At 44.7% G+C, this 72,089-nt stretch overlaps 1 protein-coding gene across 3 annotated transcripts; it reads left to right on the top strand.

The window, feature by feature from the left end:
* Positions 1-6,581: 6,581 nt before the first annotated feature.
* Positions 6,582-50,104, top strand: antxr2a (ANTXR cell adhesion molecule 2a). 3 transcript variants are annotated; one of them, XR_006955762.1, is made up of 18 exons: positions 6,583-7,104; positions 9,272-9,343; positions 11,503-11,574; positions 11,710-11,791; positions 14,313-14,417; positions 14,527-14,595; positions 14,818-14,898; positions 16,612-16,672; positions 16,796-16,891; positions 18,563-18,632; positions 22,775-22,853; positions 23,262-23,357; positions 25,958-25,999; positions 26,319-26,414; positions 27,928-28,095; positions 28,323-28,403; positions 47,339-47,445; positions 47,767-50,104. XR_006955762.1 is itself a non-coding variant. In XM_047016636.1 (17 exons), the coding sequence occupies exons 1-17, from the start codon at positions 6,935-6,937 to the stop codon at positions 47,375-47,377; spliced, it is 1,479 nt and encodes a 492-aa protein (XP_046872592.1). In that variant the 5' UTR covers positions 6,583-6,934; the 3' UTR covers positions 47,378-50,104. The 3 variants fall into 3 exon arrangements, 2 of the variants coding, with proteins under 2 accessions (XP_046872593.1, XP_046872592.1); XM_047016636.1 differs by having other exon boundaries at positions 47,339-50,104; XM_047016637.1 differs by lacking the exons at positions 27,928-28,095; positions 28,323-28,403; positions 47,339-47,445; positions 47,767-50,104 and adding an exon at positions 26,653-27,234 and having other exon boundaries at positions 6,582-7,104.
* The last annotated feature ends 21,985 nt before the right edge of the window (positions 50,105-72,089 follow it).

The raw sequence follows: 72,089 nt of genomic DNA on the forward strand, positions 1-72,089 counted from the left end.
AAAGGCACAACGCATTTTTAATGAGCACTGTGAATGTAGCCCAGTGGATTCCCTCCGATGAAATACAGATTTGTTTCAGTTATAGAGGATACGCAAACATGTGCCCTGGTAGCAGTGTGTGTTTGATGCTGTGTTTGATATGTATGATAGAAAGCTTACATGTGACCAGAAGTGGCATTTGATACTCTGATCCGCAGAGCATACATTCTTTAGCTTTTTACACATGAATGTTGCATTGGCCTTCTATATAGCGAACACTGCTATAACCCTGACAAGAGGCCAGAGCACATCCAACACCTGTCCCTTGGGTTGCCTTGTTTGGCAGTAATCTCCCAAATGAGAGTTGGCCAGGTTCCACTAAGTTTCAAATACAAATAAATAAAGTGGAAGCTCAAAAACCTCACCATGACAGGCTGAAAAAAGGAATAAACATCCTCACAATGAACGCCAAACCCAACGATGGCCATTGCTCTCTAGAAGCGCCCCAGGCTGTCTGAACCCAGGGTGGGATGACACGGAGGATAGGAATGTGGGTCGGATTGGGCACGACGGTGGTTTTTCATCAAGCATGGACTTTCTTCTTTGAAAGTATCTTTCCCTCAAGGGATGGGGCTCTGTACAACAATCATCAAACTGTGAAGTAATGCTTCTCTCCTATCAGCTCTAGCTAAAGCCCGGTGCTTGGAAGGATGGAATCTGAAGCAACAGCCATTTTAAATTACTTCTAGTTGGATTTAACTTCAGCTGGCGAGTCTAATGGTTGAGCTGTTGTTTCCCACCCCACACAACATCATTCTCTTATCCCGTCTACCCTGACCCTACTGTGTGTGTCTGTGGGTATGTGTGTTTGCAAACGTGTGAAAGAGAATATGTTAGCTCCTGGTACTAGGAGCTAATACTAATACTATGTTAGCTCCTGGTACTAGGAGCTAGTACTAATTCTATGTTAGCTCCTGGTACTAGGAGCTAGTTCTAATACTACTGTATGTTAGCTCCTGGTACTAGGAGCTAGTACTAATACTATGTTAGCTCCTGGTACTAGGAGCTAGTGCTAATACTATGCATTAGGCGAGTGTGTAAAGTTCTCTGGAAAATAAATAACCTGATCACCTCATATGCAATTACATGTGAAGTTATGTGTACACTTTGTTTTATGTTTGTGTATTTATATAACATTATAAATGGATGTGTGTATAAACATTACAAGGTTGGAGTGCGTGTGTGTCTGTGTGTGTGTGACGGTATTTGCCGCAGAGCTGGTATTTACACACTCAGGCCCATCAGGCTCTCTGGGGCCTCGGAGACATTTCATCAGAGGGGAAAAAACAAAGCTGGTCGGAACACGACACTGACACTAATCTACACAGCTCAGGACAGGAAGTTTGAGAAAACAATCAGGAAGAGCAGGTGCCATTTGACGGACAAAGCTGCCAGCGTGATAGTGCCTGTCAAGCAAGTAAATAGAAAGAAAAAACAAGTGCCAGAGATGTAAGATGAGAGAGACAGGCAGACAGAGAAAGAGGAAGACAAAAGAGAGACAGCTCTTGACACATTCAGAAGGCTACTTATCATTTTGGCGGGTCTCAAAGTGGGGACACTGTAAGGCTTGATTCTGTTTCTATTGCATCACTGAAGACAAAAAACCGACACAAGCTTTAGTGCAGAAAACTGTTTAACGGGTGAGAAGGACCTTGCTAAATTAGACTTAACAAGCTACAAGCAGTAGACGACACGTTAAAAGTACAATAGCTAAATAAGCGACAGTCTACATATCAAAGTACAGTACAGTGTTGGATTAGGGTTCATGTACAATACTGGATGTAGGCTTGACTGCCTGTTTGCCTGTTTGGGTGAAAAACTAAACTGATGCTGATCCTCCTCTCCTGCACTGTGTTGTGTGTGTGTGTGTGTGTATGTGCGAGGGTGCCACTAAACCTGCCACACACCAATCAAACACTACTGTCCACTGTCCAAAAAACATGTGTGTGTGTATGTTTGAGTGTATTTGCGATTGTGTGTATTGAAAGAGGAAATTATTGTACTGTAGGACAAGACATTGAGTGCATGTGTTGCGGGTGGGCTGTTCATGTGCCAAATGAAAGATATGACACAGAATTTACAATGGAGAATGTACAGAAGAACAAATACTTTAATCAGTTTGGAAGTTTTAACTTAATTTAACCTTAATTTAATTCCAACATTGAACAAAGTGGGTATCTACAGAGACTATGCGTTACTGCACTTCAGCCTGTCACATGGGATCACATGCTAACCGGCATGATTGAGACTGTTGCATATTCGCTGACATTAATCTGTTCTGCTAACTGACATTTCCCTACATTACGATGCACCCGACACACGCGAGCTCTTCATCCAATGATACTCTGCCTCCGAAATCCTGACATCTCAGCAGTGCTGAAATGAAGGAAGTTAAAAAGGTATGACTTAATTACCTGCTTTGGGCCTGCTTGCTTCTGAAAGAGGATTAATCCCGACTTCCCTTTAATCCAATTAAACATCAGAGTGGAGGTCGTGTCCATGTGAAACATGTTTCCAGGGGACTAACTGAAAAGAAGCCTCAAGACAGATTAATTAGGAGATCCTTAATTCTTAATCACCAAGCTCTGCTGTCAGTGATGTGGATTGTGAGGTCATCTCCATCCTGCTCCTAATCTGAGGAGTGACTCACCCACAAATCAAAAAAAGAGAGTTCATAATTAAGGAGCAAGGAAAAAAGTATATATATATGTATATTGTAGCAACCCAGGGGACTTGAACAGTGGCAATTTCTTTAAGACTGGAAGGGAAGCCCAGCTTCCCCTAATATAAAAAAAATCATGGTCAAATATTTACTATTGTGTTAACATTTTAAATGCGTTAGAACACGTTAATATCGAAGACGAGTTCGTTGAGAATCAGCTACATATATTAGCAGGTCGACTGACTGATTTCCTTCTCATACTTTCCCGTCGTGCCACAGTGCATTTCCCTGTTGAAGCTCAGCTTCCATGGACTTCAATGGGGCTGCTTTGAACAGTTTTTCTCAGTGCTTCGAAACTATACGGTCATTGGATAAATGCTGCGATTATGTCCCGCCCTGGACGCTCAGCGCCTCTGGGGGTGAATGGAGGAGTGAGCTGGCCTGGACACTGGGTTTCCGCGTGATGATTGGAGGGTCTGTCGAAAGACTGCTTCTCCTTTTGATTGACAGTAATTTTGTACTATAAACAGTCATCGAAACCACAACAACTAGCCAGTGAACTAGCCAGTGAACTAGCCAGTGAACTAGCCAGTGAACTAGCCAGTGAACTAGCCAGTGAACTAGCCAAATAAATGTAACGTTTTTAGGATGTAGGACAAAAATTAGCTTCCCCTCTTTGAAAGACCAGCAGCTGCCAATGGACTTGAAAGCCAGATTCACAATAAAATAGGAGACTCAGAGACATTTAGCTGTAACAAACTGTCCTTTAATAACTGATGTAAGGGTAGTGGGACAAACTTTAACTTCGGATTCTTCCTGTCTGGGGTCTGTCAGCCTTTAAGCGGTGTGGTCCTGTGGTGGGTAAGAGCAGAGCGAGAGGTCAGTCCTTTTTCCACCGAATCTCTTTGCGGAACAACACTCCTCCAGGGTTGTCTCTCTGCTCCTTTGTACTTTTTCCTCCTGCAGCCTCGGGCTGGCTCCATTAATGCCCCCTCCCCCGATCACCTGAGGGGCTGCAGGTGTGACCAGTGCCATGTGTCAAGTGGCTGCAGCACTTGAACAGGCAGATAGACTCCCTTTATCACCTCCCCTAATCTAAGTCTAAGGACCCATCCTCTGTGCCGGATTGGCTGGTCGGTTTCCCCTGGTTTGCTACAGTATATATAAGGTAGTATGAGTAACCAGAGTAAGTTTCATGTATGTGACACCTTCCTAGTCAGAGTTAGCAGGGAAAGATGCATTTCTTGGCAAGACACTACAGACCTGCCCTTAAATGTAGGCCAGTGTGACAGGTTAGGTGAGGGTTTACCTTTAAACATACACACATGGAAACACTGCTACCTTTAGTTCAAGTTCAAGTCTTTTATTTGTCAGATGCACAGAACAACACAAGGTTAGACTGGGCACTGAAATTCTTAAGACAAGACAACGCAAGCACCTGGCATAACATAACATATAAGTACACGCACATGCAAACACTGCTACCTTTTGACACATGACCACCCCAAGTCCTGATAGATAGATACTGCTGATATCTGGACAATACACTCAATTTCAACTTAGGATGCCACTCATGACAAACAATGCTTTCTCATAGGCGGAAAAACAAGCTAAAATAACAGTTATTAAGGTAATTATGAATTATAGACGCAATTAGAGGCCGATGAATCACTGTTATTGTGACTAATATTTCTTTGTTCCTCTTCCTTGAGGCTGCTTGATTTTCTTCTATCCAATTATTGAAAATTAGTCTTTGTTCCTTTCTGCTGTAACAATGCTGCCATGAACACTTGCAATGTTTCAACTTCAAGGTCCCTCAGAGGAGGGAAGCAACGGATGCAAACTAGCTAACCTAGCTAATTCTGGTGCATTTGCATTTTTATCAATGTGCACTGTCCCTTTTTAAATAAACGCATACTAAACAGTGGCCTTTGTAGTGTTACCCCTTGTTGTGTTACCCTTTGTTGTATTACCCCTTGTTGTGTTACCCATTTGTAGTGTTACCCCTTTGTAGTGTTACCCTTTGTAGTGTTACCCTTTGTAGTGTTACCCTTTGTTGTGTTACCCCTTTGTAGAGTTACCCCTTTGTAGAAGAGTTACCCCTGTGTAGTAGCGTCTCTGATGGGGGATTTGTGGATTTCAGAGTAGGCAAGTAAGTTGTGGCTCCCAAACCTGGCATCCTTGGCATCTCCCAAAATGTAATTTCCTCCATGACATAACATATAGGTGAGTCAAACTGTGTGTGAGACAACATTGTTCCTCATTATTTGGTCCAGGTCCTTCTTTGAAATACATTGTTGTTAATAGAACAATGTTTTATTTTTTTACCTGGTAATTAGTCATGGATATCTCTTATGAACAGTTCAATGCATTTCACAATTATTTGTATCGTTTTAACTGTCACATTTGATTTGATCTTCAACTTAAAAAATCCATGACAGATCAATTCACTGTTATTTTTTATATCCCCCAGGAACTAGAAACATTTTCAATGCGTACTTGTTGTTGATATTCAGAATGCTTTGTAGCAAGATCTACCATGTATGGAAGCCAAACTGGCGTGTAAATAAATTAACATTCTCCCAACCCATTAATTAAAATATAATTCAACTTTGATTCACCAGATAATTATACCCATGCATTCCTGTTCTTTGGAATTTTCCAATTTGCTGGGGTGCGTTATTTGTAATTACTTTTGCTATTATGGATTTTCATCGCTTTGCACAGTTACAAAACAAAAGGAAATAAATGTTGTTCTTTTTTCACATTAGAGATGTTTGTGTCCATGGTTACCTTGGTTAACGCAATCTCTTTCAACATCATATATGCGGTATTTACACAGATTCATACATGTATTTATTGTGAATATTGGTATATTAAAAAGGGGATTGAAAAACATTGATAGGAAAGATACAATACCGATAGTGTTTTGGCTTTGAGTTGATGTTTCCCTGCTCAATCACACCTGATTCAAATGAAAGGTTGTTATCAGGCTTCTGCAGAGCTAATGATCCAAGCAGATCTAGAAGGCCAGTGGGCCCTGAGGACCAGGGTTGAAGACCACTGCTGTAGAGCATATGGTGCAAAGGATGGACAGTTTTCATTTTCATTTAATTGTGAACACACATTTCTGTCATTTTATTCATTTAGCAGATGCTATCCAAATCCAAACAGTGCATATAGAAAGGACAGTAGAAGATTAAGGATCAGTGCATAGTGCATACAGTACTTCGTGGTCAAAGTCAAGAACAGTCTATTTAATAGCCACATTGCAAAGGAACCACATTTAGGTTATTGTTGATGATTGTTTCAACATCGGCACTTAGGAATGATTGGCTGGACCTGATGTTAGTTTCCTCCAGGATCACAATGAGAGACTTGTTGCTTTTGTAGGTTTGTTGTAACTGTCTTAAATTTTTTGTACTCGCCGTGAATATATTATTGTAGCTTGTTTCTTTCCACAGGTACACTGTTGCCCTTTTGAGGTTATTGCTGTATAATTGTAACTTGTCGTCAGTGCTGTTGTGTAGTCTTCGCCTTCTTCCTCCCTTTGTAAGGAACATTGACGAGTTATTTTATGTACGTTGAACAAATGTAAACATGGAAGAGTTGCTAGTTCGCGTAAGCAAACAACAATGACTGGTTTCATCATTCAGTAGCCGAACAGTTTGTTTCGCTCCACTATGCAACAATTACTGCAGCGTCAAAATTGTAAGAGATATGAGGAAATAAACTACAATTACGATCTAAAAGAGTACATGAAGTCTGTGTATTTAACAGTTAACGGTGTGAATAGCGTTTAACCACATCGCGGAAAGATGCTGCAGCTGTTTGATGCGCGGCCTCAGGACCTACATCTGGCTCAAAGTCACGCATGCGCGTATTTAATAACGTTTACTCGGGGTGTGTTGTGTTAAAAAATACTTTTGGAATGTTTTATTACATCACTTCCATGATTAGGACGCGTAGAGCAGGGGTTTTGTCAACATCATAGTGGTAGTCATTAAAAAAAACATGAAGAAATCTTGTCGTTGACGTCAGTTTGGGGGTTTTCTATATTTTGCAAGAAGCACGGTCACTTAGTTTGAGTGTATCTCTGGCATGTTGTGTTCCTAACCAGGAAAGTTAAGGTCTGTCTTGATTGTCTACTAGTCGAGATCGTCGAGGGACTGTTGGACGTTTACCGGGCTGTATGATATCGCATGAAAAGTTAATAGCTTGAATCGAGCCAAAATGTTTCAACAGCTGTCCACCTCGACAACGAAGCAGAATCGTTTTTACTTGAATACTCACTGGACTTCTGTAACAGCAGTTATAATTCTACTAACTTTGTTTGCGTCGTCTTGTCATGCAGAGGAAGCCTCGTGTCACGGAGCGTATGATTTATACTTTGTTTTAGACAGGTAAGTCGCTACAATATACGTAGTTACTGATGTATTCATAAAAAAATGTGTGTACTGTAACGAATGCTACTACAACGGGACAACTGATAAGCCGTGGATACAGTTGTGTCCGTTGAGCTATCGCAGCAGTCAGATAGTTAACGTGATTTGGCGTTGCTGGCACAGCCAATGATTGAATTAGGTTAAAGGCGATGGTCCTGCATCACTGAAATGGCTGAAATGATTGTCACGCTGAAGTTCAACTCAGGGTAAAATGGTGATGTTGGCAGACACAAGGCTAGAGTGTCTCTAAATGCACTTGGAATAACACTAGAATAATTATTTATCTTCATTAACTATACAAGCAGTCTGCAGTCATGCCTGGTCCATACAGCATGATTTGTATAAACCGTGATACTTGTTGATTTGGGTGGCACAAAGAGACTAGATTTATCAGAATCAGAAACAGCTTCATTTGCCAAGTAAGTTTGTAAGCACAAACAAGGAATTTACTATAGGGCATATCTAACTCCAACTCATTCATACCCAATTAGCACCCTAATGCCAGTTTGGGTAATTGTCAGATTCACCATTAACTAAGTAATGTTCTATTTTTCACCTCATACATCAACAGGAAGCCAACATGCTTGGTGGCAAATGCTCTTTCTTATATTTTTCCCCAAACTTGGAATCATGCCATTTTTCTGAAGCTGTTCAGTGTCCATATTTCCTGCCCAGAGCAAAGCCCTCCACCCCAAACTAAATTATACAATTACTCAATGATGGCAGAGATAGTGTTGGCCCAACTGACAAAGTAGGTCATTCCAGCCTGTATGGGTTTGAATACTGGTTCTGTAAATACTCTGACCCTGGCCAGATAGAGTATCTTTGATTAGTGTTAGTGTTCACTCTGTTAGTGTTCACTCTGTTAGTGTTCACTCTGTTAGTATTCACTCTGTTAGTATTCACTCTGTTAGTGTTCACTCTGTTAGTGTTCACTCTGTTAGTAGTCACTCTGTTAGTAGTCACTCTGTTAGTGTTCACTCTGTTAGTGTTCACTCTGTTAGTGTTCACTCTGGCGATGCATAGTTGCCCCAATTTTATTTAGTGGTTGGAGAGGCCCGCTCAGGTACTCAGGGTAGTGTGACATCCAGTATATTAAGGTTATGCAGAGTAGTTGGTTAGCCCTAGCCTGGGCACTGGCCTGGGCACCGGCCTGGGCACCGTAGGCTAGTGATCAATAAAAAGTTGCGTAGCCTATAACCAAACTTATTAAGACTATTTGTTCATCTGAGCTACAATAGTGTTATTCGGTCAGCTCAGCTAGTGTTCGCTAGGTCAGCTCAGCTAGTGTTAGCTAGGTCAGCTCAGCTAGCGTTAGCTAGGTCAGCTCAACTAGTGTTAGCTAGATCAACTAGTGTTAGGGTGGATAGGCACTGGGCCTCCGTCTCAGCAGAGTTCTACTCTCTAGTCGTTGATAAAGACATTGACCTTGTCTTTGGACTTGAGGGAGGAGAGGGGGTGTGTGAAAGATGGGAGTCCTAATGGTCTAACTCCTGTGTTTTATGTTCTCTGCACATACATTGAATTGTAATTATTAGTTTAATTACCTCTCTGTCATTTCATCAAGGGCACATTTTACACACTATGTTCATATTGGTCCCTTTGACTTATAGATAGGGGTAAGAAGGGCTTATAGGACTCACCCAACATCCTTCGTCCTTCCCTTAGTTAAATTAATGTATATTTTTTGAGGATTGATAACATTTTGAATCAATGTACATTTATTACCACAAATGATCCAACAAACTTGATGATCCAGACTTTGATTCCTGTTAATCTGAGACTTTTGGCTAGATTTGTGGTTTATATTTTGTAGGTTGGGATTGGTCTAGTACAAAGTACTGTTTTCCTGCTGTTAGACTACTTCCATAACACAAATTCTAACTATCTCATAAAAGTTAAGCTCCCTTAACTTTTAATTCCCTATCCATCCTGACCCCTTAACCCAACTCATGGAGGGTTCTTCAAAGCCAGTGTGGTTAGCTTTGATCCCATTGCAGAGTGCTGGTCTAACATTTATATGACTCATTCGGTTCTGGATTAACAGCACACTTCAAACTTAACCACAGGAGATACTAACTCAGCACAGCAAGTCAGCATGATGACTACAGCGCCTCTGTTGCAGGTCTGGAAGTGTGGCGAACGACTGGGGAGAAATTTACGCCTTTGTGAAGAATCTTACTGACCGGTTTGTGAGGTGAGTATGTTGTCATGACCACAAGAATGGTCAAAGGACATTTTGGGCATACTGGGCCTTTTATACCGTGTGTTTGGTGACATTCAATCAACTCCTCCACCAGTTGGATGATATTTAGCACCCAGTTCCGATCATAAATTGTTGCGTAGTACACCTCCATGTGTCCAGCCCGCTTGCTATAAAGGAAAGTCAACTAGATTCACAGATTGAATTTTTAGCTTGCATAACGTTTGACTCAATGGTACGTGCCAGTACAGACGGTTAGCGACCCAGCCAGAATGAAGCGGTTTGTTGAAGAAAATAGCAAATGCACCAGGAGGGAGTGGGTGGCAGAGAAGGATCATCGTTCTGGGCTGTGAGAATGGCCATTTGTACAGGGAGGGGGGGGTCCAGATCCACACATATCCCCCTTTCCACATAGAGGCTGAGAGGCAGAGAATGTACAGTAAGGAACACAGGAAGGCAAGGACAATCTGCTACACAATGTTTACCAGGAGCACTTCTGCTATGCCATGTGGGGCGGCCTGCTGGACCGCTTTCTTCCTTCCCTACCGGATATTTCTTTGGCATGGCTGTCTCTTTGTGGTGAATCCAAGGCAAAAACTCAAGTTTTTCATCAGGATTGAAAGCCTGAGCCTAATACGTCACAACAAACATACAGAAGTTCAACAATACACAGGAGAACTGAAATATGTACATACTGTATGGTCAACCGATTTGACTATTTAAATACGCACTATTTGTAGTTTACATAGCAGAATTGACACACAACTACATGTTTAGTTTGACAGGTCTAGCTCTTGCATTTGTGAATTAAATGGATGGTTTTTTTCTCAGAAGTTCCCATTCAAAATTTAGAAAGTCAGCTGTGCAGAAATGAAGTAACCTAGATGCTGCAGCTGTCTTCTTGTTACGAAGGCCATGTGGATTAAAGGTTGTGCTCCTGTGGGGGTGGATGGCAGTGAGGCCAGGTGTTGTGGAGGAGAAGCAGTGCCTTGTGTTCTGAAGCCTTCACACTCTGAGGGTTAAAAGCCTTCACTCTGGGAGGGTTTACTTAACTGTTAAGTAAAAGATAAATGACTTGCTTCACCGAGTTGAATTGTTGTCACGGTTATACCCTGCTAGTGTATATAGAATGGTCCAGCCTAGATCTACAACTAGGGGAAGCAAGTGGAAGAACTGAGAAATCTGAGCAGAACATCAAGATAACAGAAATGTAGTGTAATAAGTATAGCTTGTTGAGCAACCGTAATGGACTGTTCACTGTACAGAAAAGGGTGTTTCTTTATTGGTTAGTACTCTAGTTAGTTAGATGGAAACAAAAAGTAGAAACTCCACTAATGTTTTTGGAAAGGGAAACCTTTACAAAGTATACACATTTCAAGGATGTGTATTAAACCTAAGCTAGTTATTCTCACATAGCTGTGTTAACTAAATACAATTCCTACATTTGTAACTTGATAAATGTTTCCAATGAGAGACCGTTGTCTGATGACACAGATAGTTGGCCAGTAGTGTTTTCTTGGAAACTAACACAAGTGTGCACTAACTTATTCACACCCCCAGTCAGTGGCAGGTACAAATATACAGTATTTTGTAATAGGATGTATGAGTCATCCCTATGACAACCTGTTTCCTGTCCATGTTTCAGCTCACCACTTCCTTTTCCCCACCAGAAGTACAGACAGAAGGACAATGTTCTTTGCCTGAACTCATTTTATAATAAAGCATGATTAAAACAGTATTTTATTATTTATTTGTTCATTTAATGAACAGACAGAGAGAGAGTCTGAGAGACATGAGTGTCTTTGATCAGTTTTTTAAAACCAAATCCTTTGATCTTGAATGCCATGCTGAAATCACAACTCTATAAGGTTGTTTTTGTTGGCATCCAAAACAGATGTGTGGAATTGAAGTGATGCAACAAGTAGGAGCCAGAATACTGTAATATATACTTCTAGTAAGAGTCAGAATACTGTTATATATATATATATATATATATATATACTTCTAGTAGGAGCCAGAATACTGTTATACATGTACTTCTAGTAAGAGTCAGAATACTGTTATATATATACTTCTAGTAGGAGCTGGAATACTGTATCACACATACTTTTCTCTTCGTCACTTGAATTTAATAATCTGTTTTTACTCTCCAGCCCAAGTATGAGGGTGTCCTTTATTGTGTTCTCAGCACAAGCACAAGTCCTGTTACCTCTAACTGGAGATAGGTATGGTATGAAAAGCTCTACTTAGCAGAATAGTAATAACTTATGTAACCACTGGAAATTAATGAAACATTCCATTGTTAAGATCTTGACATTCTGCCTTCTGAGGTGTCAGTGGATTCCCTTTTGTTTTTCTAGTTACAAAATCGAGGAGGGCCTGAGACGACTAAAGGATGTGAAGCCAGCAGGTGAAACGTTCATGCATGAGGGCATTAAAGAGGTACGGCACCACCTTTTCTACTAGGTTACAAGCGCCTGTTCAGACCGGAAACTCTCAAGGTTTCTCTATAAACTCTTAATTGGGTGTGCCTGCCTTTGACAAGACTAACGGAAGCTAACTAGCTAGCTACAGTCACAAACATCACTAACGCCACAACATCACAAACCTGTGGGTGATTACTGAGTAGAACATCAGTACAGTAGCTCGTTATAGCTTCTGGGTTAGGGTTAACTTCATCTACATTATGAACTTTAATGCAGATTTTAGATTGGTTCAAATGTAGCCGTCATCACTGCGCTCCGTTATCACGTGACAGGGAGCTAACACGCAAAAAATGTGAAGAGCTGAAAAGATAATATGACATTTTTCGGTGGGTGCACCTAACTTTTGAAAGTTTAAACTTGGTGCTACCAAGTGAAAAAGTTAATTTCAAGCCCTACTGTGTTTCCAGGCTGTTATACCAACACCTTGTATTTTTGCCCTTCATCGTAGTACTGGTTAGCTCTAGCAATCCCAGTCCCACACAGCAGTAGGCTAGTTAGCTCAGCTGTACAAGTTACTTACCAGTCTAATGGTCAGGTCTGAAGCTAGGAGCAAAACGGAGCACAGCTGGCATCTCCAGGTGAGCAAAAGGGTCCATTATGGCTGCTAGGATGTGCTCTTCTGTAGCTGAAAATTTCCCTAGAAGTGAAAAACTTATGGGGAAGTTTAAGTAGTTTAGGACCATCTTGCACATGATTGCCCATTTTCTTCATTTTGATGCAAATGTTTCAATTCTGTTAAGGCTGCCATATGGCTCCAGTGGTGTGTGCTAGAAAGTGGGATTGTCATTTAACATTACAGTCCCTTTGGTGCAAATGAACGACTGTCCCACACGAATGTCCGAGTGACAGGTGACAAAAGGGTTTGATCATTCAGGTTCCTGCCAATACAGCCCTACAGCACCATCACCATTCCCTCTTGCATGAAGGGAAATTAGAAGAGAACCCTGTTTCATTCTACACTTCGCTTTTAGTATTTTGAATTGTAAATGAGAAGCAACAAATGCATGCTTTTTAATATACGCAATCTTTATAAATAATAAGTATGTATACTTATTTAAAATATACAGAAATATCAGTTGTAAAATGTAAGTAGACACATGAAAATTCTCAATGTTTGGATGTTAGATATTAGTTTAAACAAAGGTTTGGAGGTGATATAGTAATACAAGAAAAACAAATAAAATGGCCCAGCTGCAACCGATGCAAGCACACCTCATCCTCGGCACACCTCACCCTCGATGCACCTCACCCTCGATGCACCTCACCCTCGGCACACCTCACCCTCGACGCACCTCACCCTCGATGCACCTCACCCTCGATGCACCTCACCCTCGATGCACCTCACCCTCGATGCACCTCACCCTCGGCACACCTCACCCTCGATGCACCTCACCCTCGATGCACCTCACCCTCGATGCACCTCACCCTCGATGCACCTCACCCTCGGCACACCTCACCCTCGGCGCACCTCACCCTCGACGCACCTCACCCTCGACGCACCTCACCCTCGATGCACCTCACCCTCGATGCACCTCACCCTCGATGCACCTCACCCTCGATGCACCTCACCCTCGATGCACCTCACCCTCGGCACACCTCACCCTCGGCACACCTCACCCTCGGCGCACCTCACCCTCGATGCACCTCACCCTCGATGCACCTCACCCTCGATGCACCTCACCCTCGATGCACCTCACCCTCGGCACACCTCACCCTCGATGCACCTCACCCTCGATGCACCTCACCCTCGATGCACCTCACCCTCGATGCACCTCACCCTCGGCACACCTCACCCTCGGCACACCTCACCCTCGACGCACCTCACCCTAGACACAGATCACCCTCAACGCACCTCACCCTCGAAGCACCTCACCCTCGACGCACCTCACCCTAGACACAGATCACCCTCAACGCACCTCACCCTCGGCACACCTCACCCTCGATGCACCTCACCCTCGATGCACCTCACCCTCGACGCACCTCATCCTCGGCGCACCTCACCCTCGACGCACCTCACCCTCGGCACACCTCACCCTCGACGCACCTCACCCTCGGCGCACCTCACCCTCGACGCACCTCACCCTCGATGCACCTCACCCTCGATGCACCTCACCCTCGATGCACCTCATCCTCGGCACACCTCACCCTCGAAGCACCTCACCCTCGATGCACCTCACCCTCGGCGCACCTCACCCTCGATGCACCTCACCCTCGATGCACCTCATCCTCGGCACACCTCACCCTCGATGCACCTCACCCTCGATGCACCTCACCCTCGGCACAGATCACCCTCGACGCAGATCACCCTCAACGCACCTCACCCTCGGTACACCTCACCCTCGACACAGATCACCCTAGACACAGATCACCCTCAACGCACCTCACCCTCGACGCACCTCACCCTAGGCACAGATCACACTCTCTCTAGTTGTCCAATTATCATTTTGCTTTCTTTCTTCTTTTCTGATATCCATCAGGCCTCTGAACAGATAAAAGCACAGACCCAAAAGTCCTCCAGCATCATTCTTGCTTTGACTGATGGGAAACTTGATGTCTACGTACATGAGCTCACAATAAAGGAGGTGAGGGTCAAATTCTTTTTATGCTTTTTACTTTTGCATTAAATGCAGAACGTGTTATACACAAGAATAATGTTGGCTTTTTTTCCTTGCATTTTACACGTCCCTGCAGGCAGATGAAGCTCGTAAACATGGTGCGAGAGTTTACTGTGTTGGGATCAAGGACTTTGATGAGCAACAGGTATGAATAATACAGATATTATTAAATGAAATGTAATGTAAATTGTGTGTGTACAGTATGATTGACCTTAGGCAGCAGTGCTTTCTTCTTTCAGTATTCTTTCAGCCATCTCTCCTTAGGGTCAATCATACATCCTGCCTTAACTTTAGACTTAATGAAAACAGGAGTGAGAAAATAAGTTAACTCTGTAACTTCTTTGTTTGATGTTGCTTCCACCAACAGCTTGCTGAAGTAGCTGACACCAAAGATCAAGTGTTCCCTGTCAAAGATGGCTTCCATGCACTCAAAGGCATTGTGAACTCAGTAAGTCAGTTCCATAATTGTTCTTTCATTGTATTGACTGTAGTTTACTGTGGTTTTGGATGAAAAATGGACTCATCTGATTTCCAAAGTAGTATATTTGATAAAATGATGAATGACCTCTGCAGATGTGGGCAGGCATGGCAGTAACTGCCAGGTTTCTTATCTTAGATCTCTGAAACAATCAGATTATCTCGCTATGAAATTAGTACTAAGAAACTGACACTGCCATGTATTTATCTGCATCATAGTGAAACAAGACGTTATATATTACTAGGAAGAGCTGCTTCACTGAGCAGGGTGTAGCAAATGTGCTCCATGAACTCATGCTCTAAGACGTTAAGGACAACAACTTACATTGTTTCCAAATGAGCAGAGAACTTCTTTTGTGGTCAGTAATCCTAGAGGAATAACTAGTTCACCAGCTCCTCACTAGGATTCCTAGGGATTGAGATCATCTATGGAGCCTTTCTGTACTGAACTTTGCCACGGATGTTGCATTTGTCTGGAGAGATCAAGATCTAATGCTGGTGTTACTTTATTTAACCAAACATTTGAGTATTTCTGTGGTAAATAAAAAGCTTGAATCATCACTGCTGTTATTCGGACAAATGGACCTGGTGTTTTGTTAGCAGGCTTCTTACATCAATATTACTACATAACTAATACATTCTGTTGAAAATTATTGATGGAAAGAACATCAAGGACAGAAGGTTGAGTTTAACTCTATGAATCCATGTTAGTTAAACTCCATGAATCCATGTTGGTTAAACTCCATGAATCCATGTTGGGGTTAGTGTAACTCCATGAATCCATGTTGGTTAAACTCCATGAATCCATGTTGGGGTTAGTGTAACTCCATGAATCCATGTTGGGGTTAGTGTAACTCCATGAATCCATGTTGGGGTTAGTGTAACTCCATGCTTCACACACTTTATCCTATTTACCCCTGACACTCTACTGAAAAAAAAACGTACTGATAAACCTCAAAATAGAGTTATCCAAGAGTCATCCTCAGACACCACCAAAATCCCCAAGCAACCCTGGCCAACACATTTGGATAGCGGCCACTTCAGCCTATAAATAATAAAGTCATCAGGGCTCTGAGATATGGAATAGCTTCCTTCCAGTCCAGCCGGCACCTCTGATCTGTAATTAGACACAGAAATAGTGTTGAATAGCAGCAGCCTCTGTCTTCCTCCCTCGACTGACTAACCACCCCTCCTCAGCCCTTTCACGATGCCATATCAAGCTATCAGATTTAATAAGCTCACTGTAAATGTTCCTTCCACTTCAGATTGAAGTTTTGCCCAACATCAAATGAAAGGTCCAAGTGCTATATATTGCAGTTAATATGCTCCTTTTTACCGATTGTGTACGCAGATTTGCATAGTTTGTCCTTTGTTGATTTATTGGATCATAGTAGATAGTGTGCTCGTATGACAGTGGGCTCACACAGGCCTCTTTATATGATAATGTAGGCTCGCTGAGGTTTAATAGAACGAAGGGATGTAATAGTCTTGCATAATTTCGCCATAAAGGCTGACAGAGCTCCCAATGCCTCTGCGGCTCGCCTGGCGAGGCTGGCCCACAGCAAACACTCAGGTGTCCTAATCTGTTTCCAAACTTGACAGAGGTGATAACGGTCCAGCCTGATGTATGTATTCAACACAATAGCGCACCGTATTCATGCCCTCTTCTTCTTCTGTTGTGCAGATCTTGAAGCAGTCGTGCACAGAGATCCTGCGAGTGGAGCCCTCCAGCGTGTGTGTGAACCGTACGTGTGTCAGCAGTCTCACCCATCCACTGTCTGTCATCGGAGGTACTTTGTAAAAGGTTAGGCACTCAGTAAAGGCTTTCTCCATTACTATCTTCTCCATCTTGTTTGTTTACATACCAGAGTCCTTTGACATTGTCCTCCGAGGGAACGGTTTCACCCTTGGCAGAAGCAGCGAGGGGGTTGTGTGCAGCTTCATAGTCAACCACCAGACCTTCGGTGAGTATCCTGTTCAGCTGCAGTGGTTTGTGTCCGTCCTGTTCAGCTGCAGTGGGTTAGGGCTAGGGTTGTTCAGCTGCAGTGGGTTAGGGCTAGGGTTGTTCAGCTGCAGTGGGTTAGGGCTAGGGTTGTTCAGCTGCAGTGGGTTAGGGCTAGGGTTGTTCAGCTGCAGTGGGTTAGGGCTAGGGTTGTTCAGCTGCAGTGGGTTATGGTTGTTCAGCTGCAGTGGGTTAGGGCTAGGGTTGTTCAGCTGCAGTGGGTTAGGGCTAGGGTTGTTCAGCTGCAGTGGGTTAGGGCTAGGGTTGTTCAGCTGCAGTGGGTTAGGGCTAGGGTTGTTCAGCTGCAGTGGGTTAGGGCTAGGGTTGTTCAGCTGCAATGGGTTAGGGCTAGGCTTGTTCAGCTGCAGTGAGTTAGGGCTAGGGTTGTTCAGGTGATTTGTCTTTTGACACTCAGATGATGTTGGGTTGTTTGCTTTATTAAAGGAATATTTTGACACAATTTCAGAATCAGGTACATCTTGCTTGATTTCGACCCTGCACAGCAAGGCTAAACTGGAAAGAAAGCTTTGGAGGTGAGGGGCCCTTGGATGGGAGAGTGTTCTGCTGTTTTACACTGTTGATGCTAAACGGAAGGAACAGAACTTACCAGAGCCAGTGTGAAGCAGTGTGAAGCAGTGTGAAGCAGTGTGAAGCAGTGTGAAGCAGTCTGAAGCAGTCTGAAGCAGTGTGAAGCAGTGTGAAGCAGTATTAGCACCTTCGTGCCATTTCATGTATTATTTTTGTATCACCAAAAAACCAAAAGGAAAAAAAACATGCAAACAAGATCTACGAGTCTGATTACAACAGAGCTGTTTATGGGTCATTGGGTTTTATCATTTCCACCCTGCAGTCTGTTTTGTCAAGAAATAGATTTTTGCAGAAAGCATACTGGATTTGGCACTTGGAGCAGCTTTTCAATCTTTTGCTTGGCTACAGGAAACCATTTGGTTAAAACTGATTGCTGCCAATACGGCTCTCTTGCTCCAAAGTTAACTCAGTTGACTGAAATAGTTTTCAGTCATTTATCTGAATCAAGAGATGACCACCAGCAGATGTCTCTCTGCTGGTCCTTTTCAGTTGTGTCTGTCAGTCTCCCACTTGGGGCCTATTTATTCCAACAGGCTTTTCGCATGTTTTCCCTCAACCTTATGTAGCAAGATGGCCACCTTTTATAATTATGGACAGGCATGACCACAACCTCAAAACATGCGCCACATATGTGAAGCAGATGCTGCCATGGTTTCTACAGTCGAGCTAGCAGTAACGGGCCAGGAGGGCCCTGCAAGACTGTCACCTCAGCTGGATTACATTGCTCTCAACGCGTTTCTGTCACGATTCAGGCAGCTGACTGTTTATCAGACACACACTGTATATTCATACACACACTTTATATTCACACACAAGTGCACACACACAAACCGATTCATACAGTATCCATACTGCACACAATCCAAACATTCTATCTTACCTTCCCATGTCAGCAGGCGTAACTCTGATGACTTCTCTCTACTTCTGTTTTTACCAAAAGACGCAGGCTGTCCTGATACATCAGTTTTTTTCTCTGGTTCATTCTCTTTGCCTTTGCAAGGCAGAATGTGCAGACAGCTCATGCTACTGTCCAATTATTTTCCAGATACGAAGCCAAGCGTGGTGCAGAATAATTATCTTCTGTGTCCTGCTCCAGTGCTGTATGAAGTGGGACAGTAAGTATCAATGAGGCAGTGGAGGGATGGTACCATGCTAATGGACGACAAACGTACTGTGCAGTACATGTAGACTGTACAGTACATGTAAACCAGGGGCGTAGCCAGAATCATCTTTTTGGGTAGGCCTAGAAAAATATGGATCGGTATCTTTTCATTTTTTTTACTTTGCGATGTGCACCCGGTGCATCATTTTTTTTTTAGATATTTTCGTTTTTTGGTAGGCCTTAGAACAAATTGGGTAGGCCTGTTCCTACCTAGGCCTACCCTTGGCTACGCCCCTGATGTAGACTGTGCAATACATGGACTGAATATTATGCATATTTAATGCAAATCATTAATATGAATATTAATGTCTATGATTGTGTACATTTATAATTTGTTTGTTCTAAATATTTAAAATTTTCCACCAGAGGTACTAATGTTTACTTAGTCTGAGGAGTTTTGAAAAGTCTGTAATAGGTGCAGTTAGAGCAGCAGCAGCTGTCAAAATAGACAACTGACACCTTAGTCACTCTAACCCTAACCAGGTACAGGAGAGACAACTGACACCTAATACTGACACCACAGCTGGAGGCATGACATATGTCTGTACATTGTAGATGTGTATATAGATACAGATACTGTCTGGCCATGTCGTTTTGTACATCTGCATGTATTCACATGTCAGTTGTCAGCAATGCCCAGAGTATTTTTCCATCAGGATATCAGTTTTTTCTCTCCGGCGTCACCAATTTAATCCCAATCACAACAGATGATCCCTGAGACATTTTGATGGAACATCAGATAATAATGTCCTCCCTGACACCAATCCAATCCAGGAAAGATTATTTATGAGGGCCTGAAGGTCTCACAGGTGCTCAGGGAAGATTAATGTAGTCTTCAAAGCTTAGAGCAAGTTGATCTATTCACAATCAACAATTAACACCACCTCAAATAATCCCCTCAACTTTAATCCAAACTGCTGCGATAACATGTTTTTGTACCTACTGTGCCATCTTTCTGGAAAAATAGACCCAGTTACCTCAAGTTCAAACATGTATTACATAAAGAATATGAATAGCATTTTGTAGCAGCCCATGCACACAACCCAAGGCCTTAACTTAAACCCAACTAACTAACCCTAACCCTGCCAAACCTGAACTAGTGCTTAAAAATGTACTGTAGGTTAAAACAAGTATTGCTAATTACTTTTGTCCGGCGATGGTGACCCATGAAGTTGTTTGCTGGTACTGAGAGGCGAGTAAACAAATCTTGTGGAAGGGGTCTTTAAAAGGATGTGTGACAGATGCAGCCTTTCCCTTTCCACGCTTCCCTCATTTAAATAATTCACTGAGCACTAACATCCTGTACGGCCGGACCACCTGCATGTAACATCAGAGCCTGGGAAGCGCTGGCTCAGTCCATCTGGCCTTGTTTCCTCTCCGTTAGCCGGCACTGGGGGCAAGAGGGCCTTTCCAACATCTGAGGGGAGGATTGTTCCCCTGTGATGTAGATGTATACATGTTGTTCTCACTATATATATTATGGTTTCCCTTCAAAGTAGATGTAAATACTGTATATATATATGTTTTCCTGTGGCCATGTGGGGGCCATGCCCAGGCTGAATGTTGGTGAGTCAAACCTGTAAACGTGGACTTAAACAGGAGAGGTAGTTGACAGTGTGCTGCAGATGTTAATACCAATATGAACCCTCTTCAGTCTGAACCTAAACTTTAATATCAGCTGTGGCTTCCTGTCTCCCTTGGGATTCAGGACTGGGTTCAATACTGTGAATTTCCAGGAATCCCCTCATCCAGCCGTCCATCGAGAGACGCTCTCCCCCGGCCTCCTGCCCAGGGCATCATCTGTGTGGACAGCTGCAATGTCAGGGCTTTAACACAGCATCTGTTGGCACCCCTCCTCCCTCCCTATCTCATCCCCCATTAGAGGAGATGCCCCCCCCCCCCCCCATGTAGGACTGGATAGGGAGGTTAAGTGGTTTTGCTCATGCGTTGACATGTTCTCACCTGGTGTTTTCACAGCCTCGGTGGGTAAAAGAAAATTGAGGGGAAGAACAGGTATTGCTGCCAGTGTGACTCATCAATAATCCAGCAGCCTGGGCCAGACCAAGCCCTGACCCCAACCACCATGGCCCTTATGCCTTGCTGTCCTGTTTACATTTAGACATTTACATTTAGTCATTTAGCAGATGCTCTTATCCAGACCGATTTACAGTAGGTACAGGGACGTACATGGACTGTATAGACAGATGTTTTCTCCTTCAGATGAACATGACCTAGGCCTCTGGCACAGCATCCCTCTCTTTGAGGAAAGTTCCGCTACTTCTGTCAGCCACGTAGACTTCTGCAGAGTGATTATTCCTGGATTCTAGGTGACAGTCTTTGCATATGTTCAGCTGTGAATTATTCAGCCCGCTCAATTTCCACGTCTTTAAGCAAAAGCTGTTAGTGAAAACAGTGTCACCCGGTCCAGCTGAATTGCATCATGAGCGTCTAACATCACAAGCTTTTTTGACAGAAGAGAGTGTGTGTTCTCTCATTGTGTGTGAGTTCTCTGTGTGTGTGTGTGTGTGCGTGTGTGTGTGCGTGTGTGTGTGTGTGTGTGTGTGTGAGGAGAAAGTTTCTACGTTAGCCATCCATATCTCCAGTGACATGAGAAGGCTTCTGCCCAGTTACAGAACCCCTGAGAACTTGTGTCAGTTTTAAAGGAGTTCTGAGTGTTCCCATGACAACCCATCGTCTCATTCAGCCATCACTCATACATCAAGCTCAACCAGCCAAGCAGCTGGAACTCTCTCCTTGCTGTCACTCATGATCTTTTATAGTGTTAAAGTTACGAGAAAAGGGATACAATGAATAATGAATTGTTTCTGGGTTTTTTTTGTTTCTGGGACAAGCCATTTCAGCCAATTTATCTGGTGCTTGAATGACATACTGTATGTACAGTATATATCTCAAATGCATCATATATATATATCAAAGGTACAAAACTGTTGACAAATATGAATAACTACATTTAAAATAGCCACACAAAGTCATCTATATTTGGTTGGTATTTTATAGGTATCGGTCACAGGGACTAAGTTAAAATATGGGCTGAAATATACGACTCAAAATGTAGCCCTGCGTAATTATTGCAGTTTACTGCTGTTGGGGGGGGGGAAATCATACTTTGCGCACCATGGTTGGGTTGTCTTGCGTTAAGGATGTCCGGCGATGTCAGCGATAGGGGAGAGCGTCTGTCAGCCTCCCCAGTAGCCCCCCCCCCCCCCCCCCCCTCAGCTTGGCGGAGCCGACAACTCCAGCTTGATTAACAACCTGCCCACCATTATTATGTATTGAGGATGTCAGCTAAATTAGCCTCTCCCCTCATCCATTCAGCAGAAGCACTTAGTTAACATGCAAGAACCTGTAACGGCCTTCCGCCAACCGCCCACAGTCTCAACATTTAAGATCCTGTCAGAATGTCTCTTCAGTAGTATTAAAAGGAGAATATGTAGCACGCTTTACAAAGACAAGTTGTCGGAAATGGCTCATCCTAAGTTCATCCCATTTTAAACGTGCCTGAAATCATAAATAAGTACTATTGTGAGAGAAAGTGCAAGGAGTCCATATAGGCTATTTAGAATACACTGCATAGTAATGAACACATGGTCTGGTCTGTCATCTGTTGGGGCTCACTGGAGAATACTCGCCCAGGGAAGAGCCTCAGGCTCAATCCACAGCAAAGAGACTCTTTCTTTATTATTCCAGAGCTCTACCTTTTCATCCAGGACTCCCCTGCACGCTGCCACACAGTCTACCACATTTAACAGACAATAGTGTTTTACAGCGTTTTTTAGTATGGAGGATTTCAGGCATTTTGGATGGTTCCATTTCGTGCCCTGGTTTCTCATTAGGCCCTTGGTAATTGGATTGGGCCTAATAGACATATGGAAATTGCAGTGCCGTTCATCATTAGGCTTTTAATTGCACCTATTTCTGACCTATCTTCTCTGATAAATAAGTAATACTCAAGATTATGTCGTTTGTGATTCCTTTGAATGCGCTCAGTAATAGTAAGCAGTTCATCTAGAATTCAATAGTCTATTGTTTGCACTTGCTCTTGGGGTTCTAAGCACTGATTGGACTGTTTTCTAGGACAATGGATGTTCTGGTCAGCCTGAACCAAGGCAAGTCCTTCATCTCCAGTGCCTTCACCATCACTGCCACAACATGTGTAAGTACTGGAGAGCCTGCCTTCACCATCACTGCCACAACATGTGTAAGCACTGGAGAGCCTATCCGTTGGAACTATTGACACTTATTTGACAGGCCTTATGTCATTTGTGTTGCTTTATGTACAATACAAACAGGAGTCTTGCTCTAGCATGACCCCGCAGTCCTCTTAATGCCTCTGTGTTTCACAACCCATGTGAGAGGAAGTCCTTTAGCTGGGGTCCAGCTGTGAGCTGATCCACCAGGCCTCTCTATCGTCTGCCATCTGTCTGAACTGACTATCAGACTGATACTGAAGTGTCTTTGTCTTGTTTATAGGCCTGCCATGTGTAACTACCTGAGAATGTGGGATTCTATGTATGAAGTTTGTATTAAGAGTGTGTAATGTTTGTCTTCTTCTTCCGGGCAGTCGGATGGGTGGGTGGTGGTCATCGTTTTCCTGGTGCTGCTGCTTCTCCTGGCCCTGGTCCTCATGTGGTGGTGCTGGCCCCTATGCTGCACTGTGGTGAGCTGCACCCTCCAGTCACACCACCCTGACCTGCACCCTCCAGCCCAGTCACACCACCCTGACCTGCACCCTCCAGTCCAGTCACACCACCCTGACCTGAACCCCCCAGTCACACCACCCTGACCTGAACCCTCCAGCCCAGTCACACCACCCTAACCTGCACCCTCACACCCAGTCACACCACCCTGACCTGCACCCTCCAGCCCAGTCACACCACCCTGATGGATATATTTCTGCAGGAAGTTTACAGTTGATAGATGACTGCAGGAAGTTTTGTCCATTGTTGTTTAAGAGTAATCTCTGTTGTTCCGACCACCAGGTAAGGGGCCCGTTTCCATAAGCAATCATTCTGTAAAGCATCGCTCTTGTAAGCTAAGATCCTCTAAAGCACAGACAAGAGACTGGCTGTGCTGGACATGGTCCAGACTGCTGTAACAATATGTCTGAGTAGAGGCAGAAGATCCTTCCTGTAGGCCACTGCCATGGACTCTCCACCACCACCACCCGGCCATGGTTAGGGTTGGGTCTGGATTAAAGTTAGGTAAGGGTTGGGCCTGGGTTAGGGCTAGGTTAGGGTTGGGCCTGTGTTAGGGCTGGGTTAGGGTTAGGGCTGGGTTAGGTTAGGTTATTGTCCGCAGCCTCTAGAGTGATACACGGCCTCCAGGAGCATATTTTGGAAAACCAACAAAGACATTAAAATGTAAAGGCCCTGCAGCATGTCTGGCTCTGGCCATGCTGGTATTGGTGGCAGAGCTGCTGTTGGCCTCCACTGGGGATGCAGAAGAGGAGGGCCATGTGTGCTTGTTAATATTTAAACCCCAATCTGCCAGTGTGCAGCAATCAGAATGAGGTCCTCCATTCTCCCCCTGCATGTACATATCCTCTCCTCTCCCTCTATCCTTCCTCCCCTCTCCCTTTACCCCCCCACCCTTCTTCCCTCTCTCACATGGAGGGACTTCAGGAAAGAGGTCATACAAACTGCGTTATGGCACTTTGAAGTGTTTATTTGTGATTTGATTGGAAAACAGCCCTCAGAAGCAACCCTCCAATGTACTTGCCAAAACAGCGCTAATGCTTTTATTGTTCTTAAACTCTGGTGTGACAGTCTTTATTTACAGACATTTCATATACACCTGCTGAGACATGACAGCGTGTTAATGCTGAATCTAAAATACTGGTGTGTAGTGCAGGGATGTCCTCAGAACAAAGTTCTGTAAGTTTCTATAATTAGTTTTACATTGTGGTGTTTTCAGTGTTAAAGTAACATTTTCATTTCATGACATTTCCCTCATCATGGTCTTCAGAAGGAGAGTCACAGCTGTTATGTTTACGTGCTTGCAGTTGGTCCCTCGGGACCTGTGTTTGCAAGGTTTCTTGCAATAGATTCATATTTCCCATAATGAAAAGTGTAGCATTTTAATTTGCAAATATGCTACCTGCCACAATTCCCTCTCAGGCTAAACCATGAAACAGCTTGAAACAACAGGGAGTAGAATGGAGTGATTATCAGCTGGATATTCCAGAGAGCCATATGGGGACCCGGCCCCCGTAGTCTCTGATTGGTCCGAGTTGGTGTTGCTGCTTCAAGCGGCTTGTGCTAAAGTCAGATGGCTAAGTATCACGGCAATTTGGTTGTATTTTTTAATTACCGTCCACACTTCTGCCACATGGGTGGTGTGCCTCTTCACATCTGTCTGTCGGTAGGTAGTTAGGTCAACCGCACAGCCCTGTGATTCGTATAATGCTTTATTTATCCCACAATATGTCCAGGAAATCTGCTGAATAATTACTTACTAAAAAGGACTAATCCTTTAACGTAAGGTCTTCCTGAAAGTATGTTAATCATCATGCATGGAGCCTTTCCCTCCCCAAAATTATGGGATTTGCTTTCAGCCAGTTATAAGTCAAAGAGCAATTATTATTATTTCAGTCTAATTGATTATTTTGTCATTAGAATAATGACAACTGTACATCAGGAGTATATTGTGTGCTTGAACATGAGCTAAACAGCTGTTCAACCTATGATACGATGTGTTATAATTATATTGCACCTTTTAGAGAAACTCATTTAGCAAATGCAGAGCCTAGGATAGTGTGTGTTGGATAAGTAACAGGCTAAAGGTGGGCCTGCTTTAGACAAGACTGCTCTTCAGGGGAATTCACGGTCCTCAGTAATATGTTTTCAGCTCCATGCACTTGTGCAGATTGGGAAAGTCAGACGCTTTTAACTGCTGAGTTTTTCAAATTAGTTTATTTGAGTCACTTTGTGTGTGTGACAGAACGTGTAAAAGATCACTCACCCCAAAGACTCCCCTGTTAACAACTTGATTCTGAGCTTTTCTTCATTTTGCACTAGGGGCTGCCAATGTTGGTTTACAAGCAGAATCAGTTGTAATCAGTCGTCAGTTGTCACACGTGTGAGTCCTCAGCGAGATGTCTCTCAGCACATATCCAGGCCAACGTGACAGTCACTGTCACCTGCCACCAGGCACCTGCATCAGTCCCCATCTGTACTTGCCCTGACGTGTCTCTGTGTGTCTACATCCAGTGACAGGCTTTTGCTGATGGCACACTGTTTGTCTTCTCTCTCTTTTCAGGTTATCAAAGACCCCCCTCCTCCTCCCTCTTCGCCACCACCTGTGAGTCCATTCCCTCCCTCCCTCCCAGCACCTTTAAAAAAAAAAAAGTTGATGGCCAATTTCGAGTGAGGACCAGAACGGTGAAATTTAAGAAGCCACTGCAAATGTTTTCTTTTTTCTTCTGTTCCTAATTCAAAATTGTCCTTCTCAACTTTTTTTTTAAGGAAAGAAAAAGGTGCAGTTTTTTTTTCCAAAGCTGTAGTATTACTGACTTAAATATCTGTGTGTTTATAGTTTGCTTTGTATCTGTTTTTGCAGTGCTAGCATGTATTTGTGTGTTAGTATTTGTGGGTAATGTACCTGAACTCCTCCCCTCCAGGAGCCAGAGGAGGATCCTCTCCCCAAGAACAAGTGGCCGACGGTGGACGCATCCTACTACGGGGGCCGGGGGGCCGGGGGGATCAAACGGATGGAGGTTAGATGTTGTTCTTCTCTCAAGTTCAGATTGACTTTTTTCCCAGTGTACAAGATACTGTTCACACAGATGTTCTGGATGTTGCATATCAGATCTAAACCGTGTTACTGCATAGATGGGGCCTTTGGTGCATGATGCCTTTGTACCTTTTCCCCACCCCGCCAAGCAGAGTTGGAATCATGCAAAGCTAAGGTGCCAGCGAGCTGTGAGACGGAAGCTTTCTTCTGTTGTGTCCTAGATCAAACCCCTCGCACAGTACCGCTACGGAAACATGCCGATGTCAGGTGGCTGAAAGACGAGTCCTCAGCCGTCTGAGGACTCTGACATGACAGGGCCCTGCCATCTCGCTCCACACTGAACCGGGATGAAGGATTGAACGCTTGCTGTCGGCTTGATGTATCCATCTTCCCCCGAACTCCCGAACCTCAGCAGCCTTTTGTTAGATTGCTGTTCACTCGCTTGCCTGTGTTTACCTCCCCACTGGGAATCAGGTTTAAAGCCCACAAGCTCCCTACCCTTACTGCCCCAACCCTCCTCCTTACTGCCCCCTGCTACCCCCTGCTTACCAGCCCCGAGGAAGACGGAGACGAGAACTTCCGAGAGCGCGGGGAACCTTAGGGGAACCTCAGGGGAACCTCAGGGGAACAGTTCCTACGGCTCCGTTCCCGGAGCGTTGTTTCTCTGCTGCAGCTCCCTCCTCCCCCTCCTCCCCCCTGCTCCCCCCTTGTTCCCCTCGTCCCCCTTGCTCCCTCTTCTGGATCAGGTTGATGCTCCGCGACAGCCCACTTCAGAGCCTTCGTCTGGATCGAGGGGGGAAGAGGTGTTGTTAAAATCAACCTGTCCTCTTTCTCTTTCTTCTACTTCAAGACACCACACTGAAGTCTTCCTCGTCCCCAGTGCATATACACAACCTTCGATGGCGAGCAATCTTTTATTCATCACAGCTCCTCCCTTTTTTTAACCATACCGCAGGAATATCCCAGGGATTGCTTCTGAAAAGCTGTTCTATATTGTAGCAGCTTAACCTACAGCTTGAAGAACGTGTTGCTAATTAATCACCTCTCGCTATTCATGTGGCAGTAGGATTTTCCCCAGCAACAGATGTGATTAATTCAATTAAAACCAGGACAGCTTGTAGAAAGAAGCAGAGACACAGTAAATGTTGCTGGGAACCTATTTAGGACAATTTAGGTCCAAAAATATTTGGAAATTTTTAAGAGGTAAAAAATATGTTCATTTTGTCGATACTGATTTATTGGGTTATTTATTGACCTTGGAGTATATATTTGATCAATGCCCTTCATCTTTGATAGAATGTTTTTCGCTTACATCTCACGTCCACACTTGAAAAGCTGTATAAGCCTTACACAATAAAACAATCGTGAAGAGCTCTACAACATCCCTCCTTCCGCTTGGCAGGATCAGCCATAAGGTTGTAACATAGCGTTGCAATAGATATGAGAGTTTCACCCCAGACACCTGCAGCCCTCACCCCGCCCCACTGTGCCCTCAGGTGCGCTGGGGGGAGAAGGGCTCCACCGAGGAGGGGGCCCGCCTGGAGAAAGCCAAGAACGCCGTGGTGTCGGTGCCCGAGGACGCGGAGGAACCCATGATCAGACGGACCCCCCGGGCCACCCCCCCATGCCAGCAGCCGGAGTCCAAGTGGTACACTCCCATCAAGGTGAGCTGAGGAGGATGTCTGTGCTGGGATGGGCCATTCTCAGAGTTTTAGGTTGAATTTATTTAGGCTGCATAGATTCCATTACATGTGTGGAAGCTGTTCATGTTCATGTATTCTAAAACATGAGGATGCTATATATCCATCCATACCACATGCCCACGAAAGTTATCTAAGTCATGGTGAACACAGTCATAGTTAATATGAGCCATGATGTCTTTCTTCCCCAGGGTCGTGTGGATGCTGTGTGGGCGTTGCTGCGCCGGCAGTACGACCGCGTCTCTCTCATGCGGCCGACCGCTGCAGACCAGGTAAACCCTAACCCTAACCAAACCCAAACACCCAAACCCACCTGAAATCGGATGTCTTCAAAACCTCAATATCACTATATCTTGTTTTTAGATTGGGCACTACTGCAGTGAGTTACAACACACTAGTGATACAGCATGACAACATTGGGTGGGGGGGGGGGGGTCTAATGATGTGTGCGTGTCCTAGCTAGCCAGCTGGGTAAGAGGAAGCCAAACTGAATAGATCAGGCAAGGCATGATAGTTTGTGAGCACACAGGAAGTTACTGGCTCACATTCAGTGTTGTGTTGTGGTTACCAAACACGGGTGTGATCTGCAGCTGCTTCTCAAGCTTCCGTCCTGATAAGCATGACCTAACCCATGACCTAATAAGGTCTCTCACGGCTCCTACCTCTCACACTCACTTTGCACATTTATTTATTCTCAAAATAAGTTTTCAAAGGTTTCAATTAAATGGATTAAGCATAAAATAATGTTTTGATTTCACATTCCTTCGACACCTATACTGTACCTTGTTGTTTATACATTCCAGTTGTAGGTATGTAATTTAACAAACAAGCAAATCTCCACCTAGCTGTTGAGTCTTGGAAACATATGACAGCTTGATATTTGGACGTTTTTAAATAATAGACCATGTTGTTGGAACATGGAGCCACTGTAAGGCTGAAAGTAAGACTTTATTTATGTAGCACATTTCATGCAAGAATTGCAGCTCAAGGTGCTTTACATAAAATCAACAAAAACAGTAATACAAGTGATAAAAGTAATAGATCTTACATTTACATTTATTCATTTAGCAGACGCTTTTATCCAAAGCGACTTCCAAGAGAGAGCTTTACAAAGTGCATAGGTCACTGATAATAACAACAAGATAGCCCCAAAGCATTGCAGGTAGCCAAAAACAGAAGTACACATTGTGAACAACCAAAAGTAAGTGCTAAAGGGAAGAAACCATAAGAGCATGTAGTTAAGCAAATGACTTTTTTAATGAAGATCTTAAACATATAACAAACCATACTAGCCGCACTCTATCTGCGATCTCTCAAATCCATCTTAGATCCTTAAAGGATCAGTGTGGAAGATCTCACCTCACTACAATTGTTTCCTCAACTTTAAGCTTTGTTGTGATGTTTTCAGTTAATGTCATCTCTGTTTTCTTATCTTTGTGAAAAAGATTACCAGATTTTATCATGATGTTCCTTATTTTAAATTATTTATCTATTTAATTAACCTGAATTCTTAAGAAGATTTTTTAACTATTACTGCTGTTTATTGAATAACTAAAAAATATATTTTACAACTTTTTTTTTTAAACAAGCAAAGGGAAAAATGGGACACACAGGGAGGAGAGGAGGACAGACAGGGAGGAAGGGCGGTGCAGGGAGGAGGGGAGGAGAGACAAGGAGGAGGCAGGCAGCAGGTAGGAGGGAAGGTGCAGGGAGAAGGGGAGAGACAGGGAGAAGGGGAGGAGGGAAGGAGAGACAGGGAGGAGGGGAGGTGCAGGGAGGAGAGGAAGTGCAGGGAGGAGGGGAGTGAGTGAGGGCCAGAGAGAGAGAGGCAGTGCAGCTTTGATGGCGGACAGCAACCCTCCTGGGTAATAAATGTTTCAGCGATGCAGCGTCCACTGGGTTGGTACTCGTACAGGTGTAAGGAAGCAGGTTGTCACAGACATCTGTTCAGCACCGGGCACCCCTTCCCCCGCCCGCCCTCCCTCTGTCCATCCACCCTCTCACCTCACCCGGCTTCCCACTCCCCAGCCTCTCCTCCCCCAGCCTCCCCATCACCCCCAGCCTCTCCTCCCACCTCACCCCCCAGCCTCTCCTCCCCCCTCTCACACCCCATCTTCTCCTCCCCCCCTCTCACACCCAACCCTAACCCTATCCCCCCTCACCCCCCAGCCTCTCCTCCCCCCTCTCACACCCCATCTTCTCCTCCCCCCCTCTCACACCCAACCCTAACCCTATCCCCCCTCACCCCCCAGCCTCTCCTCCCCCCTCTCCCCCCAGCCTCTCCTTCCCCCAGGCTTCTGGATTGTCAGCAGATGCAGAGAGAGAAGTGGGAGGAGAAAGAGTTCAATTTTTTTTCCTTTTTTCTGGTCTCACATTTACGCCCGAGGGCGTTCAACACCAAAGGTAGAGCGGGGGTGGACACAGCTGCAGTGCCGAACTCGCCCCAGGCACAAATAAAGAGATCTAATGTGGTTTGACTGTGTTGTCGGGGAGACTGGGGAGCCAGGGAGGTACTTCAGAGCCAACTTAGCGCTGCAACATCTGCCGCCAAGTTGTGCCTAGGAGTGACTAGGGACAGCAGGTATAAGGGAAGGTGGCAGGCTAGAGGGAGAGCAGAAGAGAGAGCAGAGGCCTGGCCCTCTTCTGGTGTTCCAGCTCTTTTGAAAGGGGGCAGGGTTGTGTCTTTGCTGTCGGCTGATACACACATTCACACACCAGACGCAGGTATTGTTTTCCAAAGGCAGCCATCCACAAAATGTACAAACAAGGTGTGCCATGAATCATGCATGGGCAGTATTACCACTATGCACCGTCTCACAAAGATGAAATGTCTGAAACACACATCGGTTCTGGAGTTTCTGACTGAACAAAAAAATAAAATAAAAATGTGCTCTTCAGATCGTTACGAGGAAGTGTGTGTTTATCTGTTATCAGTATATCTATGTGTGTGTTTGTGTATGCTTTGTGTTAGTGTGTATGGGGGGGTTATCATCTGAAATGATTTCATCTGTTTTAGACACCACTATGTTGTTAAGGCATTTAAGCTTTGATCTTCTGTTCCGGTGAACAAAATGTGATATTATTTAGACGTTGTTCTGACACCTCTTTGCCCTATTATATATATATATTAGTTAGTTATATTAGTATAAATATATGTCAGTGCATCCAATGCTTCACATCTAATCTTTTTTATTATTAGTATATATATATATATATATATATATACTAATAATACTAATATATATATATATATATATATATATACTAATAATAAAAAAGATTAGATGTGAAGCATTGGATGCACTGACAGCACTGACAATGGGTAGATATATCACCACGTTCTCACACACACACACACACACCATCACGACCACAAGCATTCTGGCCATTGTTCAAAACGTATCATTTCACTTAGCCTGGCCCCTGCATACATTAAACCCTATTAAAACAATGGCAGTGATAAACACATAGCTTATTAGCCTAGCACAGAGCTCCTCAGTCCTCAGGGCAGCTGTGTAATGAGCTGTGGTCATATGGTCAGAACCTCCGACCAGACAAAGACAACATGGTATGCAGACAGGACAGACGGGACAGAGGGGACAGAGGGGACAGACGGGACGCATTCTCGGTCTTCTTGGAAGACGGAGAGTGGGGGGAGGATAGGGATTAGGGGCATGATGGAAAGAGGGAGTAGTTAAAGGGGTGTGGTGCTGGCGCTAGCTTGGGGTTTTCTGGTGTGGAGGGGACATGACAGCATGGCAAGGCTTGGCCAGGCTCAGCCAGCATCCCGGGGGTGTAGATTGACTCTACATACTCAGAGCCTCCTGCAGGCCTGCCCCGACACTGCTCAGGACTGGATCAGGACTGCTACCGACCAGACTTGACTGTTTGCGTACAATGAGCCAAGGGTCTTCATTGCAGACAGGCTGATGTAGTGGCATATCAGTGTGCCGTAGGTCTAGCGGGGTCACCATCAGCCAGGAGGGGAGTTCTGGACTGACTCATGTTAACCCAAACTCTTACTGAGTGTCAGGAGATGCATGAGCTAAGACATATCTTTCAGGGTATTATGCTTAACTGCTTGAATGACATTCATTGACTTCAGTGTGACAGCCTCTCATGAATGCCTATAAAGGCCAGCGAAGAACCCAGAACATCTTGGTAAATAGTGTGGGCTCTTAGAAACTCCTCTGGTTGGCATGCAGTGTTGGTTGTGTGCTTTGAGATTAATCCCAAAAATGCTTTTGGTTAGATATTGGCCTCCAAAATGACCATCATAAAACTGTCATGTAGATGCAAATACACATCTCAATTTTACAAAAAAAAAGGACTGGATCGAGAGTAAACAATCTGGCAAACAGTATTAGCTTAGAAACGACCGCCCAGATCAGAGAGCATGAAATTTCTAATTAACAGGGTCATTGGAATTAAACCAAAGTGTCACAAATATTAAAGCTCTGGAAACTGATCTGAGACAACATTCAGAGTTGATTAAGTCCCCCAAATAACAATCAGCCATCAGCTGGATGTTGACACCCCAAACCCCCCCCCCCCCCCCCCCCCTCTCTGTCCTCTCTGGTCTCACTAGCTTATCCGCACCATGGATAGTTCTTCAGAGAACACTCAAAACTAAGTGAAGTCCTTTACAGTTGCACCTCTGTTAGGTTTCATGCATGTGGCACTTTCCTAATCAGAGTTAGCAGGGGGTGCATTGGCAAGACAACATCCCTGCCCTGAAATAACCCCCCATGTAATTTGTTCTGTATATCCAAGCATCAAATGATTCTTATGGTACATTTAGGGGAATAGTATGAGTAACCAGAGTTTAAGTTTCATTTGGGATGGGAGGTAGGAGGAAGAGAGAAGGAGGGAGGGATGTAGGAGGAGGAGAGAAGGAGGGAGGGAGGTAGGAGGAGGAGAGAAGGAGGGAGGGAGGTAGGATGAGAGAAGGTGGGAGGGAGGTAGGAGGAGGAGAGAAGGAGGGAGGGAGGTAGAAGGAGGAGAGAAGGAGGGAGGGAGGTAGGAGGAGGAGAGAAGGAGGGAGGGAGGTAAGAGAAGGAGGGAGGAAGGTAGGAAGAGGAGAGAAGGAGGGAGGGAGGTAGGAGTTGGGGAGAGAGAGGGAGGGAGGAGTAGAAGAGAAGGAGGGAGAAAGGAGTATAAGAGAAGGAGGGAGGAGTAAAAGAGAAGAAGGGAGGGGTAGGAAGGGTAGAAGAGAAGACAATAGGTGTGTGCGATTGCGAGTTGTATTCGCCAGGGAAGCAAAAAACCAGCGGACCTCATTAGTCCTATCAGTGGACGGCCTTGTTAGCCCTAACAGGCAGTAACTAGGGGCTGACAGGTCCGTTCAGCCACACTCCCCCCAGAAGAGATGTGACAGCTTTAACCGCAGCGGAGAGCGCCACAGATTTATGAGGCGGCCCCTGCTCTCTTAACCAGATTAGTTCCTTTTACATTAACTCAGGAAAAGTAGGGCAGATGTCCGTGCGGCTGGTTGTAAATTCGATAATGGCCGCTGCATTAATCGGCACGAGCTACCCCCCAATGACCAGGCAGGGTGCTGGGGGGGCTGGGGCTGGTAACGGGATTACCATTGGAGGGGTAACACAAACACACACTCCCCTCCCCCCACCCACCAGTGTGTGTGTGCTAGTGCATGTTGGCGCTGGTCCGGGCCGGTGGCAGGCGGGGCATCATGGTGTTACACACATAAGAGGGGGTTGTTGAGGACAATGATAGGTGGGGGGTCAGAGTGAGACATTGATGAGATATTGTATGTGATAGAAAGAGGAGTTCTGGACATACATTGTCATATAAGTGCTTTAAATAGGAACACTGTTTATACATTCATGTCCAGTCAAACATGACTTTGAGCGGATTTTATGACTGAGGATTAAAAAAAAATGTTTTAAGAAAATTGTTTTGTTAAAATGAAACAGTACATGTACGTTCTGGAGAAGCTTCTGTTGCCACATACCAACCCAAATGAAATCAAGCTCAATAAGCCGTTTATCAGATTGAAACATCAGCTCACAACACATTTAATATATTTTAGCTGCTTTTTAAGATTCCATCTCAGGCTTCTTTTCCAAGGAAATTTTTTATAGTCTGGATTAAGTTTGTTTGTATAGACTGTTCTTCAAAATCAATCCATTTTGAACATACTTTAATACTGCCACAGACTGTTTTGTTCTGCAAGGTGCAGTGTTATGATTATCCTGCTCTCTCTTTACCCGGGGTTAGGATAGGGTTGGGTCAGGGTGGTGTGCTGGTATGGAGTCCTGCTGGAGGCTGTGTAGAGGCTGGAGGCTGGTGTGTAGAGGCCAGTGTGTGGAGGCTGGTGTGTAGAGACCAGTGTGTGGAGGCTGGTGTGTAGAGGCCCATGTCACCATGTGGGCACACCACAGCGTTTCTTCATCCCAGATTACAATCAAAAGGGTTTCCTTGTTGGCTAGGAAGGCTGGAATCTTGGCTTTAATTAAATAACATTATTGTTAATGTCAGCTTTGCAGAGGCTGGCTCTGTCGTGCCCGTGAGCCCCCTCCCCTCCTGACAGACAGGAAGGGGCATGCACACACGCACACTCACATATTCTAATGCTGCCCTCTTCTAGTCCCTTCCATTAGAATTTATAAAAAGATGGAAGCGGGTATTTCTGTTACACAGGGAATATGTTCACAGTGAATATTCAATTACCCCTACATTATATACATGTAATGGTGTGTTGACATCAGCTAATACGTTTTGAAGGGCTAGTGTATTCGTGACTTTGTTTATTACAATCCTTGTGCAAATATTGCATGTATTTTTATTTACATGTTGGTTTAATACTAATATATACATTTTGTACAATTATTACACAAATCAAACACTGAAAGAGCCTTACTTCACCCTGCTTACCCTTCATGTTAAAATACATTTTTGGGGGTTTTTATACGTTGCCCTCTAGTTAGACATGTAATAACTGTATGCACTGGCATTGTTCAGAATCATCTTAACAAAGATTCCTTTGAAATTCCTTGTTTGACCTTTTTTCTGACTTTGTAACACTTTATTTATGTATGTATACCAACTGATAAGGCTCTTTAAACTGCTCCGCGGTGAACTCCCCACAGAGAACCCCCCCTCCCCCAATGCTGGGTTATGTAAGTCCTCCAGGCCACACTGAGTACAGCAGTGGTCTGCAGAGAGGAACATCGTGTCTCTGGCTGTGAAAGGGTCAGTCCTGGTCCAATTACTGACTGCACGTCATTAACTCCTTCGCTGCCTCACACAGATTTCTAATTAGCCTGATTATGCTAATGAGCTTTGTCATGCAAATAGGGCCTTTCCTGAGCTCTTTTATCTTAAACTGTAGCTCAACAGCTATTAAAAGCTGTTCTTATTTATATTCAACACTAATTCCTGCACTGGTTAAAGCACGACTAAGCAGCTTCCTACAGCCGGCCCGTCAGAGGTATGACAACTTCTTATTTTTGTTTGTTTGTTATTTTTAATTTTATTTTTGTTACTACTTGATTTTCTAGTTATTTAAACTCTATGTTGGACGATGTGCTTCATCTGGTGTGCTGAGTGGGTCATGATGACATTACAAGTGGTGGTTCATTATTGATTGAAAGGAAAGATGCAGATAGGACTACTTGGCAGGAACTAACCCAAACTGTTGAATCCTTTCAGGATCGCTCTGCTTTTTTATCTATATTTCCTTTGTACATAAGTCATTGTGTGCTTTACAATATGCAGCAAGATGTATTTAGCTAAATTGCATTGCATTTATCTTTTTAAGCATACATTATGTAATTAATCATCATGAATGATGTTTCTCATGCTAATGATGATAGTTTATAAGCCAGCCTATTAACCTTAATGACAGTGTGATCTTTTACAGTTGATAGCCTGTCTCCTTTAAAGTATGCTGAGTAATGATGATGCAGATAGAATTGATGTATCAGTAATCTAATGGGTTTAAATTGTTGAAGCAAAATGGCACCTATCAAAGTTTCCATGCCCAAACATGCAGCCCCCACTGAAGAAAAAACATTCAAATGAACATGGTGGAGAGAGATTATACAGGAAATGCCACCAACAAGTATATTTCTAACTTCCCCTGCTGTGTGTGGCCCTTCTGTCTATTTATCTGTGTCTTCATGAGGCTCAGTGCTCATGAAGCTCAGTGCTCATGTTAAGCATCCTTCAATCCCAGTCTTTGTGAGCACAGATGCAGATTATGTCTCCCTGTTAACACCTCAGATGTCCTGGCTGGGGACAAGCTCTCCTGTATCTCCTACTCTGAGACCTGTTCACTCTTTCACGCCATCTTTCTCACACTCTTTCCGTCTCTTTCAATGCGTCCCTACTGTAGCAAACGGGCTTATTTAGGGTATCAATGAATTGTTTCTATCTCCTAGGGTCTGGGTTTGGGTTAGTTGTGTTTCTATCTCTCAGGGTCTCCTTTATATGTCCCTTCCTCTGTCTGTCTGTCTGTCTGTCTGTTTGTCTGTTTCTTTCTCTCTCTCTCTCTCTCTCTCTCTCTCTCTCTCTCTCTCTCTCTCTCTCTCTCTCTCTCTCTCTCTCTCTCTCTCTCTCTCTCTCTCTCTCTCTCTCTCTCTCTCTCTCTCGCTCTCTCTCTCTCTCTCTCGCTCGCTCGCTCGCTCAAGAAGCTCACTCGTGGATGCAGACAAAGAACCCATGGTCATGACAGGACATTTCATATTAATGGTGTATAAATTGCGTATTTTTGGGAAATCTTATACTGTGACTATACTGTTCTTTAAAAGAATGTCGCACATTACAGCATGTTCCATCGTTAATGACTTCAATAGGGGAGTCGTGGTCAGGATGGTGCTGTGCCAGGGAGGTGTCTCAGCCCCCTGTCCATTTAATTGACTGTAATATTACACCCTGGTACTTCAACTGACATGCAGCCGTACTGATGGAGGAGAGGCACACACACATAGCCACACACAAGTACACACACCATGACATACACACACACACAGCCACAGCCAAACCTGGCACTCACACACTTCCCCTGTCCCCTGCCTCCTCGCGGTCTGTGCGGCCCAGCCTTCATTAGCAGTGGTTTGCATCATCTTCAGAGGAAACGTCACATGCCATCAGTGACTTCATTCTTTCTCACTTCCTCCAGTATAGACAGTGTAACCTTCAGAAACCTGCTGCCCACAGTTTTACGTCTTCATTAGGACCACTGTCAGAAGCGCCGCACGGCCGTGCGCCTCAACATGAACAAAGAGAGATGGAGCGAGTGTGAAAGGCAAAGACGGGGGAGAGGGAGAGAGGGGGAGAGGGGGAGGGGGGGGAGGGAGGGAGCTAGAAAGGAGACCCTGAGAGATATAGACACACAACTACCCCAAACCCTGGGAGATAAAAACAGTTCCTAAACACACAAAATAAGCCAGTTTGCTACAGTAGATGCGTTGAAAGAGACGGAAAGAGTGTGAGAAAGATGGCGTGAAAGACGTTTCACGCCATCGTGGCGTTTCCTCCTTTTTCTTGACAGTGTGTCTGCTGCTCTTCGAGGTCCCTCTTCCTTCTACAGAAAGCCTCCCTCATTTACAGTGAAATGGTTTTGTGTTGTGAGAGCATGGACCAACCAGGGAGTTATAAAGTGTGTCAATCAGCAGTTTTGGACAAAATACCCAATATACCGAAATGCATAACCACAAAATAACCAATAATAATAATGCATAACCAATTAAATAGATGTTCCATCTCACTACTCCTGAGTATTCTAGGTTCCATCTCACTACTCCTGAGTGTTAGCTGCAGCCAAGCTTTGACTCACATCGCCAGCAACCCGGCCAGGTCCTTCAGTCTAGGCCAAGCTCGTCTCTCTGTGTGAAACCCAAATTGATTTGATGGACTTCCATGCAGTTCACACCCCCTCTCCAAACAAACAGCCTAAGATATTTCTCTTTCCATCAGTCAAGACAGAGAAGCAACACCGCCTTCCCACTCTGCCACTCGCGGCCATCTTGAAAAAGGCTGACCTGCCAAATAAGTTAATTTCATAATCAGGCCCCGGGTCGTTTAGTATGTTCTGCTGTGAAGTGTGTCCTCGCCCCCCTGACTCCAAGGTCAAAGAGAGTTCACTTGAGGTCATAGCTGCTTTCTGTACGTAGGTGATGAAAGAGGCTGGCTGTCCGTGGTCCTCCTATCTCCTCCTCTCCGTGGTCCTCCTCTCCACTCCTCTCCCTGGTCCTCTTTCCTCCTCTCCCTGGTCCTCCTCTATACTCCTCCCCCTGGTCCTCTTTCCTCCTCCCCCTGGTTCTCTCTCCTCCTCTCCCTGGTCCTCCTCTCTACTCCTCCCCCTGGTTCTCTCTCCTCCTCTCGCTTGTTCTCCTCTCTACTCCTCTCCCTGGTCCCCCTCTCCCTGTTCTCCACTGTCTGCATGTAGAAGCCTGGCTGTCCCTGTCTCCTCTTTAAGCTCAGCAGATGCTGAGGAGGGTGGGGTGTTCAGGCCTATGTGATCACACCCTCAGCGCCCCCCTGACACCCAGTCATCGGTTCCTCAACAGTAGTGAAGGTGGAGGTGGAGACCAAGGTTCTCTCACCAAAAGGTGCTGAGCCTCTAGAAAAGCATGTTTGAGGTGTGGACATGTCAGTAAGGACTGCTGGAAGATGGTGTGAGATACTTAGTCTGCACTGATCTTTGAATCATTGTAAAGAGAAGAAGGGTGCTGATTTTATTGGACCACCCATTTCTGAGGTCAGTGTTTCTGAGGTCAGTGTTTCTGAGGTCAGTGTTTCTATAGATTCTGGTTGCAGGCCCCCATGAGTGTGTCTCTGCGCTGCTGGAGGTTTCAGAAATGTCTCCGTAGACCAAAGGCTCTAAGGAAAGGTTGTTGTCATTATCTATGGATATCAGTTGGCAAGTTGCCTGACCAGGAGCGTAACAGTTGCCTGACCAATAGCACAACAGTTGCCTGACCAGTAGCATAACAGTTGCCATATGTGTGTGAGCGCTTGTCTGTCCTCTGATGCAAGCTGTCTGTGTTGCGCAGGTCACATTAACCCTGCTGCAGAGCATCCCTGCTCTACTCCTGCTGAACATCACAGCGCCACCATCTTGTTATTTACTGCTTATATTAACATGCAGCATGATAAGCATATTTTCCTCAGTGGACGTAACAAGATGTTTTATTACCAAGACTTCCCTCCAAACATAGCAGGGTGTTCTGCGTGCTCATATTTATACCCTTCTACTTTACAGCCTTGCATAAATAACAGCTTTTCTGTGGTGAAATATCAGATTTAAATTTTGCTTTAACATTTGACTACATTTGAACATGAAGACAGACTGAGATGGTAAATTAAGAGTGTGTCATCTTGAATGTGAATCAAAAACGCTTTTGCTACATAAGCAGAACCTTAGTTGCAGTTACTGTTTCATCCCTGTTCCAGTAAGGGTTATCAGGCAGTGCTGTAGGAAAGACGTTGTACATTTGATGTTAGGTGTGGTTATGATATAAGGTTTGAGACATTTTAGTTAGTTTGTAGGAAATGCATTTCTATGTGCTTTTCTCAGTAGCTTTATCCAGTTTAGATATGATATCATTTATGACAGATAGTCAGAGGAGAGAATGTCGAGGTTATTCCCCTTGAAGCTTTGATTACTCATAATTACACATTACTTCTTTTGTTTTACCTTTCTAATTGTAGTTAATCATGTCAACTGTACAACAAACGTTGCACGTTTCTGGCAATCTATGTTGGCACATCATTAACAGACAAATCTGCATTTTGAATAATTTGTTGATTAACTGTTAACTACAAATTAGATCTATATCATGCTAATTGCACATTAAGAACTTTACAGTAGCTCTGATAGTTTGAGGTGTTCATATTTATAATTCAGAAAATTGAAAACCATTCCCCTAATCATTGAGTAAAGGAAAATATGAATATTCATAAATTTTGCTTGCAATTAAATACAATTATGTATCCAAAATAACTGTGGGGAGACATGGCAGTCCAGAGATCCCGCGTGTCATTTCAACCAGGTTCTAGAAGTGCTGCTCTCTGTCTCCAGGATGATCAGCCAGGGTTGGGCTGTGTCTCCAGGATGATCAGCCAGGGTTGGGCTGTGTCTCCAGGATGATCAGCCAGGGTTGGGCTGTGTCTCCAGGATGATCAGCCAGGGTTGGGCTGTGTTCCAGGATGATCAGCCAGGGTTGGGCTTTGTTCCAGGATGATCAGCCAGGGTTGGGCTGTAGCCAGGGTTGGGCTGTGTCTCCAGGATGATCAGCCAGGGTTGGGCTGTGTCTCCAGGCTGAGTAGCCAGGGTTGGGCTGTGTCTCCAGGATGATCAGCCAGGGTTGGGCTGTGTTCCAGTGGCTGTTCTTCCTGCGTTAGCCTCATCGAGGTGGTAATACGGCCACCCTGTGGGAGGGCAGGCGCCCTGGCTCGTGCTCCCCGCCGTGTCCAAACGGCCGCCCCTCACACACACACGCTCCGCGCCCGTCCTGACAGCTCCCTCCAATTACCGGCCGCCCTGTCACATGTCCTGCTCCTCTTCACAGAGCCGATCCCATGTGACCACATCTAGCACCCTGCTGGTGAGGGAGGGGGGGGGACTAGCACACACACATTACAAACAAACACATTACACGCACACACAAATTACACATATGCACACACTGCAGACACACATTACACACATGCACCTATAAGGGGGGGTCAGATGGCTGAGCGGTTAGGGAGTCGGGCTATTAATCAGAAGGTTGCCGGTTCAATTTCCGGCCGTGCCAAATTACGTTGTGTCCTCCGGCAAGGCACTTCACCCTACTTGCCTCGGGGGAATGTCCTTGTACTTACTGTAAGTCGCTCTGGATAAGAGCGTCTGCTAAATGACTAAATGTAAATTACACACACACACATTACACATACACATTTTCTCCTCATTGTGGAAAAATTCCTCATTCTTCATCCCGCATCATTTTGTGGTACAACAAGGTCAAAAGGATTCATTTTCTGCATTTTATTAGATAATATTAACATGTATATCCCAACTGTTTAGATTATATTAAGGTGTATATCACAACCCTTTGCATACTGTAACAATGACATCATCAGTCCCTAATGTACGCACAATCCTGACAACTGGAAGATGCAGGAACAAATGCCTTGTTGTATGTGATTTAGACACGAGGCCTCTTACACACACACACACACACACACACACACACACACTCCAGTAGGTCTCTAACCAAGAACAATCTATTACCATCTGATCCTGTTGGCATGCCTCCAAAGCCCTCCACCCTTTCTCTTTCCCTCTTATGATTATTTTATCCTTCTGAATTCTTCATGCCGGAGCCACTGCAGCTATTTGAACGGCTCTGGTGTGGCTGGGCCCGCTCCCTCGGTTGGATTCCGCTCATCCATTAGTGCCATCTGTGCCTTCCTATGCCGTCTGCGAGGGCCCCAGCCAACGCCAGAACGACTGGCATTTCTCAGGAACAACCAGGGGGATGGTGCCCAGAGCTCTGAGCTGCCAGTGATGTGCACTTACTCTGACAAAACCAGGGAGGAGAGAGTGACGGGGCAGGTAGCAGCTGCGAGGGCCCAGTGCAGTGACGGGGCAGGAAGCAGCTGCGGTAGAGGGATCCCCAACTTGTTGGAGAGGAGAGGGTTAGGGTTAGGCTTTTACCAAAGGGGGGACAGGAGGAGGAGGACTTGAATGTAACCTTGTGCTCATCTGGATCCGGGGGTGTAATTGTTGGTAGTTTTCCTCTCCTGTTGGTGTGATGAGGTGCGAGAGCTTCCACTGGAGAGAGCGTCCCGGTGTGTGTTTGACCTCAGTGTAATAGTCAGCATGCTATTCCAGCATCACAGGGCTGAGCATATTAGGACATATTTAGACTAACCTTGGTCATTAATGTGTTGACCTACTTTTGTGATTAATGTCTTGATTTAACCATTCTGAATTAAGTAATCCCCAAGCCCTCTTAAAGCAATATTTAGATGGACTGAGGGATGTGCAAAGATGAACTCTTGCCAAATAATGAAACAGTTGCCAAGACCCCATAAGATCAGTTATCCAATAATACCTAGCCTGCATCCCATACTAACACCCATACTGGATGCCTCTTGTTTGCTATGCTGCTCTCAGAATTACAGTTCCAACCAAGAGATCCAATGCACTGGAAGTTTGTGTTTCCACTATTTCTTTTTTCGCTCTTTATTTTACTGTGGACAGAAAGTGCTCTGTCAATAGCTGTCAAATGCTTTGAGGAGACTTTGGCCTTCATTTAACCTCCAACATACATTTACATTTTGTATTTAGATGCTTGCATCCAAAGGGACAGGGTGTGTGGTAGATCACCAAGGGAACAGGATTACAACACCAAGCAGCAGTCTATTACAGGCTCTCCAACAGACTACGTTTGATTTATGGGACTAACTGGTCAGTTGGAGTACACTGACTTTCGCAGTAAAAATGTTCCCTTGTCACAAAAGAAATGTGAGTTAATGATAAACAATCTGTACAAAGTATGTCACTGCCTGCCAGCGGTAACATTTTTACTGGCGGCTGTAGATGGAAAAAACCTTACCTTGCTCTCTCCATTTCCTGGGTCAATCAGGAGGTCTTGACTTCGTGATTTCCAATCATATGGCAATTTATTTACACAGAAGAACTTTGGATCTGATTTCTTAATCAAGTCTTAATGTTTTACAGAAGTAGTGTTTCCCAGGAGTAGGAACTATATTTTACAACTGGAAACTTCACATGGGAGGCTGTATTATTTATTAAGCAAATCAGTTTGAATATCACCTCTGATGGCCTTGTATGTCATATGACATCATTTTCCAGATATCTGGGAAGACAAGACACTCTCTTTCCATGTAGGGTTTGGGTTATATGATATCATCATAGACACTCTCTTCCATGTACCTTGCACTTGTACTGAGTTGTATCTGTCTCTTAACAATACAATGAAAAACTCAAGTTGTCAGCGCCTATCATGTTGTTGGCTCTGCCCAGGATGCTTCCCCAGCAGGCCAGATGGCAGTGCTATGTGGGCAGCGTGCGAGTGCATGGACAAGGGGCTGTGAGAGGAGGGCCTGCCTCCAGGATGGAGATTGCTCACACTCTGGCACTCATCGCCTCCCTTTGCAGCTGGGCTTCTCGCCTCATTCTGGACGTTTTTTTGCACGTTCAATATGCAGGCAGAGGAGAGGCAGAACACATGGGACAGGGAGGGGACAGGGAGTAAAGCAGAACACATGGGACAGGGAGGGGACAGGGAGTAAAGCAGAACACATGGGACAGGGAGGGGACAGGGAGTAAAGTAGAACACATGGGACAGGGAGAGGGGACAGGGAGTAAAGCAGAACACATGGGACAGGGAGAGGGGACAGGGAGTAAAGCAGAACACATGGGACAGGGAGAGGGGACAGGGAGTAAAGCAGAACACATGGGACAGGGAGGGGACAGGGAGTAAAGCAGAACACATGGGACAGGGAGAGGGGACAGCGAGTAAAGCAGAACACATGGGACAGGGAGGGGACAGGGAGTAAAGCAGAACACATGTCTCGTGTCAGAGACTCCATAGAGCAATGTGCATGACTGAGTCCCCCTCTTGAGAGTCTGGGTTACAATGAAGCTTTATGCTGCAAGAAATAATTTTTTAGTCATTTGGAAAGAGAATTGTTGATTTAATATGAGAGTAAAGGTGAAATGGATGCCTGAATTTAACATTCTTTTCATGCCATCTCAGTCGATTTTCTAGTATTTTGATGAGGTCAACATGAAAAGTAATGTTAATTACTTTCTCAAATGTCATACCAAACAAATATTTGGTATTTTGAGTTAAATGTTTATTTTTTCAAGAAAAGTTTTGTTTTGTGGAAGCGGAGAAGAACTCTAAAATGTTGCCGGTCGGTGTCCACCCCCCTCGGCCCCCCTCGGCCCCCCTCGGCCCCCGCGTCCTGGATCTCACTTGTGGAGAAACGAGACGGTGCAAGACGGCTCCGGGGGGATCAAGCTGTTCAGAGAGAGAAGAGAGGATCACACTCTCTCTCTCTCTCTCTCTCTCTCTCTCTCTCTCTCTCTCTCTCTCTCTCTCTCTCCCTTTAAGAGGATCACACACAGACTCCTCTTCTGGAGCCTTGCCCGAGTACAAGCCATCCAAGCAGAGACACAAACATGTCTCAGGACAACTGTGGACCTCTGTCTGCTCCAGTCAACGCTGAGGAGCAAAGACTGAGACGAAAAGCCAACAACATGGCGTTAGCTCTGCAAGCTACGTCTCAATGGTCAAACAAACGGATCAGCAGAAATCGTGAGGTTTGACTGAACTGATGCCAAAACCAACTTCATAGTTTGTACATAGTATATATGTACATTGTATGTGAAATTGTGTTACCTTACAGCATACCTACCAGTGTTACCCTACATCATACCTACCAGTGTTACCCTACATCATACATACCAGTGTTACCCTACAGCATTCCTACCAGTGTTACCCTACATCATACCTACCAGTGTTACCCTACAGCATACCTACCAGTGTTACACTACAGCAAACCTACCAGTGTTACCCTACAGCATTCCTACCAGTGTTACCCTACAGCATACCTACCAGTGTTACACTACAGCATTCCTACCAGTGTTACCCTACATCATACCTACCAGTGTTACCCTACAGCATACCTACCAGTGTTACACTACAGCATACCTACCAGTGTTACCCTACAGCATACCTACCAGTGTTAAGGCCGAAATATACTTCTGCGTCTCCGTTTACGGATGGGCGGGCGCACGGATACGCACGGATACGGACGGATAGACTGCGTTTATGGTTCTCCGTAGGCTGTGGGTGATGAAAACAATTCAGCGCCAGAAGAGTAGGTGGCGCAACGTTTTTTTGTAAGATGTAGTCGATTGTTTATTTACGTAGGTTACCGAGTAGTCGGAGCAAATTTACAAATGAGCCGTTTCATCAATAAAATATGCACATTTTCAGCAACTACACTGCCCATTTCTCGTTAATTCAGATGCTGATTTACATGTACTGTTTAGCTAAAATATATATTATAAAAACTTTACAAGCAATGGCGGTCAAAGGATTCTGTTCGTCCTGCTATCACGGCAACCCCGCCCCCGCCTCTGACGCAAGCGGTACTTAATACTGACCAATCACAGCCAAGGGGGTCGCTGTAGCTCTCCGTAGCTCTCTGTAGCTACGACGGACAGTTAGAAAATTCAGGCGGTGCACGTCAAGCTGTCCGAGGCTCTCCGAGGGCTGACGGAGAGGTTGTAGAGGGCGTTCCACGGAGACGAGGGAGTTCCCATGTGTCTGTTTTTCGAAAAACGCAGAAGCATATATCGGCCTTTACCCTACATTATACCTACCAGTGTTACCCTACAGCATTCCTACCAGTGTTACCCTACAGCATACCTACCAGTGTTACCCTACAGCATACCTACCAGTGTTACCCTACAGCATACCTACCAGTGTTACCCTACAGCATACCTACCAGTGTTAAACATGTTGCGTTACAGTCATACTCTCACTCCTCTCACTGTTGGAGAGTTTGTAACTGATTTCATTTCTGTGTTACATTTACACTTGTTTTAATATCGTATTAACATCTTAGATAAACTATTACGCCTAACAAAAGATACTTGCATATATTGCACCAGAAGTTTTGTTTGACATCATTAGCAACTTTGCTCTTCAATATATTCAAATTTATTTTAATCCAAACCTAATGGAGTGATTTTAATGGAGTCTATTAATCATCAGCTTTGGATCTGCTCCTCTCTCTGACTGAGAAGAAGAAAAACACACACCTTGTCCCTTCACCTCTCCATCTCTACACCTTAGTCATCCACCCGTACATCCCAAGTCATCCACCCATCCGTCCATCAGTCGGGTGACATCTCCCCGACACCCCGTGCTGACATATTCAAACTATTGTTCAGCCCGCCACGTGGCACAGGTGGGCAGTCTCTCTCTCTGCCACAGTGCAACATGGCCCAGTTACAACTCAGAACACTCTGCCAAGTTGGGTTCTCGTGGGGGAGCAGGGGAACTGGAACGGGTTTGACCGTATTGTGCTGCACCTGCTTAGCCTCACTACCCAGCATTCTGTGCTGAAGTGAGACCAGCTTTTACAAACGTCTCCCTTTCCAAGCCTTAAACCATGAAAATCCAGTGAACTTAGCCGCTCTGTTGGTCACGGCCAAAACAGCATCTGATGTGCCTTATTTGTTGACTGTGTGAGATTAGTTGCAGAGGGTCCACATCGAGGGGCTTATCAGGCAGGCATGGAGCTAACCCTCTCCCACAAACCAGAGGAGAGATGTGGAGAGAGAGAGATGGAGAGATGTGGAGAGAGAGAGATGGAGAGAGATGGGGACTGTGGAGAGAGAGATGGAGAGAGATGTGTAGAGTTGAATGTGGCAGGTTTGGGGGCTTTTTGGCTAGCGAGTATTATCTGTGCTAGAGCTCCCTCTTGGTGCCACTGCGCCCGCTGTTGGCCTCCAAGCCCGGCATCCTAGCGGGGCGACAGGCTCAGACAGCTGCCTGGCCCGGGGTCTGGTAGACACAGTGCAGGACAGGACCCCCCCCTGGGCTGGAGGCCGGTCGCTATGGGGGGGTGAATAGAGATGTTGTTGTGTTGGTATGTGCAGAGAAGAGGCAGAGGGAAGGAAGGTGCATTATGCTTTCAGCTTCTCGTGTTGACCGACTGCAGAGCCTCTTAGATTTTCTGATTGCATATTATTGTATTCATTTTATAATTTTACATACTGTATGGAGATTTCTATGTAAATGACTTTTCCTGTTCTTGCCAAAATTATTGACTGGACTTCTTGAATTTTATCAGAATGGTGTAGCTGTATTTCATAGTGAAAAACATATATACTTGTATTTAGCAAAATATAAATTTCTTTTGACTCAAATTCAGCTATTAAAAGACAGACTTATTTAAGAAAAATTAATCATACACGCATTTTAAATACAGGAAATTGTGAGCAATGCAAATACAAGAATAAAAATGAAGACATAGAAATTACGTTGATCACTTTTTTAAATCTATTTGTATTTATTAAGTATTAAACATGAAATGCTATACACAGTTATACATTTAATTGTGAAAAACATACAAATTATTTGAATTACAAATTGATTTAGTTTCTTCATAAAAATTTAACACTATCTGCTTTTTCTTTTTTCAGGGACGGTGTATGAATTTCAACAGAGTGCCAAATCATTAGAAGAACAAAAAATGACCAGCTTTCCTGTACAAGTATCCATGGTGGTCGATGGAGAGAAATCTCCTTTTGTAAGATATTTTATCCAAAAAACCCTGTATCCTCTGTGTTTCTTCTATATGCTCAGAGACCCTTCTCCCAGACAGTGGATCTACACTCTGAAACTGTTTCATGAACGAATATTTGAATATTTCTAGATAATCATGGTAGGGACAGAACTGTGTATTTTCAAACTTGTCTTTTTAAACTTTGCAAGCGCTAAAAATGCCCAGAAATTCAATGCGGCACAAAGCATGCCATTCGTATTCGGTTAGCTTTTTGTGTGCACCAAAGGCTTAACATATTCTGACCATATTGTGCCTTCTGTGGAAAACCTAATTTCATGGACACAGACGGAAGCTATCTAAAAAGCGGGAGAGAGAGAGGCAGTTTGCCGTTGGCATGGAAGGAGAGCGAATCCCAACGGGGCTCACAAGTGCAGAAGTCCGCAGCCTCCTGGCAACGTCTCGTCACGAAGCCTCTCCAATTCTCCACCATCCAATGCCTGGCGGGAGCCCTTTGACTGCAGATCTTGTCATTTTAACACTGAGAAGTGCACACGCATGACAAATTGTAGACAGGACGCCCTGAGGTTTTGGAGGCAGTACGACTTTGCCCTTCGTTTTTAGAAGACACCTTTCTTTCATTATGCACTAGGGACAAGAAAAATTAATAGAGCGTTATTCCACCGCGAGTCAACCCCGTCACTAAAGAGATCTCCGGCTACGTTTGAGGGATGGATGCCTCAAGAGCTTGACATCCTGCTTAGTGTTTTTTCTTCTCTTTTTTTACCCCTTATTTTTTGCAGTCTGCTCCGTGCTCGTCTAGGCGTACAGCACATCACAAACATGCCTATCAGTTCAGAGTTTTAAGATCCAGAGATCCAGCTGTCTCACCTGCTCAACCACATCGGCCATCCCAGTCCTCCCAGGGCCTCTTCACGTCTCAGACCACTAGTTCTCTCACCACCACAATATCAAAGTTTAATTAAAATAATTAAAAGCAACAGCGAGCAGCAGCCTGTGAAGACTTGGCTGTCTACTTTATGCTTTCTGACATTGGATGACCTATTACTGTACTGGTGTTATTTGGTGAAAGAGGGTCTTGGTGACGCTGCACCAGGTCCAAAACGTAAAGCCAAAGTAACGGATGCGACGGACGGATAAGTATTGTTCATTTCCAGAAATTATGTTTCTGGCCACATGGCCCCACACCCAGAAAAGAGGGAGATATATATATTTGTTGTAGATTTCTCAAGCGTGCTGTCATGACGCCAATCCCAAATGATGTTAGTGAGAGCGGAAACACTGTGGGGGAGGAAAGGGGCAGCAGCTGAAGAAAAAGGCTCGAACGATCCAGTCACTTTCGATACGGTACTTCAGATGCAAAATGGATATTCGAGTCGAAACCTGACAAAGCGCGCCGGCTTTGACGGGAACCGGTATAGACAATGACCAGTGGCTGGGTCAGTGGGATGTCTCTGTGCAAGCAGGGATGCTTATCAAATGACACTAAAAATAAGTTCAACAACCATCAACTTTGAGAGGGAATCGGAGAACATCTCACATTTGGTGGGCATGCAAGTGGAGATGAGTGCGCACATCTTACCAGTCTAATTATTCTTTTGTCTCCTCTGGACGCCGAGCAGCATAAATAATTCCAGTGGTCAACATTTCCAAATCCTCGGGGTGCCATCATATTTATTTCAAACCCAAACACACAGTTAGCCTCTTGCTTAATTTTCAGCATTACATTTTTGATAGGCCATTCAGCTTCTTCTTTTAGAGTGACAGTAGATTGAGGTATATTTAGCACTTTTATATAGTATTTTTCATCTTACAACTGAGAGCGCAAGGCTGTTATTAACTCCTGCTAATGAGATATTTACATACTAGTCAAAACACAGCTATCCGTCTTACTAATAGCACATCACATTCAATATAGGAGCTTTTCCTTCACTATGCAGTCTTCACTTTTCTATGGAGAGCTTATACAAAATAAGGTGTACTTTTTATTAGTAAGAAAAATTACAAAATGTTATTCCTTGAAATAGCGTATACCAAAAATTGCCTTTTTTGCGTTATTTTCTATATTTTTGCACTAAAGTTGTAAAAAAAATAATAGATACCCAAATGCCCTTTTGCACATAAGGTGTTTTGAATGTGGAGATATTTGAATATTTGACACATTTTATTTTGAATTTGAAATTAATTAAAAAATTAAAATAATAACGTTTATATATTTTGTTTTGAGGCACACATTACCTAAACAGGTTATCAAAAGGTGCTGTAATATTTCTGAAAGCATTGCTGACACAATTCCCTTCAAGTTTTACTCAACATTCAATGTGTTGCTGTATATTAGAGGCTGATTATTAATTATGGTTAGGGAACTGCTTTTATCACGAGCTAGATAAACACGCTTACCAAAGAATGTGTTGCACAAAACAGTAAATTATATTTTTTAAAGTTGTAATTTGAATGTAAAGTGTTGGTTCTTCTGTGTACAGTTTGACTCTTATGACCCGTTGTTTTGGTTAGTGAAATATGAAAGAATACCACCTTAATTTTTCTTTTCTCAAAAGATTCATGGGTTTGCATTTGTGTTGTACACAGTAATGTTTTGTGTAATTGTCATTGTTCACACAAGTATAATGTGTCAAATGTTTTATTAAACCTTGTATGGAAAATAGAAGCTGTCCCCCTGACACTGTTTAGGTGGTGAGGACATGCTAAAGGCTACATTTAATTGGGCCCATGCAGATTTATGAGGCCCGACAGGGAATGTGATTATATAGTGTGGACAGAGGAGTGGACAGTTGGAAGAGTCTCCCCACTGAAGCCATCACTGGAGGCACCCAGTGCACACACACACACACCCCTTCGAGTTTTACAATGCCCCAAAAATGAGGTCTCACATTTAGTAAAAAAATATGCGCTTGTACACCTTCTGTTTTCACAACATTTGCATGCTGTGATGGGATGAAGGTTGAGTTGTGTGTGTGTGTGTGTGTGTGTGTGTGTGAGTGAGAGAGTGTTTTAAACACTGCAGCCCTTCCACTCCTGGTTTGAAGAGGGAGAGAAAATGATGTCCTAGTACAAGGATAACGTACTATATATAATGGGATGCTGACAGTGTGTGTGTGTGTGTGTGTGTGTGTGTGGGGATGTTGAAAATATGTGTGTGTTGCCTTTGATTGTATGTGTGTGTTGAGCAGATCCAGCAAGGTCACATCTGCTTTAGCACCACTGGCTCCTACTGTTCACGTTGCTCCTTTTAAACATGTTGACTGCTTCCCTCCTTACACACGGTCACTTGACAACACAGCAACATCCCCTTAAAAGCTGATTACTGCTGGTCGTTTTACACAGCTCAGAACGCAAAGGGGTTACAGGAGATATTATAAGCCACATTTTCATATGCTTTTTAAATCACTGAGGTTGATAAACTGCTTTACCAACATATCTGCTCATCAGTCTAGTAACCTCGTATCTGCTGTAACTATACACTCTTCTTTTTATAACATCAGAAATGTCTGTTATAATCCATGTTTAAATATTCCACACTGCTAAAGCTGATTTATAAATCTGATGTCTCTAATCTAGTACAGAACTGCAGCGGTGCAGGCTCTTAGCAGTGAGACCTGTTCTCTCTGCTGGACAGCAGCATGGAAGTTTCACTCAAGTTTCATTTTCTGCATGATATACTACAGCATGATATACTGCAGCCATAACATAAGGGTAGGAATCAAGAATGATGACACAGAGAATGCAAGTCCTGGGGAGGTAAGGGTGAGGGAGGTATGGAGGGAGTCCTGGGGAGGTAAGGGTGAGGGAGGTACGGAGGGAGTCCTGGGGAGGTAAGGGTGAGGGAGGTATGGAGGGGAGCAAACAAGGGTACTATTTTAAAACCAAGTGATATTCTGACAGGAAGGGACTTCCCTGATGCCACTCTGAAGTCGCTCTTAAGTGAAATCACTACCTGTCAGCAGGAAACATGACTGTCATAGCATAAGGATGACATCACCTGTCTGCTGTGTCCATGGTGATAGTGGAATTACTCACACAGAAAACAAGTAATTCAGACCAAAGAAAATCCTGTAGACGCTCTCATATTGATCTGATGAGTTGAGGTTCTTATGACAGTCAGCTGAGTGGTGGCAAGGGCTAAACAAAGACAAAGAAGTTCACACTTTCACACAGTTTACACTTCAAAGAAGCGTAATAAAGAGACTTCCAGCTTGTTGAAGCTGTTTCAAAGCATTTTGTCTCAGGTGGAGCTGTGATAGGGTTAAATCATAACTTTCACACACATAGTTAACAAGGTCTTAGTTAAGGCTTTCCGCGTAATATGCATTTTATTGCTAATACACATTCACACACACACCTAAATGGCTTGTTAAGTCGTTTTCTCAACCAAAACATTATCTGACATGCAGCCAACTGGTCTCCCACTGTTAATAATTCTATACAATAATACATCTAATATAATATTGTAATGTTCATGTTCAACTGTACTTAAAACTCAGACATCATTTTTTTGCTGAGAAAGGTATTTTAAGTACAAGGATAAATACATAAGACTTAATCATCATAAATAAGTTGTACTTCCTTGTTTTTTCAAAGGAAGGGTTAGGATAACGGTCAGATTAACGAGGGCAGCTGTTGCCCAGCTTTAAGCCTGTCTGAATTTCCAGGGTTTCCCAATGTGCACAGTTGTCTCTAAAACATGAGCAACCTCAGGATCAGTGGCTGGGGCTATGTACAGCTTTCACAGTGTGGCCTTCCCCCTCAGATGGCCAGCGAAGACTAGCTCCCTAAGCACAGCTTGTTACAGTTGACACTTGATTTTATGCATTGTATTTCAAAGAGCATTAAAAGTAAATGCCCTCTCTAAATGTGTCTGTATGGAAGGCTGCTGTACAGGGATCCATGTGAAGGATACAGGTGGGAGATTACACACAGTTTAGCTTCATGCTTTTAGGTTTTTGGAAAGGTCTCTGCCAGCTGTTTTAAATATTGTTACTTTATCATAAACTATGTACTTCATGGCCTACACAGTCTCTATTCAAATAAATGCCTCAATCTTTTGTAAGAAGTTTACAATACTGTCCCTTACATAAAGTGCATTTAACCTAATTTGAATAAGTACTGTAATGTGTTCAAATAGTTTTTTGTGATTCTTTCAGCAATTTCTCAGACCAGATGGTCAACAAACCGGCTCCAAGAGTCCAGCGATCCTCACGTCGTGGTCAGCATGTTTTTTCACCATTCCCCCCGCGCCTCTCATACCAGTTTAAAGCAATTTTTCACAGCAGTCTGGTGCATATAGCACCTCAATCTGTGCAGCGCTTAAAGTCCATCCTGCTAGGTATGAAATAATGATAGCACAATATGTGCTGCGAAATACCGTGGGGGCATTGGTTGAGTCAGACCTGTTCACACGCTCACCTTCCTGCCAGAGGGTCAGCGAGCTGTCTGGAGCTGTTAATGATAAAACTCCAACATGCAACTGTCAGCTCACACCAGACCTGTCCTCCACTGCACACCTATCTGTGCAGACAGGCCCAGAACATTGCTGGCTCTCTCAACCAATATTACCTGGCACCAGGGCTGACTGACAGGCCTGTGAGCCAATTGGGTGGATGTGCTTGGCCTCCAGGGTGGGGCCTCAGCGGAGGCAGGTCATGTGACCTTGCCAGCAGCAAACTGCTTCCTGTCTAATGAACATGGAGAACTGTGACTGGAGGTGTTTGGTAATGTTTCACATCCCAAAGACTCGTCAGGAAAAAGCAGCAAATAGCTTCTGACTACTCCAGCAGATGTTGGGGAATTGCACTAATGTAGCAGATTACGTTTTCCACATTTGCCGTGATGCTAGGAATGTGTTTTTGTTTTGGAAAGGTTGAGACTTAAAGATGAAGCATCATGCAATGTTCATTCAAATGTTTCACAGGAAATAGTTCTCTTGGACAACCTATTATTTGAGGCTATAGTTATCTAATTGAGGCTATAGTCAATCAGATGAGACCAATAGTTGAACTGGGTATGAGCTAGTTTCCTTTAGGATGCTGTCCAGCTCTGTTATAGCATAGATATCAACAGTAGTATACTGATCCTGTATCCTTGCCTTGGATTTGAACAGTCCCACTCCTCCCCCTCCCCTCATTCCGTCCTTCATATTGTACCCACTGCCTCGTCCCCAGAATGGTCCAATCCAGACTATCTGTTCCACAGCCAATACCTAATCTTTCCTGGGCCACAGGAGAGAAGAGGGGTTCGGGAGAAGAGAGGGAGGGGAGGGAGGAGGAGATTGGGAGGCCCATTTACAACCTCAACTGCTGCCACATTGCCCAGCAAACACAACCCTCCCACACGCCCAGCACCATTCTCGCTGTCGCTGGCATCGTTTAACATTATGATATTTTCCCCGTGTTTGCCCATGGATGATGGGGCCCTCATTGCTATGCATGTGCCAGATGAATCATAAACCTATACCATATGCCATCGCAATTTGCTGATGGGCCCAAGCTGTTTTGGTGGATATAAAATCTAGGGATTACAGAGGCTTGATCCTCAGTGAATGAAGGGAGAGAGGGAGGGAGGAAGGAGAGGGATGAGGAGAGAGGAGGTTCCTCTGGTGATGGTAGGTGGGTGAGAGGAGAGAAAGGAGGCATGCCAGGGGTCCAGGGCTGGCCTGCCGTCTCTTCTCCCAGGGCTCAGGTATTATTCTAACCTGGTGGCATGAAAACAAGCATGCAAACAACAACATGTTTGTCACCTTTTCCCCAATATGACTGTGATTGGAATAGCTGTCAAAAACAAAAGGACCAACGGGCTTTGGGAATTATCACTACTTTCCTCAATAAAAATCTGAGAATTGAGTATTAACTAATTATCATTTGTGTGAGTGCTAAAGCTCTTGTTTATGAAAAACATAAATGTTCTTGCTGTTAGGTTAAGCTCAAACAGCTCAAAATCACAATAATTTAGATAATTTAGAACACATGAATAAACATCTTAGCTTTCATCGAAGAGGTGATTTTTTGGGGTTCTGAATATCCTAGACCCTTAATAAATTGTAGTGATCATACATTAACAAACCGTCCTTTATACCAACTTTATCAATCCTCCACATATGTTTGTGGAAGGTTGAAAACAGGTTCCTTTAAATTATTTCAAGCAGGTTCACAACGTGTTTGATTTTTTGAATCTAACAAACGATTCAAACCAATTAACGCTAACAGGTAGACTGCGCTGTGAGGGTCAGTTCGTTTAATGAAGAAGTCCAGCATGGAGGGTATTGATTGTAAGCTGTCTGTCTTCACGGAGGTTCATACAAAATGTATAATTGTGTATCTAAAAACGTGATTTAAGAGTTACAGAACGATAGTAATGTTGCATCATGTTATTTAGGGTTCAAATGTGGTATTTCTGTTGAAAAATGCTTATTTCTGTCGAGAGTCGCTAGCTAGTGTCTGGGAATTAGTATTTTAGCTAGAGCTAATTAGCATCTAATAATTATAATTCAAGTTTAGTGCTTTGGGAACTAAAGAATTGTGAAAATAGTTAAGAATGTGTTTGAAAAGATAGGTAGCTACAAGCCTATATGTAAGTATAAATTAGTTGTTGAACATTTTTGAGATAAAACTCGAACAATTGTTGGGGTAGGAACTCAAAATGACTTGTGTTCTTGTGTGTTTCGGGAATCAAGGCAGGGAATCAAACTGTTGAAACAGAGTTGTTCAAGTTTGGAACCTAGATAAAGGTTAGATACAAATGGTGACAATTTGACAACGAAATAGTAGTTGTTAACTTGGTAACTTAAAATAACTTCAAAGTTGTTTGAACTATAAAATATAGTTATATTTTGTGCATGTAAGAAAAGGAAGGGCTAGGTATTGGAAAATATGCATAGTTAGAGAATAGGTTATCTTTTTAATAGTTTAATTGTTCTTGTCAGAAAAACATTGTTTAGGGTGAAAGTATGTTTTGCATGTCCAAGATATATTTTTGAAAATGTGAAGTTTGTTGTCTTTTCTATCCTTAATCCCATTCCCTGGCTGAGCAGTGTAGCGGGGTAGCCTACATGTACAAAACCTCTTGGAAAATCACCAGTTAAAAAGACAACATATTTTTCAATGTAAGTGTTTGAAAAGGGATAGACTAATGGAACCTTGGTTTAGATCAGTATTAAATCAAGGTTGACACCTATTTTTCCCTCCTTGTGGGATTATGCGTCAGGTGACGAAATGGGACCATGGAGGTTGTAGTTCTTGCCAGTTGAAGACTCAGCAAAGGTAGGCCATGTGTTTCACCACATCCACATCTTTCTTCTCTGGTAAATATGTGGTGTTCAACTTGATGAACGCCGTGATGATTTGGGACCTAAACCTCACAGTGCTAGACAGACAGCCATGCTAGCCCCCATAACTCATGCTAACAGTGCTAGCGGCGAGCAACCACTCATACTTTTAATTGAGTGGGTTCTTAGGAGCCCTAACTTCTTCCTTTACGAGCAGAGGGAGCCTTTAATGGCTTGGCCACAGTAATTCGATAATCATTTTCATTGGGTAGAATGCTTGCGATCAATCTGACAGACGACTTCATCAATCCTGATTATATAGTTGCTGCAGACCCCCAATATAAGTGGAGGGGCCATGAATTGTCTCTTTATGAATCACATCTCAACTAAAAGTTCATTAGTAAGCCTGCTTGGAAGTGAAATACAGCCACACTTGATATTCATGAAGCTTAGACCTAACAGTCTTGTGTTACAGTTTGTGACAGTAAATTCACCATTTGCATGAGAATGAACCCTAAAACTAAATGAAGAGGGTTAGCTAGCTCTCAGGAAAAGGATTCATCTGACTTGCATCCTTACACGAGTAGGAGGAGTCAGGTGGCTGAGCGGTTAGGGAATTGGGCTAGTAATCCGAAGGTTGCTGGTTCAATTTCCGGCCGTGCCAAATGATGTTGTGTCCTTGGGTAAGGCACTTCACCCTACTTGCCTCGGGGTAATGTCCCTGTACTTACGGCAAGTCGCCTGGGATGGGATCATGCTTTTATATTGTTGTGGAATGAGAATATGTTGAGTTCAAGTGAACTTTGTGTTCCTAAGGACAATGTCTGTTTTGATCAAGTGACCCTTTGTGTTACAAAATCACACATTTCCATCTGTGATTGAGATTATCCTTCCCATATGATCATCGTGTGGGGGGGATATATGTGGGAAACATGCATGTTTTTCCAGTATGGCAACCAAATAGTCAGATTATGATGATGAGTTTGAAGACCAAACAGAGCTGGACAATAACAGGGGATTTCCCTTACTGTTGTAACACAACATTAAGATAATATGAAAACATTCAACATAACTACCCTGCAGTACCAGGAGGATCAGTCACAACATTGATATTAAAAACAGGAATAAACCAGGTCTTAGTTACTTCTAACCATGCCTAAGAAGAGCTGTTGTCTTTACCATGTCTGTTGAACTCTTCCTGCTGGTTCATCACATGGGTCTGGTTGCCCAGACTGCCTCCGTCCTATCTCTGGTAGAGGGGATGACCTTCAGACGGTACGCCTCCCTCAGGGCCTGTCCCTGCCCCAACAGCAGGCCTCAGCTGTGGGCTCCTCTCACCTGGGGTCGCCCACAGGCAGTCTCTGACCCCAAACTGCACACACACACACATGCCCCCCCACCACACACACACATACTTGTGTGCCACCTCCTGCCCTCCCCACACACACACACACACACACCCCCCACATACACACCTCATCACTGACCCTGACAGCGCTCAGAAACCTTAAAGAAAGAAGCGTAAAACCCAGCGAACTGGATGCAGTTAGTGAAAAGCACCTCCAATACAGTAACTGCAAGATTTTGTATTTTCAAGAACCCAGGTAAAAAATAAAATAACAATACAAACACCTTAATATGCCAAACTACTGATCCGTCTCCAAGGAAGTATGATGTCAGAACATCCAGACCAGAGATGTAATCGACCGTAAACATTCCTGTTACGTTCTGTTCCGTTTGGAAGCTGACTGTTTGTAACCAGTGCATTGTCCACACAACGATAGATGTCTAATTTCGTGCCAGTGATGAATAGCATTTTTTTCTTCTTCTTGGGTCTCTACCCTTCAACAGTCACCTCAGGTACAGACATGTAACCTAATTAGCTTATAATTATTGCTTTTTGAAAAACTTGCTTTGCATTACCTTTCTTTTAATTAGCTGTCGGCTAAGTGTCTCATATTTAGAGCCTAGCTTATCCCCCTCACTGATGATAGGTTTGGATGGGTCTCTGCTAACACTGTTGAGGAGGTAGAGAGTATCAACCTCCTTTTAAATGGACAGACTTTACGGTTGATTTATTTGGCGCCTTTTTAACTTACAAGGGTGGATACCAGATTAGTTTGAGTTAGTCATTGTACAGTAGCCTCTTTATCCCTTTATTTTCCAGTTAAAATTTCTGCTCATAACATCTTAGTGAACACGTTTACACAGCTCGGCAGAAGGGGAACACACCCAAACTCTGATGGGCAACATTAATTATATCCACTTTACTATTGAGATAATGGTTCATTGCGATGGAAGGGACTCTAGCTAATCTAGCTATGATATTTATGTGGACCTCATTAGATCACTTGTCTGAAAGAAGGATTTGAGGATGACCAGGTACAAGTCCCTCGCTTACTAGCTTGAGTAACTTAGTAGTGGTACTAGTTAAGCCTGAGTACTTAGTAGTGGTACTAGGTAAGCCTGTGTAACTTAGTAGTAGTACTAGTTAAACCTGTGTAACTTAACTCTTACCCATTGAAAGCTCCTGTAACATACATGTGCAATACATATTGTATGGATGTTATCAGTTGTGGGAAAGCTTTCAAGACCATGGTGTTTTTTCTCATACTATATACAGCAAGTTTGTTTGAATGTGGATTCTGCTGGAACAAGTCAGAATTAATATTTCAGCTCATAACACAGACACTCTGTTCCCTCTTTGCAACTGATCAACACCCAGGATTAGAGCCCCGAAGCACCAAAAGGATAATACCCAGATCTTTATCATGGGAGATTTAGAATATAATTCGGAGTGTGTTTGAGATATCAGTTTGGAAATCTGTTTTGAGTAAGGTTCAAATCCAACCCGTGTGTGGGGAGGACGTTATTACAGGGTTAGGGTTAGGATATTATTACGGGGTTAGGGTTAGGACATTATTACAGGCAGAAAACACATCCCGTCTGCTGCATGTTACTTAGTCAGATGGCTGAGCGGTGACGGTGAGGGAGTCGGGCTAGAAATCAGAAGGTTGCCGGATCGATTCCCCGCCATGCCAAGTGACTTGGGCAAGGCACTTCACCCTACTTGCCTCGGGGGGAATGTCCCTGTACGTACTGTAAGTCGCTCCGGATAAGAGCGTCTGCTAAATGACTAAATGTAAATGTACTTAGTCAAATGTTTCCATTCAAGTGTCAACAAGCTAGTGTACTTGATTGTAAATAAGCTCTCAATTTCCTCAGGGAACTAAACCATGACAGCATGGAGATCAGAGGTCAAATGATCCCCAGGAGTATTACACATGCCTTTTCATTTGTGAAGTATGTGTTCTATAATCTTAAACTTATCAAGGAAAATTCCCTCTACAGCAATCTGCTAATGTCAACTGTAGATCAAAGGTTCAATCAATATTGGATTCCTGATTTGTAATGTAGGTCAAGAATAACTATATTTGTGGACATTGTTTGTGGCTTAAGTGTATTGATCTTAGTCAAGTACTCTGCAGCTATTCATGATAGTGTTGTACAGTATAATTTCAAAAGTAGTTTCCTATATTTCTATGATACAATGTAAAATAACATCTAGCGTGGGTTGATGCATGGGTTGATGCAATCAGACTTTTAGTGTTTGCACCTCTAATTGTACAAACTACTCTGAGATTTCCCTCCTCAAGCTTTCATAAATCTGGTTGATCATCCACCACTAGCGGGTCTCACTCCAAATATTTACTTATTTATTTTGCAGCATGTATATTTCATAGTGGAGTTTGAGCGTCCGTGGGTCACGGCAGAGCGCCTCGAAGGAGGGAAGCAGATGTTCAGAATGGCAGATGAAGCCAGGGTTTGTACACTGCTCCATCAAGCTGCAGTGTTTTATTCATCACGGTGCTTCACAAAAGGACTTTATTTCAGGGCTAGTTTGGGTGCATCATCAAGCCCTCCATCTTCATGTTTGCATTCGTGGGGGGAGGGGGGGACAAAAAGCTTCCCCCACTTTTGACAAACAAACCTGCTTCCCTGATCTGTAAAGGTGTATGGTGTAAGAGAGACAGACCCTGTTGTGCAACCATAGCTAGTCAACCCTATCATATTCATGAGTTGTGGTATCTGTTGAACCGTATTCAACGCACCTCAAGGCCTATTCGACAGTGTATCACAATGAAGCCAGTCAAGATTCGCATAGAATGAGACATATGTTTCAGAAATACCTGTCATTGTTCTTCTCCTAGAGGTGAGGGCAGAGAGCTCTCTGAGGAGCCTGGCAGCAGGTGCTGGAGGTGCAGGACACAGCGCTGCAGGAGACAGGGCTGCAGGAGACAGGGCTGCAGGAGACAGGGCTACAGGAGACAGGGCTGCAGGAGACAGGGCTGCAGGAGACAGGGCTACCGGAGACAGGGCTGCAGAAGACAGGGCTGCAGGAGACAGGGCTGCAGAAGACAGCACTGCAGGAGACAGGGCTGCAGGAGACAGGACTGTGTCCCTGAGATGGACTGCAGGAGACAGGGCTGAAGGAGACAGGACCGTAGGAGACAGGACTGCAGGAGACAGGGCTGCAGGAGACAGGACTGCAGGAGACAGGGCTGCAGGAGACAGGACTGCAGGAGACAGGACTGCAGGAGACAGGGCTGTGTCCCTGAGATGGACTGCTGGAGAGAGGAGAGTGGGACAGCTCAGCATCTGTTTTCTTTATTTAGCTGTAACCACCCCGGACAGGACACTTCAAATCATACTCACAACTAGTTAGTGTGTGTGTGCGCACATGCAGTTTGAAGTGGAATATCGTTCTAACCCTCATAGAGAACACCAAAATAGACACTCAAGGGGGCTTTTGCATATTCATAACTGTATACACGGATGTTTACTGTGCACACGCTGACAGCAGTGTGGACTGGATCATGGCAGCATAAGGTCATACCAGAGATGCAGATGGGGGCTACAGCATGTCAAGAGCTTTTCTGTTTTATTCTGACATTAACAGTGGTATACTCACTCACACACACGCTCTGTCACACACACACCCTAGTTCCCTCTCTGTCCGGGGTAAACAGATCGTTTGAGACAGAAGGACACATCAACGAAGAGCAGGGCGATAAGAAGGAGAGTGCTCCACCAGTGCGTTGCGCCAGGCTTGAGACTCAGGTCCTGTGACAGGCCAGGGCCCTGCAGGAGGGGCCTCATCTGGGAGCAGCTGTGGCTGAGAGCAGGAAACATTGAATGAAACAGCTGCCATGGATCCAGTGTCGTCCCCGACGCTCCTACTGTTTCCTCATGCTGCCTCCCTACTGGCCGCCCTCCTCCCACACAAGCACACATACACACATACACACAGGACTGGGCCATTCCTTCTTTTGCTGGCCTCACTGCAGGGCCCCACAGCAGGACCTCACAGCAGAGCCTCACTGCAGGGCCCCACAGCAGGGCCCCACAGCAGGGCCCCACAGCAGGGCCCCACAGCAGGGCCCCACAGCAAGGCCTCACAGCAGGGTCTTACAGCAGGGCCTCACAGCAGGGCCTCACAGCAGGGCCTCACAGCAGGGCCCCACAACAGGGCCTCACAGCAGGGCCTCACAGCAGGGCCTCACAGCAGGGCCTCACAGCAGGGCCCCACAGCAAGGCCTCACAGCAGGGCCCCACAGCAGAGCCTCACAGCAGGGCCCCACAACAGGGCCTCACAGCAGGGCCCCACAGCAGGGTCCCACAGCAGGGCCTCACAGCAGGGCAGGACTGCAGTCCTGGCTGGACCCACACAGCGTGTTCACGTCCCCCGACGTCCAGCCATTTGGAGATGTCACCTCTGTCTCTTGATGTTGCTGAAGCACTTTTTTTCATGTGTGTGTGTTCATGTGTCTGATGCAGTATGTCTGTTTGGTGGAACCCATCACCATCCAGCCTGTACTCCCTTTCCCCTCCAGTCTTGTACCCTTCCAGCCTGTACTCCCTGCCCCTCCAGTCTTGTACCCTTCCAGCCTGTACTCCCTTTCCCCTCCAGTCTTGTACCCTTCCAGCCTGTACTCCCTGCCCCTCCAGTCTTGTACCCTTCCAGCCTGTACTCCCTTTCCCCTCCAGTCTTGTACCCTTCCAGCCTGTACTCCCTGCCCCTCCAGTCTTGTACCCTTCCAGCCTGTACTCCCTGCCCCTCCAGTCTTGTACCCTTCCAGCCTGTACTCCCTGACCCTTCTGAACACACCTCCTTCCATCTCGCATCCACGCGACACGCTGTCCTTTAAAGGACCTGAGGGTTTGAAACGATGTCCTCTGAGCCTTGCGCTAATTCATTTTAGCTCAGTGAAGAAGGCGACTTGATGTATTAAGGGTTATTTGTTATTCCTAGTGACAGTTTGAAAGTAAGAGCTTGTGTCTGGATCCTTCTGGACGCAGGACGTTGGCCCCTGGTGTGTCCTGATGACGGGACATGCTTGCCCCCAGCTGTCAGTGACTGATGCCATGGCAAATGGCCTTGAATAATGGATCAGTAAGGTTACAGGATCGCTTCAGATCGTAATGGTGGAGGCTGCTTTGGGTTAGCGTGAACAATTAGCAACAGGGGTAATTACACACATCTGCAGATGATTCATAATGTTTCCTGTTGTCACATAAACTGACACTGCTGTATGTGTCACCTGGCAACATATTTGTTAGTATATTATAAGTCATATAAGTATATTGAAAAGATGCAACAGAGATTGTGTCATAATGCACTTGTATATGTTACACATAAACCTACTACAGTAATGAGATCTCTAGATCATGGTCTGTTTAGGCCCCTGTGTGTCAGTTTACAAAATGCTGACATCTAAATGAATGGAAAGCCAAGCAAGCTCATTATTGTGGCTCAGTAATGGTGAATAAATTGCTTACAGTTCATGACAAGGAAACAATCCAAGTTAGTCATCTATTATTTACAATATTCTCTTTATCTCCCATTCTTGTTGTGGCTCCTTGGCTAGTGACTGTTTCAAGCCTTGGCAAATGAACAATTAGCACTTCCTGTCGAATTGCTGCAAAGAGATACTGATCAGTTTACTGATTTAAAAAATGTTTGAAGATAAATTAGAGTTGTCACCTTGTAAATTGTCTCGCTTTGTGTCTGACTATTAGGATGGCGAGATGGCAGTGAAATTTGAGCAGGAACGGAAGTATTCACCCTCTTGTTATCAAGGCTGTTGTGATGTAAAGGCTTTGAACATTAGGACTCATGTGGGCTCATGTGGGGGGTGCTCCGAGAGTACGGGGTACCGGATTTCCTGATCGGGGCTGTCCGGTCCCTGTACGACCGGTGCCAGAGTTTGGTCCGCATTGCCGGTAGTAAGTCGAACTTGTTTCCGGTGAGGGTTGGACTCCGCCAGGGCTGCCCTATGTCACCGATTCTGTTCATTACCTATATGGACAGAATTTCTAGGCGCAGCCAGGGTGTTGAGGGGGTCCGGTTTGGTGACCTCAGGATCGGGTCGCTGCTTTTTGCGGATGATGTGGTCCTGTTGGCTTCATCGGGCCGTGACCTTCAGCTCTCACTGGAGCGGTTCGCAACCGAATGTGAAGCGGCTGGGATGCGAATCAGCACCTCCAAATCTGAGGCCATGGTAATCGACCGGAAAAGGGTGGAGTGCCATCTCCGGGTCGGGGAGGAGATCCTGAACCAAGCGGAGGAGTTCAAGTATCTCGGGGTCTTGTTCACGAGTGAGGGAAGAATGGAGCGCGAGGTCGACAGGCGGATCGGTGCGGCGTCCGCAGTGATGCGGGCTCTGCATCGGGCCGTCGTGGTGAAGAAGGAGCTGAGTCGAAAGGCGAAGCTCTCTATTTACCAGTCGATCTACGTTCCTACCCTCACCTATGGTCACGAACTATGGGTAGTGACCGAAAGAACGAGATCGCGAATACAAGCGGCCGAAATGAGCTTTCTCCGTAGGGTGTCCGGGCTCTCCCTTAGAGATAGGGTGAGAAGCTCGGTCATCCGGGAGGGGCTCAGAGTAGAACCGCTGCTCCTCCGCGTCGAGAGGAGCCAGCTGAGGTGGCTCGGGCATCTGATTAGGATGCCTCCTGGACGCCTCCCTGGTGAGGTGTTCCGGGCACGTCCCACTGGGAAGAGGCCCCGGGGAAGACCCAGGACACGCTGGAGGGACTATGTCTCTCAGCTGGCCTGGGAACGCCTTGGGGTCCCCCAGGAAGAGCTGGCGGAAGTGGCCGGGGGGAGGGAAGTCTGGGCCTCCCTGCTTAGGTCGCTGCCCCCGCGACCCGATCCCCGGACAAGCGGCAGATGACGACGACGACGACGACATTAGGACTTATTCTCTGTCTCTGTTTCTTTTGCCCTTGTTCCCACTTTCACTGGAGAGTGTATTATACATTTATAAGGTGAGTGTATTTGTGTGTGAAAGACTACAGAGAGAGATTGTATATCTCCCCCTCTCCCTGCCTCTACCTCTCCCTGCCTCTCTCCCTCTCCCTGCCTCTACCTCTCCCTGCCTCTCTCCCTCTCCCTGCCTCTCTCTGCTTCTTCCTGCCTCTCCCTCTCCCTGCCTCCCCCTCTGTCTGCCTCTCTCCCTCTGTCTGCCTCTCTCCTCCTCTGTATGTTGCACTAGCCCTCCTCCCAGTCTTCTCAGTACAGTAATTGACTCATTATTCTGACTGGTATTCTGGGGGTTGATTAAGGGAGGCAGATGCCCAGTCTCTGTAGACGATCTCTGGTTCATACTTGTTTACCCCGTACGTTTACATGACTTATTAGAACACTTAGAGCCGGGTGCCCCTGAGGCACCAGCAAGAGAGGGAAACATGCAGGCGGACAAAGCAAAACAAATAGGTTCTGGGTTTGTTCGGGCAGAAACAATAGGGTGCTTGTGACTATAGCGAGCAATTATCGTTTAGAGATTTCATTTTGTTAGGACTGCAAGGATAAAAATAGCTCGCTGGATTATCAAAGGTTTAATTTGAACATTCATTTTCATAATTGAAAGTATGTGTAGAATTCATTCCTGCATGAGCACATCAAATATAGTAACACCTAACTGTCCAGTAAAACCATCAAGAGTTTGAAAGACCAAATGCTATAATTTAATTTCTAAACCATTCTTAAATGAAATGGACTAAAATCTATTTAAAGGTAGATTGTTTGCTCTTTTATTGTTGTCTTTATGAGGTCCTCAGATTCACTCCAGGTTGTTACTGTTGTTGTACTATCCACAGTTGCTAAGAGTGCGTTACGCTGTGTGCTGTGTGCTATGTTAGCCCTGTGCTGTTAGCACTGTGCTGTGTTAGTGTGAAGCTGTGTTAGCCCAGCATTGTGTCAGTGCTGAGCTATCTTAGCCCTGTGCTGTCTTAGAGCTGAGCTATGTTAGCACTGGGCTGTGTTAGTGTGAAGCTGTGTTAGCCCAGTGCTGTGTCAGTACTGAGCTATGTTAGCACTGTGCTGTGTTAGCCGTTAGCCCAGTGCTGTGTCAGTACTGAGCTATGTTAGCACTGTGCTGTGTTAGCCCTGTGCTGTGTTAGAGCTGAGCTATGTTAGCATTGTGCTGTGTTAGTGTGAAGCTGTGTTAGCCCAGTGCCGTGTTAGTGCTGAGCTATGTTAGCACTGTGCTGTGTTGGTGTGAAGCTGTGTTAGAGCTGAGCTGTGTTAGTGTGAAGTGGTGTTAGCCCAGTGCTGTGTCAGTGCTGAGCAATGTTAGCACTCTGCTGTGTTAGCCCTGTGCTGTGTTAGGCCTGTGCTGTTTTAGCCCTGTGCTGTGTTAGCCCTGTGATGTGTTAGAGCTGAGCTGTGTTAGCCCTGTGCTGTGTTAGCCCTGTGATGTGTTAGAGCTGTGCTGTGTTAGCCCCGTGCTGTGTTAGCCCTGTGCTGTGTTAGAGCTGTGCTGTGTTAGCCCTGTGCTGTGTTAGCCCTGTGCTGTTTTAGCCCTGTGCTGTGTTAGCCCCGTGCTGTGTTAGGCCTGTGCTGTGTTAGAGCTGTGCTGTGTTAGCCCCGTGCTGTTTTAGCCCTGTGCTGTGTTAGCCCTGTGCTGTGTTAGCTCTGTGCTGTGTTAGCCCTGTGCTGTGTTAGGCCCGTGCTGTGTTAGCCCTGTGCTGTGTTAGGCCCGTGCTGTGTTAGAGCTGAGCTGTGTTAGAGCTGTGCTATGTTAGCGCTGTTCTACTATCTTGTCTCTGTTGACTTTTATTTGTTTTGTCCCCTATAAGCAGGCCCAAACATAATACGCAGATTTTTTTCTGCAGTTATTCAGACTGAAAATGTGGGGAAATCTGCGGAATTCTGATAGCCTTGGTGATCTTATGTCGAAGCGACCGAAGATGTTCCACAACAGTTTCACGCCGTATATGGTCGATTGAATGTTGATAAACTTGGCAAAAAAGTATTGATACATCCTCATAAAGATCGCCTGAAAACTCCCTGGCCCTGTCTCTTGCTGTAATTTTGGTCGATAAGTGTTTCATTTTCAAATAAAAAATGTTTTGTCTAACGTCTTAATAATAGAGACGTAATATGAGTTGAGAAGTTCAGACCAATGCGTTCTATTTGAAAATCTGCGGGTTTTCACCTCTCTTTCAACAATTAGTATACTCTCTCGCTCGCTCGCTCTCGCTCTCTCTCTCTTTCATTCTCGCTCTCTCTCCATCTCTCTCTCCCTCTCTCTGGTGCAGCAGAATACTTTCTAGGCCACATCTTTAACTCCATTGTTCTGGCTTGACAGCTCAACACTTAACCAGCCTGACACGTCCAGTTAGCTACAAGCAGAAAGTTTACCTGACACAGGGTGGCCTACTTAATCACTCTCATGTCCCCTCTCCCCCACCCCCCTCCACACCCACCCATGTCCTCCCCTCTGCCCCTTTGTCTGTCTCCCTCCCGCCCCACATCCTGATACGTCTTATTTGAGGGCATTAGGAGCGTATCAATCACGTGTCGGGCCTGCCTGTTGTTGCTGGGCTCCTCATCCAGGCGTCTATCTGTCTTCGGGGCGAAGCTCCAACCCAGGATCATGTGGCGGGGCCGGGAATCCAAACTGACGCTGGTCGGCGCTCTGGTGGCCAGTGAGTTTCTCTGACAAACTGACTAGAACACCCCAAGGGTCTTCTCCCCTCTCTCTCTGTCTCTCTCCCTATCAACTAAGGGCCCCTTCCCTGGATCCCTTGCTCGCCTGGTTGTTGAGACATCAGTCTTCACCCAGGCGAGCCACCGTTATGGGGCCGGGGTGAAGCAGAGCTCTGCTGTGTCAGCACGATCAATCCGGATCAGGACTGTTTAAGAGGGGGGAGCCAATTACTATAAAAGTTGAGGCGAGACACCACAGCGCAAGCTGCATACGCTGGTGTTCTGGAGGAATGTCTTCTCACGGGCCCCAGTTGATCTCCTAGAGTGCAGCACTGGTGGACGTGAAGGCTGCCCTGCCTCGTGTCTCTGCTGCCTCACACCAGGAGACATGCAGCACTGGTGGACGTGAAGGCTGCCCTGCCTCGTGTCTCTGCTGCCTCACACCAGGAGACATGCAGCACTGGTGGACGTGAAGGCTGCCCTGCCTCGTGTCTCTGCTGCCTCACACCAGGAGACACGCAGCACTGCAGACCTTGACACAGACGCGTGGGTCAAACTTGATGAGGAGCTGTTTAATCACAACAGAGATTAAGAAGAAGTGTGTGTGTGAGCATGCTGTTTGTATCTGAAGGTGTTTCTGTGGAGTTTTGTTGTGTGAGTAAAATGTGTGAGTCATTAACCTCATATACTACATACTTTTTAAAATCTTGAATACAGCATTAATGATATTTAATTGCATTTAAAGGAAGACCAGGTGTCTTTCCTGAAAAGCTTATTTGGCCCAGGTTAGCACTATGACCCTGTCTGGGTGCTGTGGGCGCCTCTGTCTGCATGCTGTCAGCAGGGTTTTCACAACCTCACCATCTATTCTCTGACAGAAGCCTCTTAGCATAAACAATCTTGCATACAAAAGATTTCTGTCTTTTTAAATATGCATAAATGGTGTTTGACTGGTTCCAGACTACTTGTATGAAAGCGATTTGGACAACAGTATGGACTGAATATCAAGCTTGATGATTATATCATTCAAAAAGTATCACTGACAATACATTTATTTGCATGTAAAAACAAACCTTATTGTACTGTATAAAAAAATAAAGATAATTTCGGCAGAAGAAATTATGTTGTAAGCAACAGCAACACATCATTGTGGCAGCGTTCAGCCTAGTCCAGTAAGAGGGTGAAATATGCCACTAAACTGTGTTTATAATTATGTCATTTGCTATCTGCTGTTTAAATGGTTGATTAAGGCCCTTGCAGCTTGCACACTGACCCCTAACACCCGTAACATCTGCTTGGTTTGTGTGGCATGGAAAGCTGTTGGTCTCACACTGTGCAATACGCTCATCATCGCAAGGTGACACTAGCTCGAATCGCATGAGGTCTTCCAGGCCAGACCCCATTTTTGCAAATTGTCACTGATTTTAGTCTAAATCTCTAGGGCACTAATTTATTGCATTATTTGTTTGTTTATTTATTTTTTGATATGGTTAATTCCCACTCACGGTACCTTATTCCAGATGGTGACCAGCGCTGATAATTGTTACTGAATTGGACAACTTACATATGCGTTATTCCTGTTTGTCTATCTTGTCTCTCCGCTCACTGAGGGACTTGTGAAAGCATCCTCACATGCCACACGGTCAATATGGGGTTCTCTCCTCTCTGTCTCTCCTTCTCTGTGTGATGTGCTATAGAGAGAGAGAGAGAGACTACTTGTCTCTGTGTGATGTTCTAGAGAGAGAGAGAGAGAGAGAGACTACTTGTCTCTGTGTGATGTTCTAGAGAGAGAGAGAGAGAGAGAGACTACTTGTCTTGTGGGCCCTTAAATAAAACTGCTCTTTATGAACTGCATGAGTTGAAGAAAGAGATGTCAAGTCAAACTCTAAAACTCTTATCCACGAGTCACAAGGACAGCATACACAACGCCTCCACTCCCCCATCCATCTGACAGGAGAATGAAAAGCTGAAGCAGTTCATTGACTCCTCCATATGAAATACTCAGAAGAATCCACAACAATGTAAGCTAAGCGCGCAATATTAAGAATGCCATAGTGAAGACAGACATATTGAACGACATGAGGGGATATGAGGAGCGGCGTGCATCAGAGTTTCAAGAAATTGAAAACAAATTAAGCGCCTAAGCTGTTTTCCTATTCCCCTAATGCTTGCATCAGGGGAGGTTGGCTATGCGCTAACTTGCTAAGCAGGTCCCTCCTGGATAGGGTTAGGGTTCAGGCAGATCCTCCGTTCAGGCAGATCCTCCGTTCAGGCAGATCGTTCACAATCACTTCCCCTGATACGATGGATACAGGCAGTGACTGCAGTCAGCACATGGGCAGCAGCACACAGTCATTACCTTCTGACCTCAATATAGTAATTGCTCCATTTTCATTCAGCTGTTGCTCTCCAGTGAAAGCAGCTTAGATGGGGAAGGTTCAAATTCATCCTCTTTAGGGTTTTTAGCTTATGGAAAAAATGACTTGGAGGTTGCATATGTTGCAGATTATACAGTATGATGTTCCAAGAGCTTGTGTTCTGTCCTAACCGAGTGTTTCCCAGGACTCATCTGTGTTGGGCGTGTGTGAGGGGGCCGCCAGCGCTGCAGTACCCAGTCCCACCAGGAGAGGGTTGCCTTGGCCTCTGGTTCCCTCAGAGACACCAACAAGCAGGAAGTGAATGGAAGTGCTATATGACTCCTCTGCTGGGAGAACTGGAGGAAAAGAGAGATCTTCTAAATAATCAAACATGTTAAAGAAATTCTGCTGAGGGAAGTTATGTCCCCACAGCAAGCATGATCATACCCACATGTTCAAGCCTCATGCAGGTTAGAACGTAATGCACTATTGTATGCCTCCTAAATTCTTTCTTTGAACAACCTTTGAAAATTGTGCATGAGTTTGTTGAATGAGTAAAACTGTATTCATTCGAAGTACTCGGAAAATGGCTCTAGAATAGTGAACAATGCTAATTACAGTTCTACAGTGTTGTGTTGACTCTAATTGCGGATGTGATATTACTTACAGTGGATGGTTTTATACAATATTTTATACACATTCTGGAAGAAGATGCCCACTTGAAGTACAAATAGGCAAAAAAACTAAATTGGGAAAATCCATCACAGTGGTCGTTAAGCACATCAATAAAATCCATTGGCTTGGTAACATCCGCCATGCATAAAGCCTTGTGGGTATTTTACAGCTCCTGTGTGGGCAGCGGAGATCAGACACAACTCACAAGCTTCTGCCAGTGTGGGGGGGTGAGACATCCAGCAACATCCCACTCATGCCTCCTGCCTCTGAGGCAGCACCATGTCTCCTCCTGCCTCTGAGGCAGCATTATACCTGTGGGTCGCTCCGGGGAGAGCTGGCCTTCATGACCACATCCAGTTATATATCCAGTATAACCCTAACCCAGTAAAACCCTAACCCAGTATAACCCTAACCCAGTATTAACCCTAACCCAGTATAACCCTAACCCAGTATAACCCTAACCCAGTATTAACCCTAACCCAGTATTAACCCTAACCCATTATAACCCTAACCCAGTATTAACCCTAACCCATTATAACCCTAACCCAGTATAACCCTAACCCAGTATTAACCCTAACCCAGTATAACCTTAACCCTATTAATTCAACATTGATCAGTGGGTCTTAGAGAATATAACTCACTCACACCTACTTTTGAAGGTGCAAGGTTGTATTACACCACCTATTTTATAATGTATCAAGGGACATTTAAATGTGAGTGGTTTTACAGGTCAACAGTCTCAGAATCAGAAAATCAGAAAGGGATTTATTCGCCATGAAAGTTTGCACAGACAAGGAATTTTCTTCGGAAGGAAGGTGCATACAATAACATATAGGAATCTTAAATATATGGTCTAACTATACTAAGGGTACATAAACTAGCAATACTAAGTGGAATAGAATTAAAATAAAATATCAATTTACAATTGAGCCGAATTTACAATATAAATACAAATATTACAGGAGATACAAATGGTACAGATACAGTAGTGTTATGTAGTGCAAAATGCAAATTGTTTTAGGACATGAAGTCATTAAAATCTGTGTGAACTCTTGGCCTTGTTGAGGAGACAAGATGTCCTCAGACAAGCTTTGAGGACATCTCAGGTTAAAGGCTTGAATTAAACGAACACTGAAATAGGATGTAAATAAATGAGGTGTGATTACTTAGCTGTATCTCGTTTATCAGTAAACATTCATGTAATTTCCTGGTGAAGCCTCCATCTTTGACATCACTCTATATATGATATTAAGAAATTATAATGATAATCCGTCTAATGGATAATCTTGTTTTAATCCACAGGTACAGTTGGGGATTGCTAAATAGAGATGCTGTAAAACAGTAACATCAATGAGTGTACTGGTGAGCTACTTTACATTTAAATAACATTACATTTAGCAGACGCTCTTATCCAGAGCGACTTACAGTAAGTACAGGGACATTCCCCCCGAGGCAAGTAGGGTGAAGTGCCTTGCCCAAGGACACAACGTCATTTGGTGTGGCCGGGAATCAAACTGGCGACCTTTAGATTACTAGCCCGAGTCCCTCACCGCTCAGCCACCTGACTCCCTGTACTACATTTGTAATCCCCATTATTCTTACTGGTGTCAGAGACAACTTTTTGTTGTACATGATAGCAGGAGGTGTGTGTGTGGGGGTGGGGGGGATGCGTGTTTCCATATCTACACATGTGTTTATCTAGCGTGTGTGCATGGGGTTATTTGTGCATGCATGTGCTTGCATGTCTGTCATGGAACACATGACAGACATCCCCATAGCTTCCCAAGGGACTTGAACCCAGGGTCAGGGGTAGTGTTTGTGTGTTGGGGGGTACAGCGTGTGTGTTTGTGTGTGTGTTGGGGGTAGAGCATGTGTGTTGGGGGGTAGAGCGTGTGTGTCTGGGAGGGGCTAAGAGAGGATCCGACAGAGCTGGATATGAGTCTGTAGTCACAAAGCTGCAGAGGCAGACAGCCACTTAAACCCATTGTCCCTCAGTATGCTAAACATGGCTAAACGCTCATCCTGAACAATGGGTGGGCCCCTTGTATAGGCATTTAGCATGTTTTAGTCCAGATTACTGCAGAAAATGTAGGTTATCCTGTGATTTGTGCTCTACAGATTGATGGTGCATGGCGATTTAGCTAAATACCATTGTTTTATAATGATTCTCATGCTTATATCATGAGAAATACTTCTGTAATTCCATTTATGATGTTTGTTTATTTAGTGGGGAATATGCAAATGACTGTTGAATGACTGCTGTGGATGCAGGGTTAAAGCTACCAGCTGGAATCATAGACAACCAAGAAAATAACCCAGTTTCCAAGAAATAACGTTTCTT

The sequence above is a fragment of the Hypomesus transpacificus genome, unplaced genomic scaffold (assembly GCF_021917145.1).
Source record: "Hypomesus transpacificus isolate Combined female unplaced genomic scaffold, fHypTra1 scaffold_42, whole genome shotgun sequence".
Classification (NCBI taxonomy): domain Eukaryota; kingdom Metazoa; phylum Chordata; class Actinopteri; order Osmeriformes; family Osmeridae; genus Hypomesus; species Hypomesus transpacificus.

What these genes read in the sequence shown, in the direction of transcription:
- antxr2a (XM_047016636.1), top strand. Translation starts at nt 6,935, where the DNA reads ATGTTTCAACAGCTGTCCACCTCGACAACGAAGCAGAATCGTTTTTAC. An exon ending in TTATACTTTGTTTTAGACAG is followed by an intron (nt 7,105 to 9,271) that starts GTAAGTCGCTAC and finishes CCTCTGTTGCAG; the next exon opens with GTCTGGAAGTGTGGCGAACG. An exon ending in CCATCACTGCCACAACATGT is followed by an intron (nt 22,854 to 23,261) that starts GTAAGTACTGGA and finishes TCTTCCGGGCAG; the next exon opens with TCGGATGGGTGGGTGGTGGT.